General features: G+C 41.7%; 1 protein-coding gene across 2 annotated transcripts; it reads left to right on the forward strand.

Annotated features, from left to right (window-relative positions):
• Positions 1-22,748: 22,748 nt before the first annotated feature.
• Positions 22,749-40,495, forward strand: LOC124711745. 2 transcript variants are annotated; one of them, XR_007005511.1, is made up of 3 exons: positions 22,749-22,788; positions 39,384-40,332; positions 40,364-40,495. XR_007005511.1 is itself a non-coding variant. In XM_047241957.1 (2 exons), the coding sequence occupies exons 1-2, from the start codon at positions 22,780-22,782 to the stop codon at positions 40,221-40,223; spliced, it is 849 nt and encodes a 282-aa protein (XP_047097913.1). In that variant the 5' UTR covers positions 22,749-22,779; the 3' UTR covers positions 40,224-40,495. The 2 variants fall into 2 exon arrangements, 1 of the variants encoding a protein (XP_047097913.1); XM_047241957.1 differs by having other exon boundaries at positions 39,384-40,495.
• The last annotated feature ends 31,594 nt before the right edge of the window (positions 40,496-72,089 follow it).

Here is a 72,089-nt window from a genome sequence, read left to right on the forward strand (position 1 = left end):
CATATGCTGACGGCACCAGCTTCCTAGCGATTCACCATGCCTTCAACTCACCCAGACCTCCCTGCAACGTCACCTGAACTTCCTGGTCGAGTGATGTAATACGTGGAAACTTCAGGTAACTCCATAGAGATGCTAGACAACTATCTTTGGTCTCATCACTTGGTGTTTCCAGATTTCCATTCTCTATCTACAACCAACCCATGCCTCTGTCTAACTGTGTAAAGTATTTAGGACTAATTCTTGCAGAAAACTGACATGGAACGCAGAAACCGCCTCATCTTCTGCACCTGTATCATCTCCCCAACTCGCACCATGTAATACTCATCCACTTCCGACACTTTCCTCTCTTCTTAGAACCCCCTCCTATCTGATGCACTAATCACAAAACCCCCTCAGCACCCAGTTTCTTACACATTAATAACTAATCCAGGTACAATGTAGCGCCATTAAAGCCACGTTCAACATTCCATGCACTTTCATGCCTTATCCGTCCTCTTTTGCCGGAATTTCAGCTAAGCGTCATTCCTCAACCATTAAATACGTACGGAGATCTACTCCCCTTTCCAATGATAATCTCAGCGCTCCCCCTCACCTACGATTTACATTTTCTCTCTCACCTTTATGTTCCTTGCCTATTTTTAGCTCTATTTGCGGGCGTCATAGTCATATTCATCACTGAAACTTCATCATGATAATTAATTTCACGTATCACTACCATCACCATTACATTATGGCGTCACATTCGCAAGTGGTGATATTTTAACTGTAATATAAAATCGAAGTACAAGTCTTAAAAACGGTCACTATTTTCCATATGTGTGTCTTTAAAAAGCGTTTATTGTCAGTTTTATCTAACAATCGTAAATCTCGTCCATAATGTGTTTTTTTCTGCAAAATCATCTGCTATTTTCATCTTTTTATGTATTTTAGCCAACTTCTAAACATATGTAACGTTTGGTTGAAAAACGGGTTTTTATCCGTTGCTAGCCAGCGCCCTTTGTGCGGAACTGAGCTAACAATAAACAAACAAATTTATGTAAAACACTGTCGAACAAAGTAAAGTAGGGATTAAGCAATCTTTTGGCCTCGAAGACAATTTTATTCTAGGCTGTAACTTTTTCTTAAATACTAAATTAAAAGAGCGGCGGGTTTGGCAGATGCAACACCTATCAAATTCACTTCAATCAATCCTCTATACCCCTCAGCCATATTTGTCATGTGCAGTTCTAAACCTAATATTTACAGAATGTTTTAGAACGTTGTTAATTTGAAAATCATATCTTCCCTTAGATTTTCTGGAACATTTCTCTGTTCGCTGAGACGTATGGCCGTGAAATTGTTGTGGAATGGTTTTCATTCTCTTTTCGTTAGCACTGTTACCTGGATGAATGTGTCTTTGCCTACTGTTTGTTTCCTGTTGCTCTAGCCTGTTGTACGGGGCATATCACCGTTTTCTGTATTTCCTTACGATTACCTGGAATTGATGGAGAGACTCAATGACATTACATTGCCTCATAGAACCACATGCACCACCAAACTTACAAGAGTGTACGAACGTGGTGACAGTTTAGAAGGTGTTTAGAGGAATACGTTAAATATCATATGGAGACGGATGTGAGCTTGCTCGCAGACGTTTCTGAGAAACTCTGGAGCTCTAGCTCTTGCTTGATGTTTCCCCTTGTTGTCTGATTTACTTATATAATATTTACTATATGGCAACTAGAGCTGCGACCGCAGTACTGTGCAGCATACCCCTATTTATCTATGACGCTCGCTAATAATACGATAATTCTAATCTTCTAAAGAAGGGCACCACGTCCCTGAAAACGGTCAAGAAACAAAATATCTTCTGTGATTCTTGAGTTTCTCCCGGCGTATTTGATAATCAAAATATCCACGGGTATGCTGCCGGTCTATAGTGTCCAACGGGCACAATATTTCGGCGATCAACCACGTCGCCATCATCAGGTGAACTGACGGACTGAGCTCCTGTGAACGTGCCGGCACGGAGATCCGTACGCTATGGCTGCTCAGAGGGAACTGGGTTCGGTCGCAGCGGCGGCCGATTTAAATACCCTCCGCCCGCGGCGCGCTCCCTCCGCCGTCCGCGCCCAGCGCCACGGTCGCGCGGTGGAACAGATTGCGACGGCGTCTGAGATGACGTCGGTGTGATGGCTCTGTCCGCCGTGGTCGTCACAACTATACGTCTGCTCGATTTACTCTTGATTAACCCGATCGCTGGTTCCCAAGCCTTGCTAAGATTATAGCCACAGTCACGGTTTATGAGGTCGTCATTGGTGCGAATTGCGATGGCCTCTCTAACAACGCTGTCCCAGTATCTCGACGTCTGTACCAGAATCCTCGTGCGGTCATACTCCATGGCGTGATTTTCCGACAAACAATGTTCAGCGACCGCCGACTTGCTCGGATACATCAGTCGAGTGTGCCTCTGGTGTTCACGGCATCGATCCTCGACGGTACGCATCGTCTGACCAATATACGACTTGCCACATTGACACGGAATCTGGTACACGCCGGCCTTCCTCAAACCGAGGTCATCTTTGGCGCTCCCCACCAGTGCACGAGTTTTATTTGGAGGACAAAACACAGTTCCGACCCGGTGTTTCTTCAGAATGCGGGCGATTTTTCCCGAGAGTGCGCCTGTGTATGGAATAAATGCAGTGCCTACCTCCTCCCTCGTGACTTCATCCATCTCAACAGGTTGTGCTGCAGTGGTTGGGCGGAGAGCAGCCATAGCGTACGGATCTCCGTGCCGGCACGTTCACAGGAGCTCAGTCCGTCAGTTCACCTGATGATGGCGACATGGTTGATCGCCGAAATATTGTGCCCGTTGGACACTATAGACCGGCAGCATACCCGTGGATATTTTGATTATAAAATATCTTCTGTGCAACGGATTCCTGATTTTCTTCAACAAATATCCCTACAGCTGCTGAGGATGGATAAAGTACTGAATGTTTTAAGAAATGCTGTTCGTGTGATTACAAGAACCACTGCTACAATAGTTACTTAGCTGCGCAGTGGAATTGTGCACGGAGAGCTTTGGCGCAAATTATTTTAACTACTTCGCCTCTGGCAAATAATGAACAATCCTGTATTGTTAGTTTTGTAGTCATTGCAACTGCATTTATCAAAAGTAGCGTATGTATTTACTTAGAGCTCAGTGCGAGAGGATTCTGTGGTTTCGAAAGTACACTCCTGGAAATGGAAGAAAGAACACATTGACACCGGTGTGTCAGACCCACCATACTTGCTCCGGACACTGCGAGAGGGCTGTACAAGCAATGATCACACGCACGGCACAGCGGACACACCAGGAACCGCGGTGTTGGCCGTCGAATGGCGCTAGCTGCGCAGCATTTGTGCACCGCCGCCGTCAGTGTCAGCCAGTTTGCCGTGGCATACGGAGCTCCATCGCAGTCTTTAACACTGGTAGCATGCCGCGACAGCATGGACGTGAACCGTATGTGCAGTTGACGGACTTTGAGCGAGGGCGTATAGTGGGCATGCGGGAGGCCGGGTGGACGTACCGCCGCATTGCTCAACACGTGGGGCGTGAGGTCTCCACGTACATCGATGTTGTCGCCAGTGGTCGGCGGAAGGTGCACGTGCCCGTCGACCTGGGACCGGACCGCAGCGACGCACGGATGCACGCCAAGACCGTAGGATCCTACGCAGTGCCGTAGGGGACCGCACCGCCACTTCCCAGCAAATTAGGGACACTGTTGCTCCTGGGGAATCGGCGAGGACCATTCGCAACCGTCTTCATGAAGCTGGGCTACGGTCCCACACACCGTTAGGCCGTCTTCCGCTCACGCCCCAACATCGTGCAGCCCGCCTCCAGTGGTGTCGCGACAGGCGTGAATGGAGGGACGAATGGAGACGTGTCGTCTTCAGCGATGAGAGTCGCTTCTGCCTTGGTGCCAATGATGGTCGTATGCGTGTTTGGCGCCGTGCAGGTGAGCGCCACAATCAGGACTGCATACGACCGAGGCACACAGGGCCAACACCCGGCATCATGGTGTGGGGAGCGATCTCCTACACTGGCCGTACACCACTGGTGATCGTCAAGGGGACACTGAATAGTGCACGGTACATCCAAACCGTCATCGAACCCATCGTTCTACCATTCCTAGACCGGCAAGGGACCTTGCTGTTCCAACAGGACAATGCACGTCCGCATGTATCCCGTGCCACCCGACGTGCTCTAGAAGGTGTAAGTCAACTACCCTGGCCAGCAAGATCTCCGGATCTGTCCCCCATTGAGCATGTTTGGGACTGGATGAAGCGTCGTCTCACGCGGTCTGCACGTCCAGCACGAACGCTGGTCCAACTGAGACGCCAGGTGGAAATGGCATGGCAAGCCGTTCCACAGAACTACATCCAGCATCTCTACGATCGTCTCCATGGGAGAATAGCAGCCTGCATTGCTGCGAAAGGTGGATATACACTGTACTAGTGCCGTCATTGTGCATGCTCTGTTGCCTGTGTCTATGTGCCTGTGGTTCTGTCAGTGTGATCATGTGATGTATCTGACCCCAGGAATGTGTCAATAAAGTTTCCCCTTCCTGGGACAATGAATTCACGGTGTTCTTATTTCAATTTCCAGGAGTGTAGATTTATATCCGAATTTCGTTTCAATTTTGTTTCGAAACCGATTGTCTTATTTGCGATCTATAAGGTTTCTGCTCACCCAGTCATTATGATTTAAGCGACACAGCTTCTTACCACTGCGCTGACTAAGTCAGTAGTTATACGCACGAGCGATGGAATTTCAGCCCTCATGTAGCATAACGGAGCCATAAAGTAGAAACAAATTTAAAATATTAGTCTTAATGAGATTCTGTTCTAGTGGTCACTACTGACGTAGTGTCCCAAACACCTTGTAGGCACACATCGTTATTGTAACCAACCTGATAAGTTCAAACGAAAATTCTGTCTCTACGCTCTTTGTGGTGACCACAGTGCCAGAAGGGTGTACCTGAGCGCCCGTGTGCCATTGGGTGACTGTGAGACATATCTGGTGTAGCAACTGTGGTTTAATAGCCAGTTGCACGATACTTATAGTGAAGACTCCGAGATTACCGGTCACAATAGTACTACTACTAACAAATTACTATTCAAACTAATGCAAAAGATGTAACATTTCGTTGAGTATTAAAAATGCAATACCCTGAAGGCGGCATGCAACATACATTAAACAGGCATTCTCTGTTCTACTAGCTTGGATTTGTAAATGATTATTTCAGCGTAAACGCACAACAAGGTTGACGTGACGTCATATACATTCTCTTGTAAGGAAGGATGACTTAGTGGGTTTCAATATCAGAAACCGTATTTGACGATTCTTTGTTTCTCAGAAGATCGCATTTTTCCTCGCGTAACAAGCAGAAACGTTTAGCAGCACGTGCCAGAATTCAACAGCGACTTGAATGTTGCTTAATCTCGATTGCAATTTATCGTTCTGCGATATGGATTCTCACATTAATCAGGAACCACAACTGGTACGCAAATACGGGTTCGATGGCTCGAAGAGGTTCGCACTAAGTGTGTTATAGCAACTTAACGACCCAAACTGCTGTCGCAGAGAGGACGGATACTGTTCACTGGGTAGTATAATCCCCTTATGTAGCTTCAACGAGGATAACGGCCAGTTTGCGGCAAGACAAGTGCCCAAAGGTACAAACCGACGAAGGGTGGAGCACGACGGATTGTTGGCACAGTAATACATTGCTGTACCTTGCCTCAGCAAAGAAGCAGAAAAATGTGGGCCGGCAGTGTGAGTGGTGGCTGAACATTCTGCCTAGCCGCATCTCATACGTTTAAGAACTGGCGGGATGAATTAGCTTGTTCTTACAATTACACTCATCAGCTAGACTTGGAATTTTAACGAGGGAGGTGACAGTGATTGCAGTGGCAGTACTAGCTGTCTATGCTTTTATGTTCTGATTGGATTCCCTGGATCTTGTGCTAATGGTGTATAGACGCCGACAGGAAGCAGTCCTGTGGACCCTAAGTCTACCCTCTTCCCGTATTTGGCCCGCACAATTCGAAACTGAAGTCCTTTTTGCTCTTTCCCGAAACCCTCAAACCCAAGTAAACGCCCAGTTCACTCTAAACATCCCCGGCTTCCTGTATAGTGGAACCCGACCTATTCAGCCCACCCAGTGGCGTAAAACGAGGGATCTGCAACCCAAACGGTCGCCAAACTACGCTACGTGATCAAAAGTATCCGGACACCCCCAAAACCATACCTTTTTTGTATTAGGTGCATTTTGCTGCCACCTACTGCCAGGTACTCCGTGTCAGCGACCTCAGTAGTCATTAGACATCTTGAGAGAGCAGAATGGGGAGCTCTGCAGAACTCACGGCCTTTGAAAGTGGTCAGGTGAGTGGGTGTCACTTGTGTCATACGTCTGTACGCGAGATTTTCACACTCCTATACATCCCTAGGTCCACTGTTTCCGATGTGATAGTGAAGCGCAAACGTGAAGGGACACGTACAGCACAAATCGTGTAGGCCGTATTCGTCTGTTGACTGGCAGAGACCGCCGACAGTTGAAGAGTGTCGTAATGTGTAATAGGCAGACATCTATCCAGACCATCATGCGGGAATTCCAAACTGTATCAGTGTCCACTGCAAGTACCATGACAGTTAGACGGGAGGAGAGGAAACTTGGATTTCATGGCCGAGTGGCTACCCATAAGCTACACATCACGTTGGTAAATGCCAAACGTAGTCCAAGGAGCGTAAACACTGGACGATTGAACAGTGAAAAAACGTTGTGTGGAGTGACGAATCACGGTACACAACGTGGTGGTCCGATGGCAGGGTGTGAGTATGGCGAATCCCCCGTGAACGTCATCTGCCAGCGTGTGTAGTGCCAACAGTAAAATTCAGAGGCGGTGGTGTTTTGGTGTGGTCGTGTTTTTCATGGAGGGGTCTTGCACCACTTGTTATTTTGCGTGGCACTATAATAGCACAGGCCTACATTAATGTTTAAAGCACCTTCTGGCTTCCCACTGTTGAAGAGCAATCCGGGGATGGCGATTGCATCTTTCAACACGATCGAGAACCTTTTCTTGATGCACGGCCTCTGGTGGAGTGGTTACACGACAATAACATCCCTGTAATGGACTGGCCTGCACAGAGTCCTGATCTGAATCCTGTTGGGATGTTTCGGAACGCCGACTAAGTGCCAGGCCTCACCGACCGACATTGATACCTCTCCTCAGTGCAACACTACGTGAGAAATGGGCTGCCATTCCCTAAGAAGCCCTCCAGCACGTGATTGAACGTATGTCTGCGAGAGTGGAAGCTGTCATCAGTGCTAAGGGTGGGCCAACACCATATTGAATTCCAGCATTACCCGTGGAGGGCGCGACGAATTTGCAAGTCATTTTTAGCCGGGTGTCGGGATGCTTTTGATTACATAGTGTATCTGAGCCTCTGATTCAGACTCTCCGCTTGGCTCTATACGAAAAGTCCGCAGTTAATCCTTACATTGATGCTAGAGACGGTGAGCTACGATTTCATCTTGCAAGCAGGACTGGCAGCTCAGGTAGCAACGCAGAACTACAGAAAAACTCTTGTGAACCTAAGGGACACACATCATTAGAAGTGAAGTGTGCCACCATCTGCATCTGGCTACACGATGTTCTCTTCATGGAATGCGGAAGAATCCCTCCAGGATACACGAAGAGCACATACTGGACTTCATCCCCTCCTTGACATGCTGCACTGCATTTTTTTCTTCATGCTGCATTTGAAATACTAGGGTCCGCCATCTAATAAGTTCTGTGTGGGCTGTAGTGCTCCAATAAACCAACGGGACCCACTGTGCAGCTCTCATAAGATAAGGCCGTAGGTTCCGTTTCCAGGTGGATGTAGGTCCTTATGGAGATCTTTTGCCCTCTGTATTTGTCCAAAAGGAAGGTGTATCACACTCACAACACTCTTATACATCACATAGCAAATAGGAAATTAAAAATAAAATATAGCGATTTAAGAAGAGCGGTATAATAGGTTACACTGAATAGTAGAGGTCCCTTCACTTGCACTGCCCATGGAGGAGGTCACGGACTGCACCCACGAGCCTGACACCCCTGTGCAATGCCTCCCAAGATTACTCACTAAGGTATTTTGACGTGCTAGTCTGATTAGTTTCTGGTACATTAACCGCTCGAAATACGTTATACGTTCTACACGTTGTTTGTATACTACGAGGATCGCTCCAAAAGAAATGCACACTATTTTTAGTGTGAATAAATAGAATAAATAGAATAAAGTTTTCATTCTGCATGTGTGAAAGTTTTACAGTGTGTAGATACATCCTTCCCGCTTGTTTTCAACTTAGTTCAACCTGTTCCCGTGAGTGGCACCGTCACAGCATGTCATCAAGATGGCTGCTACACTTGATGTTCGTCAGAAGCAACGTGCTATCATAGAATTCCTGTGCTGTGAAAACGAGACAGTGGGAAACATCCACAAGAGACTGAAAAAGGTGTATGGAGATGCTGCTGTCGATCGCAGTACAGTTAGTCGGTGGGCAAGCAGGTTACGTGATGAAAGCGGGCACGGCAGTGTTGAGGATTGTCCTCGCAGCGGCAGGCCTCGTACTGCACACACTCCAGACAATGTGCAGAGAGTTACGGAATTGGTGACTGCTGACAGACGTCTCACAGTGAACGAATTGTGACGCTACGTTGGGATAGGGGAAGGAAATGATTGCAGAATACTGAAAGTGTTGGCGTTAAAAAAGGTTTGTGCCAGGTGGGTTCCCAGGATGTTGACAGTGGCTCACAAAGAAATAAGAAAAACGGTATGCAGCGAAGTTTTGGAACAGTACGAGAATGGTGGAGACGAATTTCTTGGAAGAATTGGGACAGGTGATGAAACATGGTTCCATCTTATTTCACCAGAGACGAAGAGGCAATCATTGGAGTGGCATCACGCAAATTCACCCAAGAGAAAAAAAAAAAATCAAAACCACACCTTCTGCTGGCTACGGTGTTTTTCGATTCTGAAGGCCTCTTACTTGTGGACATCATGCCAACTGGAACCACCATAAATTCTGATGCATATGTGACGACACTGAAGAAACTTCAAGCTCTACTTAGTCGTGTTCGACCACATCGGTAAAAGCAGGCTGTTTTGCTGTTGCACGACAATGCACGGTCACATGTCAGTCAAAAAACCATGTAAGCGGGCACAAAATTCGTATGGACAACACTGAAACACCCGCCTTACTGTCCTGACCTGGCTCCATGTGACTATCATCTTGTTGGGAAACTGAAAGACTATCTTCGTGGAACAAGGTTTGAAGATGATGACTCCCTTGTGCACGCTGCCAAAGAGAGGCTGCAACAGGTTGATCGAGAATTTTAACGAGCGGGTATACAGCGCTGATTCCATGATGGCGTAAGGCATTTGAGAGGAATGGAAATTATGTCGACAAATGGATATATTGTTCCTAAAGGATGTGTCTACACTCTGTAAAACTTTCAAACATGTAGAATAAAAGATGTATTTAAAAAAAATAGTGTACATTTCTTTTGGAGTGACCCTCGCATGTGATACATGTTGTGTATGCGCGGAATGAGTCTCTTCATATGTTTCATAGTGAATTTGCTCTCATTCTAACTTAAACTATGTGTTCGTGCGGTAGCGTTCTCGCTTCCCTCGCCCGCGTTCCCGGGTTCGATTCCCGGCGGGGTCAGGGATTTTCTCTGCCTCGTGATGACTGGGTGTTGTGTGCTGTCCTTAGGTTAGTTCGGTTTAAGTAGTTCTAAGTTCTAGGGGACTGATGACCACAGATGTTAAGTCCTATAGTGCTCAGAGCCATTTGAACCATTTTTGAAACTATGTGTTAAAAATCCATGTTATTACAGTAGCAGATTTATTGTGGCTCCGACGATTATATGATAACATATGTATCTCTGGTTTGGTCTGTGTAAAATAATCCTTTATTGTGGTGTCTACTTGTTCTTCTTCGTATCTTATGTCTCCTACATCAGTGTTGGAGGAGTCTATAGTACTCGACACCTCATCAGAACTAACGCAGTCTTTTCTCTGACGTCTGCTACGATGCCTGTACAGAATCATTTGTTTGTAGATGGTCTGTTCTGTCTTGGAGATGTGGCTCGTTACTCCTTTTAGTTGTCTACATTTATGTGAGTCCCTGAGGGTGTGGAGTAGTGTTTCTGTAGAGGGATAGAGGTACCCGAAGCTCGCGGAGTCGAGCAAATTTGACAGCCTTATCATAAAGGGGCCTAATTACATGACTAACATTAGAGTTCCCACCCTCTGTAAATGGAAAGATGGCGCAATACGGGACGCGCATTTGGCAGGAAGATGGTTCAAATACGCGTCCAGCCATTCAGGTTGAAGTTTTCCCTGATATCTCTAAATTGCCCCGGGCAAATGACACCATCGTTCCTTTGAAAGGGCACTGCCGATTCCCTTCCCCACCCTGAAACAGTTCGGGCTTCTGCTCTGTCTCTAACTATCTTTTAGACAGGGCGTTAAACATTAATCTCCAGTCTTTGTAAGTAGGCTGTTTAGGTTCTTATATTGGCAACGCCACGCAGCGCTCTGTATGAAAATCACTGGCTGTGCCGTGTGCAGTCTGTGGCTAGTTTGCATTGTTGTCTGCCACTGTAGTGTTGGGCTGTCGGCTGTTAACAGCGCGTAGCGTTGCGCAGTTGAAGGTGAGCCGCCAGCAGTGGTGGATGTGGGGAGAGAAATGGCGGACTTTTGAGATTTGTAAGACTGAATGTCATGAACTGCTATGTATATTGTGATTTTTCAACACTATTAAGGTAAATACATTGTTTGTTCTCTATTAAAATCTTTCATTTGCTAACTATACATATCAGTAGTTAGTGCCTTCCGTAGTTTGAATCTTTTATTTAGCTGGCAGTAGTGGCGCTCGCTGTATTGCAGTAGTTCGAGTAACGAAGATTTTTGTGAGGTAAGTGATTTGTGAAAGGTGTAGGTTAATGTTAGTCAGGGCCATCTTTTGTAGGGATTATTGAAAGTCAGATTGCGTTGCGCTAAAAAATATTGTGAGTCAGTCTAAGCACAGTCTTGTATAATAGTTCAAAGGGGACGTTTCATATGTCGACCCCCTAGCCGAGGATACCTCACTGGAATCTTCTGATTTTTTCTTGTAGTTTGTGTAATTAGTGTAGCTTTTGTTTATTGCTAGCGCGTAATTATAGAGAGAATTTCCTTTGTAGTTGTAGTTTCTCATTGTTGTACAGTAAAATAAATGTGGCCTGCATGTAGATTTGCAGCAAGTATTTCGCAGCTGCGCTTGCAATTAACAAGATATTATTTTCAGAGGTATGTTAATGTGTTCTCTTATTTTTGCTCTTCAAATTGTGTTTTTCTGTGTTATCGTGTGAAATATTGTGACAATAATGGGGTGTGAAAAACGTAATACTAGGCTCCAAAGTAAACTGAGAAATGACAGTGAAGACGAAAGCAATGTGTTAGCGCCACCGAGTAATGAATTAACTAATGTTCAAAGTAGTAATCTGGTAATTGTGCATAGGGAAATGGAGCGGGCTGCACACAATGGTGTGGACAGTGAAACAATTAGTGAACAGGGAAGCATTATCTATCGATCGGTCTGCAACAGCTTGCCTCAGGAATCCGAAATGACAGGACACAATCTTGCAAATACTGTAAATTCAGGCTTTGCGTCCTCACCGTTTTCTCAAATAAGTCAAGACACATTTTCTGCTTTTCAAACTGTGAACATTGCCGGTTCAAATGCATTGCCGAATAGCACTGAGGAACATGTTTCAGACACCTGTGCATTGTTATTACAATTAATGCAACAAATGGGACAAAAGCTTCAAAAGTTAGACATAACGGAACAAAACCTTCAAAAGTTAGACACAATGGAACAAAATCTTCAAAAGTTAGACACAATGGAACAAAATCAGAGACAAACACAGCAAAAGCTTCAAAAGTTAGACCCAATGGAACAACACCAGAGACAAACACAGCAACAGTTAGACACAATGGAACAAAATCAGAGACAAACACAGCAAAAGCTGCATAAGTTAGACACCACACTTGAACAAACACATGAAGATTTAACTACTGAGTTACATAACATTGAATCGAAATGTCAAAAAGTCTGTAATGACGTAAAAACACAGATTTGGGAGCATTTTCAACCTATTTTTTCGCGGCATGAAAATGCATTACAGAATCACGAAGCAGCCATAAAAGAACTGCAAACTATTGTTCATGAAAATCATGAGACCTTGCAAGTTAAAATTGACTCAGTTGCATCTACCGATTCGGTTACTCAACTTGCAAAAACTCAAGAAAACTTAAAGGACACAGTACATACCCTGAAAATTGGTTCAGAAAGACACATGGAGGAAATTAGTTCATTATCAGAGAAAGTAGTTGAACTTTCAGATCAGCTAAATAAATTAACTACGAAGGTAGATGATAATCTGAATGACACAAAACCGGTAGTCTTTAATGACACAGAAGAGTGCGAACAAATTAGGAAATTCAAACAAAATCAGAAACAAATTAATACGCAACACCAAACAGAAATCCGGGAAGTACAAGATCAGCTCACACAGGTAACACAAGAATTACGTATTTCAGAGGACATTCGCTCTCCAATACGGGAAGAGGGACATAGAAATACGGAACAGCCACAAAAAAATAAGACAGGGCACTTCGGAAATTATGAAAGAAATTGGCAAGGTACACCGAATTTTGAGATGGAACCACCGACACGACGTAACAATGACCGGCATGCGACTCGCCGACATGATTATTTTGACTATAAGCTGTTCATTACTACACGTAAATTCAAAACATTTAAGACTTCTGGCAATGACATTCATCCACAAGCGTGGCTTCATCAATTCTCTCATTGTTTTCCTCCCAACTTGTCATTGGAACACAGATTACAATTTATGTGTGGCTACTTAGAGAATGAACCAGCTGTAAGAATGCGACCGATCATTCACGATTGCCACAGTGAAGGAGAGTTTTACCATGCCTTCCTCTCAGCATATTGGTCTCAAGCCACACAAGACCGAGTAAAACATGGCATCATAATGATGAAACATTTCGAACAATCTGAATTTTCCAGTCTTGTGAAATATTTTGAAGACATGTTGCACAAGAATCAGTACCTGTCAAACCCACACAGCCCCTCAGAACTCATCCGCATTTGCTTAATCAAATTACCTAAACATTTACGACATACTATTTTGGCAGGACGTTGCAAAGACGACATTGAAGCTTTTCAGGGACTCTTGCAAGAGTTAGAAATTGACACTGACAATCGCGGAACGCGAAAACAGGAACACAACAATTACATGTCACATCCGTCACAATTCCGCGATCAAAGAAATAATACGCGACAAGGCTATTCTTACAATGTAAATCGTGATCAAAACAGACACCACCCGTATGACAACCGTTGGCAGAGTAAAAATAATTACAGAGAAAGATCGCATTTCCATAGTAATGACTATCACAGAGACAGCCATAGAAATAGACAATATGGGAACCAAAATAATTATTATCAAGGGAGACAGAATAAATTCAGTCGCAACGGTCCAGCGTGCAGTTACAATTCAGGGAGAAATTCTCCATCACGTGACCGACAAGAAAGAAACTATGGAATCTACCGACATGACGAGGACAGACGATATGATCGTAATGACAGAGCTGAATTGCATCAGAACTGGCGAGATTCAAACAGAGCAGGGCACTCTCGACAAGGTGAATTTGTAGAAGTTAGGTCTCCTAATCCCAGAAACGACGCGCGCCAACAAAGAAACAGACAATGACTCGCACCGCAGGCAGCCATGTACGCCCGCTGGCTCAGGAAAGAAATAACATAGACGCTAACCTTGAGAAAAATTTTAGCATTCCTTACCGACGTATACAACATGATAATTTCTCTTAAGTTGAAACTCTGCGCACTAGAGAGTAAAGGTTTACACCACAATTCTCATGTAAAACCGTTTATTGCAAGATAATCTGTTTTTTAACTTAGTCTTTGCCATAAAACTTTTCACTTCACACTACTAGTACAATTTGTCACACTGAGAAACTGTTAACATGCAACAATGTTTTGAAGTTAACTATCCAGCCTAGAACCTAGGGAACATTTTTAAACAGTAATTACGAATGCATTGTTATAGTGAACAGACGACACAGTGTTGTATTTGTACAATCTTGCTTGTTAGTTGCAATATTACGTAACGACTATCAGGCTTACATACTTAGGACATATACTGGTACTGCTAATGAGATTTTAATGCAACATTTTGGTTTACTTGGAGATACATTCTCGATTTAAAGTACTTTCCGTGAGATACCAGATGACACAGTGGTTAGTTTATGTGGCAGCTACACGATTATATCATGACGTTACTAATGAGTGACAATTTACAATGTTGCTTTTGCGGTGTATCTGTTTTATATCTGCACAGTTTTTCTGAATTATTCTGGAAAGTAAAACATGTTTTAATAGTAACTTTGTGGTATAGCTACAAAGAGACAGCCTTTTCCGTAACACAACAATACATTACAGCACAGTACTTTCTTCATCATGGCAATAAGCGTAGTAACTAAAATATCTATACGCAAAGCATTTCACTTTTGTTTATCATGAGGTAAGTGCATTGACTTCTGCAGAACTTAACTTTCGGAGGACGATAACTAAGACACTTCCACAGAGATTATCTTACAACAAGACGCACAGTTTAGAGCTACAGTACACGTATTTGAGTGATTAATTTTGTACTTAAAACATTATTTTTAAAGATATTTGAAGTAAAATGATACAAAGGTTTTCCGTGATACATTTCATTCGATTGCTGTAATCTGTAACACCTGAGGGTATAATTACATTAATCCTCATGGGGGTACACGCTTACTTTGTGTATCATGTGTTTGGCAACCACAAGGAGCCCTAGCTAATAAGGTATTTGCTTACACAACTTTACACATCAGTACCATATTTCTCTAACGCATAATTACACAGCTATCTGATCATTTAACTGAGAGAGACAAATATTTATTATACTACATCAGTGACAGATGTTTATGTAATTACACAGTTGGATAACTTCACACTTACGAAATTGTATTTTGTCTGTACTTTGTGAACTGTTCATATTTTTTCGGAACCACTGTGATACTATGAGAGCTTTGAATGATGTATTTGGTATGGGATCATGATTTTAAAGTACGTTTGAGGTAGATGACACTATTGAAATGAGCAGAGAAATTTTTTTAGGTTTTGAAATAATTGGAGGAAGCTACAACGATTTTGAGAATTGACTGAGATGTTATGATATTATTACGATGATGATATGTATTATGCTGTTGAGGTATGTTTATGATCAATAAGATGATGATACCGTATATGAGGAATTTGATTATGCTGCGTATTTCTTATGATGAAATATTGAAGAAGTGTCGACGAATATGTATATGTATAATAAGGTAAGAAATAATGAGTAGTGGTTAGGGACTCTGATTTGTGGAAAAGGATGTTGGAAACCAAGAATCGTACGTTAGAATTATGAAATGTGTGTACATGTGTGAATGTATCACAATGCCACTGAAAATTTTTTGGACACTTTTATATTTATAGGATTTTATTTTCTACACATTTGTAACACAAATTCTCAACCTGTGAAAATATTTTTATATGGGACTGTCACTGTAGCAGAAACTGCTGTCGTAAATATTTCGGTAAGAAAGTTAAGTGACCACCTTCACATAATGCATCGTGGGCGCCCAGCTGCGCGACAGGCGTCTGGAAAAAAGCCATTAGTGTGTGCCTTTCAGAGGCACAGGTGGAAAAAAAAGAGGCCATTATCCTCGCTATTGACATTCCTTTGTAGAAAGCATCGTAAATACGACACATTCAAACTTGAAAACATGATTACACTATAGAGTTCTAAATTTATGATATTTACTGAAATGAAATAATGAGAAACATTTAATGTCTATTGTCTTGCTAGCTGAAAGATTGTTTACTGCATTATGAAATGCCATATGGCTAGTTAATGACGTTTCATTCCTTGCTTTGCCTATTTTGTTTAATATCTAGTTCCTAGCTGCACAGCAGCATTGGTTAAAATAAAATCTTATAGATGTACTAATATTAATATTTTATGCCTACAGATCCAGTAAAGAATAACTTTATGATGGATGTACTCCAAAAAAATGAGGGAGCACAAAAAGACATTTCCACTTCACAGGAATTGCATACATAATTTTTGTCAGTGACTTGGTAACTTGTCTGCTAGAGCAAGTTACAGTGATGCATCACTCTAGTGTTAAGATGTGATATAGGTATTAAACATGGCCATTTTTACTGTAATATTTTTCTGCTTGAGCTTTCTCATGTTTAGATATAAGTTATTGCATTTGCTGAGGCTGTTTGCCAGGCATAGTGCTACTAAATTTCACTTTGTATTACTCTATTAAGCCAGTTTTACTACGGATTTATTTTTCTTGTTTGCTGCACATTGCCTTATATTAGTTGTAATATTGCAATTGCCTTGCTAATTTATATATACTGCAGCTTGCTTTGCCAATTTGAATTTTTTGTCATTGCTGTTTGTGTTAATTGTTTTGTGATGCTGCATTGCCTCATCCCTTACTTTAGCATCTGATCTCAGTAGATTTAACTTAGCTTAAGAGGGGGTAGACTATATAAGAAACTACGAGTAACTATGATGAATTGGAAGAAATGCATTGAGAAGCTATAACAAAATGGTTTGGCCAAAAAAGTATTTTGAAAGAGGATATGAACAAAAAAGTAGGGTTTAGGGACAACAGGTTTAGGTAGGATTTTCTTGGAAATAAATGATGAGGTAAGATAATGGAAAATAAATAATGAGGTAAGAAATATGTGATCATACAAATACAGAAAGCATGCTTGGATAGGTTTTTTTTTGTGGAAACAAATGTTGAAATAAGACGAAAGATCTATGGAATGAAGTTTTGGGTTGGACTGCAGTACCAAATGTTGCACTGAAAACAAACACTGCGCTTTCCTCCTGTGTTATTCTGGTATGTGTTTGTGTACTCTTGTGTATTTGTGTTTTTCCTGCGTTTATGTGTTTATCTGATAAGAGATATGTTGTAGAACTTTTCTAATACTATGTTATTTACTTTGTAAAGATGTTTAGATATTATTTATTCCGTTTTGTAGCTCATGTGTGAAGTTGATGTTTCAAAAGTTATTCTGATCTTTTATGTGTGTACTTATTTTTGTAACACTGATCTACATGTTTATTTCTATTCTTTTGTAAAGCCCCTATTACTACAAATGTTATGTGTATTATTATGTTTTTAATGATGCATTTTGTACCTTTGTTATTGTATTCTTATGTTATAAAATTGTAACTGATACCAGTTCATCAAATTAAGTAACTTGTAAGTTACATTTCACAGCACACGTTTCTGTTGGTCATAGTATATGGACAATATGTGAGAAGTAGGGACTCGTAGTGTTGGCACATGTGTTAATAATTCAGCAAGGGACTGGATAACAGCATTGCTGGTTCTAAGGACAATTAAAAAAAAAGAATTTTTTGGTGAGTACACGAGCGGTGGTTTATGGACTTGCTATATTGTCCGCAAGACTCTTCGATGGTGATTGTGCACCTGCACAGTCGCAACAGATGGTTGCTGGCTGTCTCTACAAGGACTACAGTGGGTCTGCATCTTTGATGATCCACCAATACCATTATTTCTACAAGGACTGCAGTGGGTCTGCACCTCTGGTAGCCCACCAATAACATAATCTCTACCAGGACTACAGTGGGTCTGCTCTGTGATGACCTACCTACCAATATTCTTCAAAACTTGGAATGACTCTGCTGTGGGTTTGCTCTGTTGTGGCCCATTACCTGTCTGCATGTCGAGAGTCAGCACTGTCTTTCCATTGGAAGGACAACACTACTTCTTCAAGCCTGCATGGAGATCCACTACTTCTGTGTGCATTTTCTTTTACTGCTCAGACTTTGAGAAAAGCACTGCAATTTTACTGTGATGAATATCAGGACTGTCTTTATTGACTGTGAGAAAATTTTAGCTTTTGACCAACATTGTATCAATAAGTGTGTGCATTTGATTTCTTTGTTATTGTAATTATAAATATTATTTTTCAAATCTGTATTGGCCACTGCCCATACCAATTTGTAAAGTTTTTTGTGGGGAGCATGGGGGCTATGTAATTAGGCTGTTTAGGTTCTTATATTGGTAACGCCACGTAGCGCACTGTATGAAAATCACTGGCTGTGCTGTGTGCAGTCTGTGGCTAGTTTGCACTGTTGTCTGCCATTGTAGTGTTGGGCTGTCGGCTGTTAACAGCGCGTAGCGTTGCGCAGTTGGAGGTGAGCCGCCAGCAGTGGTGTATGTGGGGAGAGAAATGGCGGACGTTTGAAATTTGTAAGACTGAATGTCATGAACTGCTATGTATATTATGATTTTTCAACACTATTAAGGTAAATACATTGTTTGTTCTCTATTAAAATCTTTCATTTGCTAGCTATGCGTATCAGTAGTTAGTGCCTTCCGTAGTTTGAATCTTTTATTTAGCTGGCAATAGTGGCGCTCGCTGTATTGCAGTAGTTCTAGTGACGAAGATTTTTGTGAGGTAAGTGATTTGTGAAAGGTATAGGTTAATGTTAGTCAGGGCCACTCTTTTGTAGGGATTATTGAAAATCAGATTGCGTTGCGCTAAGAAAATATTGTGTCAGTCTAAGCACAGTCATGTATAATTGTTCAAAGGGGACGTTTAATCTTTTCTTCCTTACACTCTTCTGTGGATGACCAGGTATTGCAAGCCGAGTAACTTTATCTGAGAAAGTACAAGCGAGTGCATCTAGCTCAACACGTTTATCAAACACAGGCAAAATGGAGAAGCCTTTCGATCTCCCCCCCCCCCCTCCCCCACCCCTCACCCACAAAATCTTTCGTTTCCTGCCACACCTCCAATGACCTCCCACTTGACCACTGGTGAGGAATCAGAGTCGGTGCGTTAGTAACCGAGACAACGACAGTAGTGGACGGATCAGGGGATAAGTGGGATATTCTGGACATCACTTGGAGACTCGAGTCAGGCCCTTCACAGTGATACCCGCTGGAAACCGCCTCAAGCTGCGTGACCAAAGTCACCACCGTCTGGACCCGTGAACGAAAGGTCACGAATTCAGCCTGCATCCGAATGAAGAAATCACAGTCCCTATTCATCTTAGAGAAGGGATGAAGGATACACTCAGAATTATGAAACCGCTTGTTACTGCCTAGTAAGCACACAAAAACGGAAGAATTTTACCAACTAAATTACTTAACACACAGTTAAACGAAAATGATCGGCTCCTCGCTGAAGGACGTACAAATAATTCACAAACGAGCACTGTTCTCTACTACGCTACTGCTGGAGCCCTCTATTGACTCTGGCTGTTCAACCAAACAGACTGAATCGATTTCTTCCAGTCTGTAGTGTCTATCATTAGTACTGGTAACATCAAATTGAGCCCCCTATTTGAAATCCAATCGGCGCTTGTGTGACGACCCATTTGTTGCTGCGAATTCATTTCACTAATGAATCCACTTCTGCTGCAAGTCTTTGAATCGCTGAGAGCTCCGTTGTGGAAACTCATCTCACTGATTTCAGATCGATCGTCTTTGCGCAATAAAATCACAGAAAAACGCCGTAGGAAACAGCAAGAAATTTTTGTATGACAGTATTCCATGCAAAATCAAACTGAAAACCGCCATCCCGCTTGATAGAGGGCACAGATACCGTATTTAGAGATCCGTTGATAACGGAGTTACAGAAGTTTGAAGCCAGCGCCACAATTTCCTTTCGATTGCATTTCCCTGGATGACCAATAGAAACGGTGTTCTGCGATATTTGATTAACTAATTTGGAGGAAGCGAGTATGCCACTTGTGTACCCCAATGCGGTCCTGAACAGGACGTGACTTTTGCCCTTTAACGTATTTGCCGCACTAACACAGTCTCTTATAAACACCTGTCTTGCGCAACGCTGTCTTTGGCCAATCACAGAAGCGGCCAGATTTCTAATTCAGGAGAATGACAACACACAACTCCACAATGTAAGGCGTCAGGAGTCATCGACAGTGGGTACTGTGTATGAGCTGTTTGTATATACCGTATACTGGTCATAGTCGGCATAGTTTCGCATACCTAGATTTGCCTTCCACAGCGCCACTCGTAGCCTTTGCGGCATCATAAGGACTGGCTGCACACCAGTCAAAATGTCGCGGGGGGTCATAGACATCATTCGGCTGTTGTTTGAACACTTCATATGCCAGAAGAAAAATAAGTTCTTCAGTCCATTCTTGTATTTTAGGCTTTCCTCTCGTTATTATAACTATTATAACTGTCTGTAGCAAACTTGGTGAGGCTTCCGTGGCCAATTGTTGAAAAATTGCCTGTTACCTTCTGTCTTGGGTTCTTCGCACCGAAATTTGCTGGATGATTTTTCTGACGTTTCGCCAGTACGAGTGGCTGGATTTGTCAAAGCTTCACCCTCCATTGCCTGTGGCGGCCTTCAGTGGAGGTCGTAGCCGCAGATTTCATGTCCATGGTGTGCCAAAGCTGGAGGCCTTTTCCTTGGTCTTTACCGCTGCGTTCTCCGTTTGCTATCTGCAACGGTCATTCGCTGCAGCACGTAATCCAGGACTCGTTCACCTTGACGATTTCCTCTTTTTTGTAGAAGCTTATGTCAAGTTCGTGGATTTCTATAGCTTCCTGAACAAGCAGATGTTACAGCTCTTCTCCACATCAAGAACTTTCGTGTCGGCGAATTTTATAATGTGGCCTTCTCTGTGATGGCCGATTTCTCCATCTATCCCACCCCACAATAGCGCCTATGTTCGGTGATCTTGGTGTTGATTGATCGTGCAGTCATTCCACCACAGACGTAACCACATGTGTGTGATATGCGGTACATTCCCAACTTTGCAACAGCGTCCTTTTTCTCGACCTGAGACATCCTTTGACTTTCTGTGTGGTTTTATAAAGGGTTTCTACGCGGTGTCTGCGTAATATACAGCGCATTCTTGTCACCATGGGGATGTACAGCAGATAGGCCATGTTAGACGTCTCTTGTTCTTCCGACGTGTTACCTCGCCGAGTGTTTGATTCTATGACTCTTCTTAAGTAACTGATGGAGTACCCGCTGACACTGTGAATCCTTTCCAGTTGTTGTGTCTCATGTCTGAGGTGCTGCGGGTCACATACTCGTCTTGTGCTCGTTAGTAGCGTGTTAATCATCTTCTTTCCTGACACGGGTGAATATTTGACATTTGGTATGTGAGAGTTTTCGATACTCGCTACATTTCTGGTTATCGCCATTACTCGTAACCAGCACAGATAGAAAGGATCACTATTGTTCATTTTCTACCTCATAGTTAATTTTGTGGTGGCACAGAGGCTGTTCCTCAACATGGCTCCATAAAACGAAGGTACTATCGGCGTATCTGCACAACACCTTACGTTTAAAGGAACCAAGTCCAGCGCCTGTGCTTCGAAATGTTCCACGAAGAAGTTGGCCACCACTGCACTAAACGGACAACCCGCACCAACGACTTCCTATTGTTCGTAGAGGTTGCTATTCCACATGAAATAACCCTTAGTGAGATATGCATGATTTATTGCGGGGAAATGGAACTGATATAATCCCGCGAATCATTGAGCGGCACTTTGGTAAGCAACGAAACAACATCAAATCTGACCAGAAAGTCTTTTGGGCAGTCTTCAGGAATCTCACACATAGCAACAGACAGGAAGAGGAAGTATCCATAGTATGATATGGCCATTTATTTTAAAACAACGTCACAAGCTAAATCAGCTACGTTTCAAGTGATCTACAATACAGTGTAATTAAAACAATTTTACAAGTGAAAGAAGAATATGAAGTTGAAATATTACAAAGTAATATCTACCCCTACGGTAACAAGTACAAATGAATCCAGGACTTAGAATTACAAAAGAGGAATACAGTCGGCTGAAACCAGAGTTTTAAGCAAAGTCATTGAAATCAATGGGACAAGAAGTACTTAACAATTTTGACAGAGGAAAATTTCGTGTAAGGCTATAATGTGTGAATGGAAAAGTAGAGTATATATAAGTTGAGCACAACATTACTAGAGAATGCGAGAAGGGAGTATAATTGAAGAAGTAATTCTTTCTAAACTAAAAGGAAAAAGAGATTTAGGATGGCCGAGAAAGACATGGCTTTAGAGGAAATGAAGTACAAACGTACAATTCTTACTGTACACAGATCCTAACTGCGTTACAGATTTAAAATGCATTCTGTAACTGCGCTAATTTTCATTACCATCTGATATCCGCTTTTTGACGTCACTCTTGACCGTCACTTCACACGCAATACTTGTAGCGCTGCGCCAGCTCAACATGTGGCGTTCTTAAGTCATGCTTCTCAGAATTGGGTGCTAGCTACGAGAGCCTTTGTGCGAAAACAACAAAACGAGTTCTGCACCGTAAAACTGGAGGATGGGAGGCAAACCACATCGTGATAGCGACTTGTCGCTCCCACCTTCGTCCTCCGTGATTCTTCGTTTGGGCGACAAAAAAGCACTCCGAGGCCAGCATCAGCAGCCGAATACATATAAAAGAACAGATGCCATGAGAGGAAGACACACACGGCCCTCGCCGTCGTACATCCTCATCCAGCCAACATGAACGCCGTAAGTATGCGACAGATTGCGGATGCTACCGCTCAGCATAGGGAACCACTCTGGTTTTGTCTCGATAGTACCTCATATGGCACATCCTTTTTTTCATGAGAACTTAGAAACGCGTAACTGTTACGTGTACTGTAATGCCAAATTTCAAAAGAGCTATTACCATTTTTTTGTCAAGTGTATCATGTCTTAATACATACCGTATTCGAGTCTGTCCAAATGCTCCCTTTCGTCGTTTAGAAGCCTTTTGACACCTGTACGTACACTGCACTCTAGAAATAATTCCTCGCCTGCATATACCTCATTTCGTCACAAAACATATTGTGAGAATTACACACATTATCACAACATTTCCAAACGGCCTGTTCTACACTCTGATGTAAACTAAACCGACCTTTCAGGATCCTAGCATGACCTCCTAGATAAACGTGAGAGCTCTATTTGTCTAGCCTACAACTGATTATCTGTGTTGGTTTCATATCATATCGGTTCGTCTATATCTACATCATCTACAGCTACATCATACTCCGTATGCCACCTAATGGTGTGTGGCGGAGGGTACTTTCGGTACCACTCCCTGATCCCTCCAACCCTGTTCCATTCGCAAACAGTGAGTGGGAAGAATGATTGTCGGTAAGCCTCAGTATTGTCTCTAATTTATCGAATTTTCTCCTGGTCAATACGAGAGATGTACCGGCTGATCAAAAAGTCAGTATACATTTGAAAACTTAATAAACCACGGAATAATGTAGATAGAGAGGTAAAAATTGACACCCATGCTTGGAATGACATGGGGTTTTATTAGAACAAAAAAAACAAAGTTCACAAAATGTCCGACAGATGGCGCTGGACGGCAAAACTGGTACCGTGACGGGTGAGAGATACGCCGATATGTTACAGAATCAAATCATCCACAGCCTGGCTGACAAATACCTGCTGGAACGTACGATGTTTATGCAGGATGGCGCTCCACCCCATATTGCTAGACGCGTGAAAGATCTCTTGCGCACGTCGTTTCGTGATGATCGTGTGCTCAGGCACCACTTTCGTCATGCTTGGCCTCCCAGGTCTCCAGACCTCAGTCTGTGCAATTATTGGCTTTGGGGTTACCTGAAGTCGCAGGTGTATCGTGATCGACCGACATCTCTAGGGATACTGAAAGACAACATCCGACGCCAATGTCTCACCGTAACTCCGGACATGCTTTATATTGCTTTTCACAACATTATTCCTCGACTATAGCTATTGTTGAGGAATGATGGTGGACATATTGAGTATATCCTATAAAGAACATCTGCTTTGTCTTACTTTGTTATGCTAATTATTGCTATTCTGATCATATGAAGCGCCATCTGTCGGACATTTTTTTAACTTTTGTTTTTTTCGGTTCTAATAAAACCCGTGTCATTCCAAGCATGTGTGTCAATTTGTACTTCTCTATCTACATTATTCCGTGATTTATTCAGTTTTCAAATTTATACTGACTTTCTGATCACCCGGTACATTGGGGGAAGTAATGTGTTGTCTGACTTCTCCTGAAAATGCTGTCCCCTAATTTCAATAGCAAATTTCTCCGTGATACACAACACCTCTCTTGTAACGTCTGCTAGTGGAGTTTGTTTAGCATATCAGTAACGCTCGCTCGCCAGCTAAACGATCCCTTGACGAAATGCGCCGCTCTTCGTTCGATCTTCTCTGTCTCCTCTATCAGTCCTCCCAGATACGGATCCCAGATAGATGAACAATACTCAAGAATGGGACAGACAAGCGCCTTATAAGCCACTCCTTTCGTGGAAGAGTTGCATGTCCTTAAGATTCTTCCGATGCATCTGAGTCTGGTGTCTCTTTTTCCCACTATCTGTTTGATTCCTCTGAAGGTCGCTCTGGATTGTTACGCCTAAATAATTTAGGGCAGGCGCTGTCTCCAGCTGTTTGTCATCAATAGTGTAGCTGAACAGTAGTGGATTTCTTTCCCTATGTGTGCGCAATATGTTATATTTATTTAAGTTCATGGTCAACTGCCAGAGTCTGCACCATTCATCTATTCTCTGCAGGCCGTCCTGAAAATTCTTACTATCTTCTGGCGTTGCTACTTTGGTATGGACTACAGCGTCATCTGCGAATAACCTTAAAGAGCACCCAACACTTTCTACTAGATCATTTGTATATACTGTAAACACAAGAGTCCTATCACACTTCCCTGCGGTACTCCGGATATTACCTTTACATCTGTCGATTTAGTTCCGTTAAGAGCGATGTGTTGAGGGCTATCTGCAAGAAAGTCTTGAATCCAATCGCAGGTCTGCTCCGGTACTCCGTAAGCTCCAATTTTTTTCATTAAACGGCAGTGCGGGACGGTGTCAAATGCTTTAGAGAACACAGCATCAACCTGAGCGGCATTTTCCACTGCGGTGTGGATCGCATGAAGGAAAAGAGCGAGCTGACTTTCGTAGGATATCTGTTTGCGGAATGTATGTTGATTTTTATAGAGGTTATGCTCATTTTCCAAAGAGTCATAGTTGTTGAGCATAAAACTTGTCCCATAATTCTACAACAGACTGACGTCAACGATATATTGTTTGGACTTGCCTTACGGCCTTTCTCAAAAACGGGAATGGCCTGCGCTGTTTTTCCAGTTGTGAGGTACTTTTCGTTGCTCAAGGGATCTACGATAAATTACCGCTTGGTGGGGAGCAAGTTCTTTCGCATAATCCTTATAGACCTCATGGGTATGCCATTGGTCATGACTCCTTTCCACTACTAAGCGATTGGAGCTGGTTTTCAGTTCCGCCATCGGTTATCTCAATATCTGCCGTTTCGACGTTCTACGACAATTGAAAGAAGGGACAGTGCTACGATTTTCCGCGGTGAAACAACTTCGGAAGACCAAATTCAGTATATCGGCCTTTCTTCCGTATCGATACCGGTGTGGCCGCAGAGAGAATGAATAGATACTTTTGACCCATTTACTGATTTTACATACAATCAAATCTCTTAGGGTTTTTACTCAGGTCGGTTGACAACGTCTCATTTTCAATATCCTTGAACGCTTCTCTTATTGCTTTCCTTACGCTCATTTTCGCTTCGTTCAGCTTTGGTTTGTCAGTTAGATTTTTACTTCTCTTTAGTGTGTGATGAAGTGCTCTTTGTGTACATAGCGCTTTTCTAACACGGCTATTAAACTATGGTGGATCTCTCCCATCCCTTAAAACCTTATTCGGAACATACTCGTCTAGGGCATACTGAACGACGCCTTTGAATTTTTTCCATTTGTGTTCCACATCTTCGTCCTCATCACTGAATATTTGGCGCTGACTGCTGAAATATTCTGAAATTTGTATCCTGTCACCATTGTTGAGCAAATATATCTTTCTACCTTTCTTAACAATCTTTGTAGGACCCGTCGTCATAGATGCTGTGACAGCCTTATCATCACTGATACCTTCCTCTACGTTAACCGATTCGATAAGTTCAGGTCTGTTCGTTGCCAGGAGGTCCAAGACGTCACGCTCACGAGTTGGTTCTCTAACTGTCTGCTCAAGGTAATTTTCGGACAAGACATCCAGAGCAACGCCACACCATTTCCTGTCTCTGGCACCAGTTTTAATGGCGCTACACTCCCAATGTATACCTGCCAAGTTGAAGTCACGATGATCAGGAAAATTCCTAATGATATTCTGCAAGTTTTGTCGGAAGCGCTCTACAACTACAGGTCCTGACCCATGTGGTCTATAAAAGCATCCGTTCACCATTTTTGAGAGTTCTTTGACACTCAGTTTCAAGCAGATTAATTCTCATTCTGAAACCATGCTAACCTCAGTAGATTTTATTGAATTTTTACTGCTATAAAGACGCCGCTAACATTGTCAACTAACCTATCCTTGCGATAAACATTCGAGTCTGAATTTTGGATTTCCTTGTCATTGACGTCTGGCTTCAACCAAGTTTGTGTTTCCAGCACTATCTGTCCATTATTCCTTCAGTCAGCGACTCTAATTCTGGGACCTTCCCTTGGATGCTTCTGCAATTTACTAAATTCATATTAATCTTTCCTATCTCTGATATGTGAGGAACAAGATTCTCTGAGGTCGCAGTGGGTGACGTAACAGGAAAATTGTCTTTGCTCCCAAGGGAGGGGTCCTCTAACCTAAAAAAGCCCCATGTGCACACCACACATACTTCGTTGCCCTAGTACCCGCTTCCTGCGTGTAGTGCTCGCCTGACCTGTTAAGGGGAACCCTACAATTCTACACCCGATAGTGGAAGTCATGAAATTCGCATCAGATACGGTCGCAGAGGCGTCTGATGCTCTGGTTTGGATCTTCCGCTCTTCTCCAAACCAGACGACAGTTATCAACGCTGGGTACGATGCTACAAATAGACAGCTTAGCCTGTACCCTGCGTGCGTTCCTCGTTGACTTCACCAAAGGAGCCGAGGATGGCGTGAGAACTCAAGCGGCAGGCGTCATTCGTGACGACATGTGCCACTACATGCAACCAGTTGCGTCCAGTGCCCTCGATAGCCGCTGGCAATGCCTCCTCTATATCACGAACGAGACCTTCCAGCAAACATACAGAATGCACACTGTAATTCTTTCCCGCCTTGCCTGCTAGCTCCCCGAGGGGCTCCATCACCCGCCTTGGAGCTCCCAATAACTAGCATTCCCAGCTTCTGTACTTGTCCCGACTGGGCAGGAAAATCGACCGCTGGCCCAACAGGAGAGTCATCCCGTGCTGTCTCACAGTTATCATCAACACTGAGAAGCACCTCGTATCTGTTATTAAGACGTAGGGAGCTAGCCGCATGGCCTGCTCCCTCTTCCGCCTTTCGCCCAGTGACACGCGAACTCACCACTGTTTTCCACCCACTCTGGAGTGAGGACGGACCTTTGAGATGTTGCGTATCGACGCCCGGGTCACCAGGGGACTCCAGTGGTATCGAAACAGCGACGTCCGGATCACCAGGGAATTCCAGTGGCACCAAAGGTGTCGTAAACCTCGTCACTGGTGCCCTGACGTCACCGCAACTTCGAGCATTAGCTGTTTACCTGTTTACGCACAGCAGCCCACTCTCCTTGTGTCCGCTCACAACAAGCACAGTCCCTAGCCATATCGAACTGTGTATAAAACGGACATATGGTCTCAAATGGCGCTATTGAGTTAGAAAATATACCAGAGGAGAATAAAGTAAAACTAAAAGTTGGTGTGCAGATTTTTCACTGTACTCTGAGACTGAAATAAACCGAAATAAGTTTCTCTACACGGAAAATTTAAACTAGGAAGCCGCCCTACACAAGGATATTCACAAGACTTATGCTGAAAAAGAAGTACGATTAATTTTACAGTTGATCACAGAAGTGCTACTGCTGGCCTGCTGCGCGTGCTCTCAGCTCGGCGGCTGCCGCTCCACTACATGGTGTTTCCCACATCCCAAGTGTTATGAAAGGCTCCATTCCTTACCACTGAGATTGTAATCAAATACTAACAGTTTCTTTCGATTTGCTTTCAGCCTTATTTATTTCTCTACTTTTAAAGTGAGTTTTCGTTCACACATGAAGTGGTAATCTTGTCCTATTAGTTTTGCATTTATCATGAATCATCCAAAGGCGTTGTTTTTCTTCGACTGTATCATGGAAAGAGGAAAATCTGACGGTAGTGCTGACCTATATGACGATTCGTTCACGGATAATGAAAACGGTTGTGGCTTCATTGCGCATGATGCTATTTTTGCTTATGTTGTGCATTCGCTTTATATTTCAACGATCTTATTTTACCATTGAAATATTCCCTAGCAAACCACGTACCGGTAAACAATAGCACTGTCTGTCGGCGACAGAGTTGTCTGTCGCAAATCCACCTACCATCTAACCAATATAGTGCGTGACAGTGTGAGCTGCAGTTCAGCTGAGTCGCTTTTGTTGAATATGCGACGAATCGCTGAAGAGCTCCTTGCTTCCAGGAACGTCAAAACATTCATACATAAGATTTAGTCTAGAGTACACCAACACATTGATGTTAGGAACACTGGATTGCAATTCTGAACAGCCGTTTTTATATCCTCCCAGGGCAAAAATAATTGTTAATATTCGTTTATACCTTAGATCCATTTTATTTCTCATAGCAACTACCCCATAGAGGCTTGCCACCTCCTGTTCTATTCAGTAATTTTTCACGTCACTTTTCACACGTTCGGTTAATCTTTAATATACGTCTACAACAACAAATTTGCAGCGAAACTAATGTACTTGTGGGCAGTTACATTTTACTAATCATGCATCTCCAAACGAAAGAAAAAAAAGACCGTACGTAAGGCTGAATATCATAGCAATGTAGCACAGTATTCCATATCTTCGTAGCTTCCTAAAAATTGGGCCTTTTTCCACTTTAGCAGTTAGGAGTTCGTGGCCAGAGGTAACAGAAGTGATCAGTAGGAGACAAGACCGCATATTGGATTGAGACTTGAACCTCGTACCACTGAGAGACAATTAGTACAAACATCTCATTTACGAGCAGCAGCACAAATGTTGTAATACATGGTGCCTCTAGTCGTATCATCGTCGGAGAAAAAGACAGAAATTTCGGTCTACAGACCAAAGAGCTATTGTCATCTAGCCCATGTAAGCCATAGCAGAAAAGCTATTAAGCATCACACCGCTCTTATAGTGTGTGAGGTTCATTTTTTCATTACATACCGTACTTGATCCATATCTGAAGAGACGTCAGTCTTTATGCTCATGTTTCATCAACGAGTGTACAATATTGGGCCAGTTTACATGTAGACTTCTTTGGGTTCTGAACAATTCTTCTGCGAATGTCTGGAATAACTTCTTGTCTGCAAACTGAAGGAATTCTTTGGCGTTTCCATTTTGAGCAGATCCGTTGGTGCAGCCAGTTCTTATGTGGACTCTATAGTGCTCTCTTTGTTGGTAGTTAACTATCCGAATACCTGGCCCCGAAAATTTTGCAAGTTACCTTAATCGAACCTGTTTTCACACATATTTCAACTATTTCATTTCTTTCTTCTATCGAGAAAGTCAGTTTGCAGACCGCAAAGAAAAGCTCTTAACTTCGTTCATGAAATAAACTGAAATGCTGACAGAAGGATGGTAACAATCGATTATTGCAGAAAACTGTCCATTGTTGTAGCTGTTTACTCAATTTCAGAATCGAAATGTTGCATTCATATTCGAATGGGAGGTGGACTACTTTAATTGCATGTATCCTGTACTTAAGACCTGTAGGTGAAACTGTTAACGGAAATCAGCCGTGGACTTATCTAATAAACTGTTCAAGATTGATCTGGGTAAAGCTTCCATACCTCACGGCGGGATGAGATAACGGATGTTGAACACTGCGCCTCCAGAATGCGAGTACAGTTCTTTTACCATACGCCACGTCATTCTCTATTTCATGATACGTGTTGAGCTAGCATCGGTTTAATGCTTCCCTTTCACTACGAAGTTCTCGGGGTCGCTATTATTCTGGCACAGCGTTCATTGTCACGTCTTGTTACGCGTGTGCGTTGGAATATTTTGGACATGTTGATGAAAACCTGAAGAATGACTTCCCTTCCATTAAGAGTCTACTCCGCCACACTCGCCTTACGCAGCCAAGTAAGTCAGTCTTAACCTAAGTCAGTATCTTCACAGGACAGTCCAAGGATTACTCTGCCAAGGATGTGTTGACCTCGACTAGATCCTCTACAGATTCATTTATTAAGTAATAGGAGGAAATTCGTCTAGCTCAAGAACTTACTAATAACCGCTTTCAATTAGATAAAGCGTGGGGGGATTCGGTGATACCTTTAATTTCTTCAGAAAGAAATCATTTTATGTCCAGTGACGTATCCAGTGACCTTTAATATTTACCCATTTTGAGTCCTGAATTTTAACCCCGTGATTTCACATTCCGACTGAGAGCGCAAATGTAGTATCTCATTACACATGCGTCTGGGTGCCGTAGATGGAGAGGTAGTCGAAGAGAGCGAGTAAATCGACAGAGGTTGCTCATTTAGCGGCTGCCTTTGAGCATGCGTGTTTGCGTAAATTTTTTGTATAAAGCTAGCGATGTGAACCAGGAATCTTCAGTGCAAAACACTCACCTGAAGATGACTGAATGGTTGTCAGCCGAAACATCGTGGCAAGAAGTCGACGTTATCCGGCTGCAGTCCCGAAATTTCTTGAAATACTGTTCACACCGCGAAAGTTCCAAGAATGACATTGTTTATTTGTGTTTCAATTCCTTCGGAACATCTTATCTGTGTTATCTAAATAGTTATTTATTGTTTAGAATGTATTGGTTAACAGGTACTTTTTAAATGTTTCTAAATAACCATGTTTCATCAATATCTTCAATTTCGTTTGGCAATTTACTAAACAGTTTTATTCCTTCACATAAAATGCCGTTTTGAGATTTATGTTTATTCCTTTTTGGTAAATGTAAGCTCAGAGTATATCCTGTTCCATGGTCTCGGACAGAGCTGTTTGTGCAATAACTGTTGACGTTATTTTTATTGTACATCTGATTGATAAATATACTCACACGGTTCGTTTAAAATACCCAATGTTTCGAACACGCTTTTTAGTGAGATCGATTGCTACTTTTGGTTACAATTCATACGGCACTTTTCCGTGGCTCAAATTTTGTTTTTAAACATAGTGCATTTTCTGCCCAAACATGAATGCCACACATCAGAATTACACACTGATGACAGTAGTTTAAGGGCATAACATACTGATTACGTTCTGTTTGCAAATATCTTTGTGTATTCGCACCACTTTAGTCGAGAATCAGTATTCATCCCAAGGAATTTTGCGTTTGTTATACAGCCTGTAGAGATGCCATCGGCGTTTAGTTGAATGACGTCTCTTGAAGAACAAGTAATTGACCAACTGTAAACCTCTTTGACTGTTTACTTAGTATCCTCTGCAGGCAGTTCTCTTGGTTTCCTGGTGACTATGATTTGCTGAGATCAAGAAAGTGATTTTTTTTCTCATGACTAACAATAGTGAGAAAGTCATTCATGTACATGACGAACTGTACTAATCCCAATATGCTACCATAAAGAGTTTTTATTTTAACGTCTTTTGCTTCTGATAAATTTTTACTAAAGGTTGAAAGTTATCTTAGGTATGTGTCATATCTGCTCTTTGTACGCTATGAAATACCTCATGTTAATTTTTCCACTGGTTTCTCTTTCTTTGTAGTACACTACTGGCCATTAAAATTGCTACATCACGAAGATGACGTGCTACAGACGCGAAATTTAACCGACAGGAAGAAGACGCTGTGATGTGCAAGTGATTAGCTTTCAAGAGCATTCACACAAGGCTGGCGCCGGTGGCGACACATACAACGTGCTGACATGAGGAAAGTTTCCAACCGATTCATCATACACAAACAGCAGTTGACCGGCGTTGCCTGGTGAAACGTCGTTGTGATGCCTCGTGTAAGGAGGAGGAATGCGTACCATCACGTTTCCGATTTTGATAAAGGTCTGATTGTAGCCTATCGCGATTGCGGTTCATCGTATCGCGACATTGCTGCTCGCGTTGATCGAGATCCAATGACTGTTAGCACAATATGGAATCGGTGGGTTCAGGGCGGTAATACGGAACGCCGTGCTGGATCCCAACTGCCTCGTATCACTAGTAGTCGAGATGACAGGCATTTTATCCGCATGGCTGTAACGGATCGTGCAGCCACGTCCCGATCCCTGAGTCAACAGATGTGGACGTTTGCAAGACAAAAACCATCTGCACGAACAGTTCGACGATGTTTGCAGCAACATGGACTATCAACTCGGAGACCATGGCTGCGGTTACCCTTGACGCTGCTTCACAGACAGGAGCTCCTGCGATAGTGTACTCAACGACGAACCGGGGTGCACGAATGGCAAAACGTCATTTTTTCGGATGAATCCAGGTTCTCTTTACAGCTTCATGATGGTCACATCCGAATTTGTTGGCATCGCGGTGAACGCACATTGGAAGCGTGTATTCGTCATCGCCATACTGGCGTATCACCCGGCGTGATGGTATGGGGTGCCATTGGTTACACGTCTCGGTCACCTCTTGTTCGCATTGACGGCACTTTGAACAGTGGACGTTACATTTCAGATGTTTTACGACCCGTGGCTCCACCCTTCATTCGATCCCTGCAAAATCCGACATTTCAGCAGGATAATGCACGACCGCATGTTGCAGGTCCTGTACGTGCCTTTCTGAATACAGAAAATGTTCGACTGCTGCCCTGGCCAACACATTCTCCAGATCTCTCACCAATTGAAAACGTCTGGTCAATGGTGGCCGAGCAACTGGCTCGTCACAATACGCCAGTCACTACTCTTGATGAACTGTGGTATCGTATTGAAACTGCATGGGCTGTTGTACCTGTACACGCCATCCAAGCTCTGTTTGACTCGATGCCCAGGCGTATCAAGGCCGTTATTACGCCCAGAGGTGGTTGTTCTAGATACTGATTTCTCAGGACATATGCACCCAAATTGCGTGAAAATGTAATCACATGTCAGTTCTAGTATAATATACTTGCGCAATGCATAGCCGTTTATCATCTGCATTTCTTCTTAGTGTAGCAATTTTACTTGCCAGTAGTGCAAGTTTGTCATTTGGTGCATTACAGTCAGTCTTGCGAGTGACTGATTCACATTTTCTTTAAATAGCAGGAGATTCTCTTTAGGCGCTGGAAACTATTTTCAGGATTTATCCTAAAACGATCTACTTCTCCCACGAGATCCTTCACTCATCAGTGCGGTCCAGAATAACATCAGTTCGCCACTGACGGTACGTGTCTTCCGGTTGTGACGAGAACAATGTCACGGTGGAGCACAAGTGGCTGGCATTGAGTGTTCGACCCGTGGCGAAGCATGACCCGATCCCAAGAACCTCTGCTACAACGAAAACATGGCAGTATGTGGTCAACCTGTGACAGAACGTGATCCAATCCCACGACACTCCGCTGCAACGAACACCTTGTGAAGACTGGTCGACCTGTGGCGGAGCAGTGTCGGAACCCACGACCCACCACTACAAGCAGGAGATAGCAGTCCACGTGGTGAGCTACCTGATTCCACAAGGCGTGCACAGCTGATTTGCCGGTGTCTGTTGTGTCCTACTTAGGCAGTTTCAATGAACAGCAGTAATTCATGTGCCGAACTTCCGCCAGCCACGTAGAAACGATAACTGTTTATTCCTTGCAGTCACGCCTGGCAGTGCACATGACACATTGAAAGCACTGGACGTTGCCAGCATTGGGCAACAGCGCTGTTCAGCTTGCCCTTGCGCCATAATAAAATATAGCACATTCCGTGTATATATATCGTTCTGCACGTTCTTTAGTAGTAATTACAGGCAGAAAGTTTACAGTTAGGAACTTAGTGCCGTACAGAGTGGTCACGTCAATAGTGCAGGTAAGACGGCAGGCTTTGAACTTAACGGTAAACTTCATACCAAACTGATTTATTGGAAAGAAGGGGTTCAGAGGTGCTACACAGGGGGAGGTACTGCGGTAAATTTAAATCTCTCCAAAGCGATGCGACAAATGCCAAGGCCAGTAGCCAAGAGAGCGAGCTGCCTTCCAGGTGCGCTATACTTAAAACTCTACCTGATTGGAAAAAGTTCATTGCTCGTTTGGGAAGTACAGCACCATAAGTTCTGACATGGTAGCGTCTGAACCGATGGTACCTTACATGAGACCTAGCCTCCCCGTTCCAGCCTCAGAATAAGGTTCGAAAATACCAAGCTTACTGCAATACTTAATAATAATTATACATTGTGCAAGAACACAAATTCTATCAATAAAAAGCAAATAGGAAAGCTAAGCACTTCCTTGTGCGACAAGAAGAAAAACAAGATCAAGTACACAAAACTAAATAAATTTAACACTATTTAATATTAGGTACGTACGTTTGGTAGACTAAATATACCTCTCTATCTCGCTCGGCAGTCATCTTTGATCTAAGTTCAGCACTAAACGAAATGCATTAATTTTTACGATCCACAGCAATTGTATAATTTTAACCAGTCACTTCGAGTGTTTATAGTCACAAAAATATATTTTCGCAATAATGTTAATGGATGTAATATTTTAATGTAATATGTGCGTCAGAGACTGAAATTTCTACGTATCCCTGAAGGGGACACTTTCACTGTGAATTCCACATTACTCGAAGTATTCAAAGTATGATTAAATATAAAGGCTGAGATAGCTGTTGACGCAAATTCATAGTCTGTGCAATCAATTTTGAGGTGTTCCATGTCATTTTCAAAGTAACTGAGATGATTAGGGCCTAACGCCAAGTCTATGACCAGGTCATTGCCGGCAGTACGTAAGCTCTCATTGGGGAAGGGCAGCGAAGGAATTCTAAAGTGTTAACTTCAAAAGACGCATCCCGACGAATGCCCTAAGTGATTTTATGAAACGTATTGAAAAGATGAATCTGGATATCAGGACGCTAGTTTGAAATGCGATGCAAGGATCTCACCCACAGCGCCACCTCTTGGGCCAGGCATTCGAAAATTGTGAACGGTGTAAGATGGTGTTTTAATGTGGTTACTATAAGCGCTATTCCTATGATTGTTGCAAACAGATTACAAAAGGCCGTACTTGGAGCAGGTATGTAGCACAGATTGTTATCAATGCCCCAAAAGTGAATGACAATGTTTTACCATAAACAGTAAATCTTGTCTGACAGTCCACTATGTTTTAAATGATAGAAAAATGGTTCAAATGGCTCTGAGCACTATAGGACTCAACATCTGAGGTCATCAGCCCCGTAGAACCCAGAACTACTTAAACCTAACTAACCTAAGGACATCACACTCATCCATGCCCGAGGCAGGATTCGAACCTGCGACCGTAGCGGTCACGCGTTTCCAGACTGTAGCGCCTAGAACCGCTCAGCCAACCGGGCCGGCTTTAAATGATTAATTCAGACCAAAATTTTGATACTCCTTTAACTTTGCAATTGATTTGAAAACTATTAAAATGCGTGACTGTGAGGTAATTATTTACACCTAGGCAGTACTGCGTCTAAGTCTTTGATGGCTCACCTGGCGATGACTATCAGATGTTATATAGAAATATCGTCTATCGTATGAACGACGACCAGCTGCAAGGATGAAATTTCTTCGAGCACACACGCTAAGCTGTAAGTAATGCGAATGACAGGCTTAAGTTCATCTGTAGGAGAGACAATATCAGAGATCGTGTAGCATTTTATCTGACAGATAGTCGATCAAAGAGGTTGTACAGTTCACAGGGACCTACTTCGAGTATTTTGTGTTACATTTTACAGGCGGATACTAAAATACACAAGGTTTAAATGGAGTTTCTATCATCTGCTAGAGCATCCTCCAGGGGCCTGTTTCGGCAACTATGGATATCAAGGTAGTAATTCCTTAATGAATTTGCTCATTAACAATTTACTTCTTATTCAAACAAACATATCAGAATACAGAACTCCATACTACAAATAAGAATAAACTTCACAAAGTTATAATGTCATTTTCTTTTGTAGAGAAGAGTGTCCATTAGTCAGGAACACACATATTCAATAACTCCCTAGGGAACATAAGACGTTTAACGACCAATGAGGTTCAGTTTTAGAGGAGAGTAGAGAATTTATTGCTGCCCACATCCTTTCAGTCCGCTGTTGAATTTCTAAGTAGACCTAACGGATGTGTATACATACGAATAATATTGTGTGCTTGAGTAAAAGCACAGTCTGACTCCTGTACAAATTTTTCACAATAATGTTATAATTTATAACAAGCACTGTGTATCAAAAATGTTAGTGACAAGCTTATAGCTCAGAGTATCAATTTAATTTCTGTCATAATCGCCTATAAGAACTTTGATATTCGTTTCTTAAGAGAAAAAAGAAAACTGGAATTCAGACCTTCTGCTTCCTAGATTGTCACTGCATGAAGATTGTAGCAGTCTTTTACAATAAATTCTTTGGAAAATAGTAATATTTTTAAGTCAAGTACGACTTAATTTTTGTATCTGAGTGTATTATCCTATCATTTGTAGACAATTAAGCTTTGTACACTACAGATATTTCATCATTTGTAAGTCAAACCATTGCATATGTTTTAACGAAGTCTGAATACATTATTATTATTATTATTATTATTATTATTATTACTATTATTATCATTATTATCATTCAAACTATTTCTTTTCATTGATAATCATCAACAGCATTGTCTTGTATCAGCGTGTTTGCTGCATATCAATTATGACATACGGGCCAGTAGCTGAGCTCGCGTTACATAAAGAAAGAATTATTTCATGTCATAAGAGGAGCGTAAGGTTCAATGCCGTCTATCTAATTTTTGTAAAGATGTATTTCTTCTTCTGCTTTCAGAGTGATGTGTTTTCTTTCTCCTGCATTTAACCTTCTTATTTAAATTTAAAGTCACACAAACCAAGACTGTAGGTAGAAAGAACATTTAGATGTTTTGTGACAACTTATTTGATATATTAAAATCAAAATTTGGTTTAAATTTTGGTGAACTATTTTACATCCACTTGGATTCTGTGGAAGACAGATCAGCATATTTATTTTACTTGGTATTTGAGCAGTCTTGTTTTTTCTGACCTGTTTGACATCGCAGAGGATCTACTCAGTTTATATATATTGGAAAGATCAACATATTTAGTCTAATGTACATATTTAAATAATTTATTTGACAGATAAGTACTTATTTACATTATAAGGGGGAATATTAAAAGTATTATGTAGTTGTATGAAGGATTCGATACATAAAATGAAAAACAGAGAAAAACCAATACTTAGAAGCAAGCTGAAATATTATCCCTAGGAAAATTTTTTTACTAAACAGGCCATGCTCGGTGTAGGTCACGGAGCAGCAAAGAGTTATAGTCTCTAGAAAGCTTAAGAAGTATATATTTACTCATATCAGTAATATCGGAACATCCCTAATGTATCTCCTAGAGGTAGTGTAGATAAAATTTGGTGTGTAATACATCACACAGAAGCGGACAGACAGCAATAACTATCACATTCTACCTTCGAATAGAAATGGAAGATACTAATTACATAGTACATAAAATAATATCCTCTGCCACACATTTCGTTATGATTTTTTGGTATAGATATAGAAGTAGGATTCTAATGAAACATCACATCAACAAAGGTCTCTGATCTTGTACAGAGAAACATTTTTGTGTGGACACTATGCATAGAGCAATTGTCATTTGGGCTGCACACTGCGGCCAGAAGAGATGGGACGATACAATGGTATCACATAACGACTAAAAGCCTTAGTAATGTGTGGTTCTTCACAGACAATGAAGTTCAGTCAAACAAACTTTTCAAGTCTTGGATTAACCCCACTTCAAATCAATTGTAAAGTTGTTTGACGTCCAGTACATAATTTGTTTCAGTTTGAACACCTCTCATAAATACATGCACAGAAATGGTGCAACATTTTTTAACTTTTTGCTTGATTTACTCACCTAAGGACCATTTCATTGTAATATAGGAAATATCATGGTAAGAAAACTAAAAAGAAGGTCTCAAAACGTATACAAATATGCTGTAAGAGAGTAGGACTAGTGGTTAGACGACGGTCAGTTGTGGATGATGGAGGAACTAACTGGCAATTTGTCTAGAATGACTTAAGGGAACCAAAGAAAACCTAAGTCAGGATGGCCAGACATAGGAAATTCACCCGACCTAATACATGGTAACTTAGCAGCTGTATCACATCATTTTGTTACACCCTACTGTATACTTTTCTTTGTTTTACACACAATTTGCTTCACATAATATGCAATGTAAAACACTGTTATGCTCTTCATTGCTACTCTTGCGCCTTATTCGACTTTTTTATTAGTTGTTTGATCTCGTAACGCGATGGAAACGATCCATTATGGGAATAGAGCATGCATCCACATGAGAATCCAGATATCTGAAAGTGAAATTTGATGTCAGTTTTACAACACATGCACGGAGAAAAATTCTCCACGGTATGTAATAGCCAAATAAATGACTATATATAACTGTATATAATAATAACATAAATAACCTGAAGGAATTTTCATGAAGTAATCTTTTTCAACAGTGGAAAAGTCAGCCCTCTTGCAGGAGAAAACTACATTTATTTTAGACGTGATTTGGTACTTATAAAGAAATAACGCAGTGAATAAGATAGGCAGGATCACTAACTTTTCTATAAGCATTATTTAATGTTTTGTATATGTATTTTTGCTTACAATTGATGTATTAAAATATTTGGACAGAACCTTTCATGTTTCTGTACTAAGAAATCTTTATCAGGTGCATCTGTCATAAAGCTTACCTTTGCCGTCTCTTCACTTTGTAACTGATAATTCCTTAATTCTGGTATTGTATATGACCTTTTTGAATCTTGGATAGTATCCCACACCTCCCTTTGATCCCTCTGTATTGGAGTTGAGCGAAGTGACTTTCAGTTTATATTCCATCTAGTGTGAACAAATCGCCATTTGATGGTGATTTCACTTGTCATTCCATTGAGTTCCATCAGTGTCTAGTGTGAGTAGTTTTTAAGACTGTTGTTGGCCTGCAGGTGTTCACCGTGGTGATCCTGACCTTGATGGCCGCCGTCAGTGCCGCTACAGCGCCCACCACAGCCAACCCCTGCCACTTGAAGCAGAATGAACAGCTTAATGCCGTAGGCAACATCGGAGTGTATGGCGTGAATTTTGACACCAGGAGTGTCAGCCCCAGAGCCATCCCCTCTCAGCCACAGAAGAAAGGAAAGCCTGTGGCCATTGGCAACATCGGAGTGAATGGTGTGAATTTCGGCGCCAATAGCTTCAGGCCCATTGTGAATGTAAACAACACCAGCTACCCTCTGCGTGGCACCTACCATTCTGGATATGTCAGCCCCAGAACCATCCCCTCTCAGCCACAGAAGAAAGGAAAGCCTGTGGTCATTGGCAACATCGGAGTGTATGGTGTGAATTTCGGCGCCAATAGCTTCAGGCCCATTGTGAATGTAAACAACACCAGCTACCCTCTGCGTGGCACCTACCATTCTGGATATGTCAGCCCCAGAACCATCCCCTCTCAGCCACAGAAGAAAGGAAAGCCTGTGGCCATTGGCAACATCGGAGTGTATGGTGTGAACTTCGGCGCCAATAGCTTCAGGCCCATTGTGAATGTAAACAACACCAGCTACCCTCTGCGTGGCACCTACCATTCTGGATATGTCAGTCCCAGAACCATTCCCTCTCAGCCACAGAAGAAAGGAAAGCCTGTGGCCATAGGCAACATCGGAGTGTATGGTGTGAATTTCGGCGCCAATAGCTTCAGGCCCAATGTGAATGTAAACAACACCAGCTACCCTCTGCGTGTCACCTACCATTCTGGATATGTACCCAGTGCTGGATCTCCTTCTTTCTAGAAACCGATCTTCACATAATCCCCTGCAGGCAACTCCAACATCTTCATGGGGGCTGTCGACTCTCTGCAGGTGATGTCTTCAATATCTGTACTACTGAGCTCCCAGATGATCCACCAGATGAACAGTTTTGTAATGTCTTCTTCAGTTATCTGTCTTAAGGGATGCCCAGTCTGTGTTAATAAATTCGGATCAGTGGCATCATTATCAAAAGTTTTTCATTCAGTCTGTGTCTCACTCCCAATAAAGATCAGTTTAGCCGACATTTTCCTGAATCACATACTCCAATTTTAAAACAACTGAAAATCTTTGTCCTGAACAACACTTACATGAAGAGCAATTATCGATTTTGTTTTGACAGGAAAAAGTGTCATGTACGCTATGTGCACAGCTGTGTATGTATATCTGCTCACAGTCACAAATACATGAAGAAACAAACAGAGAGGGACAGAGAAATATGGGTGGGGAGGGGAAGGAATCAGAGACAGAGGAATAGAGAGAAAGAAAAGAAAGTAGGAGAGGGAGAGGGAATAAGCTGAAGATAGGGCATGTCTGAAAAAAAAAAGGAAAAGAAAAAAGAAATGAGAAATGGGTTGACAGAGATACGGAGGGTCATAAAACAAAGAAAGAGAAACATGGGGATAAATAAAAGAATGGTGAGTGGGTGAGAGAAATGGAGGGGACGGAGTGCACAAGAAAGGGTAAGAAGAGGGAAGAGAATAAGTGAGCTAAGTGCAGAGAGAAAATGAAGTAGCATGTCTTCCTGCATGGAAATTATGAGAGATTGATCTGCACTGAGCAGCAGATTCAGTAACAGGAAAGGTGATTCTGGACGCAAAGTTCATAGTAATTACCGAATTATAAGGGCGTTATCGTTTACTTGAAGTCCTCAGGACTGGAGTTCCTTCCACTATAACGAATGTTCAAGGAACTATAGAAATATTTTAGAAAGCGGTACTATGAATCATTTTTCATGGGCTCTCACCGTTGCTGTTCAGTTGTGCACTTGAGAAAGTAGTCAGAGAATGGAACACAAATGTTAAGAGTGGTATAAGCCTGGGTTCCAAAAAGAACAACCTTAAAGTAAATTGCATTGCTTTTGCAGATGATATGGTCCTATTTGCTGAAACAATGCAAGAAGCATGGGAGCAAATCCTTGAACTAAAGAAGTAAGCAGCTAAAATAGGTCTTCACATCTCCTTTGAAGAAACTAAGATATTTAAAACATCAAGCACTCATGTAAATGACTCAAAGTTCAAGAACAAAAGATTGAAATAGTAAAATAATTCAAATATCTCTTATAAGGGATTAGTTGGAATGCTGGGGAAAGCAAAGCAATGGAATCCAGAAAAAATAAACTTCAATTGGCCTTCCAAATAACAAAAAATACATACAACAAAAAATCCCTTTCATGGGCATCCAAAATTACACATTACAAGACAGTGATTAAGCCAGAAACACTGTATGCAGCAGAAACACTAAACATGAATGTCAAAGGCCAAATGGAGAAACTTGATTTAAAAGAGAAAAAAATTTTAAGAAAAATCATAGGACCAAAATTTGAAAACATTAAAATTATATACATTAAAAATGAAACACTCTACAAGAAAACTGAAAAGCTTTCAGATACAAGAAGGAAAATTTTTGTGGTCATCTTCTCAGAATGAATTCCAGCAGAGTAACCAAACAAGTCTTAGACTTTTTCCGTAACCAGAAAATGAAACCCTATTGGTTTAAAAAAACTGAGAAAGACCTAGTAGAATTAAAGATTTTAGAAAATTCACTTATTGATCGAACAGCTTAATTAATTACTAAAGATGAAAACATAAGGTTCCTAGACAATCTACACAAAAGTCCTAATCCTTCACCTTGGAACAGGGGAGGAAAAGAAGAACAAAAAGAATGAAGAAATACTGGGCCCTAAGAAAAGAACAACGCACAAAGAAATGATTGATCCAGCGCACCGCAAAGAGGGTGAAACGAAAGAAGAAGAAGAAGAATCATTTTTAGTTTAAAATGTGAATAAAAACAATTAATTAGGTTTTGGTGCGTTAAATTATATCTTAATCGAATACCAGCCTGGTTTTACGTTTTCCTGCTGTGGTATTATATTTAAATGAGTATCTCTACTTTCTCTACTTCATTTACAATGACTATGTCGCTAGCTCTTCGTTCATAGACTTAGTAGTGGAAACGTACTTGCTAAATGTGTGTGTGTAGCAAGGTTCGTCACCTGCTGTATTCCAGAAGAATAACTCAGATGATTGTTACATTTCTCAAAACACCATATTTACATAGAAATGAAATTTTAAATATGTAGATTACGCAAAAACTATTCTGCAGTCAGTGGAAGTATTCTTACAGATACACGATGAATTACACCGTCTTCTTTTCTTTTTTTTTTAAACTTATCTAACTGTTAGCCAGTTACGTTGTAGTTTTACTAACACAACCACTTTCAGCTCAATTTTGAATCATTCATTAATTGCAATTGTGAATATAAATACATGTTCCAGTCACTAATGTTCTAGTCACTAACAGTTTAAGAACATTACGACATTGTAGCAAAATATATTATGATAAAAGCCTAGAAATATATGGTGTACTCTAATACAGCACTGCAGAACAAGAGATCCAGCGAAGAGTGAAACCTTATTACATCAGAATATATGCACTGCAGTGAAACTGTGTCATGGTCAGGGAAAACATTGTGAAAATGTTATCAGATATAGTGAACAACACGAATATATACATCAACTGATGGTATTAAGAATTTCATAAGTTGGCGTGAATAAGTTGACAATCGATCTACCCATAAGCTTCTCTCAAACTACTCTCTACTAGTAACTAAACTATGAAAGCTATTGAACATGTGAGTATTTGACTAATAAAATCTCTTTCATCAAGATCATTTCTGGTACAGATTCTGTGATCCGAGTTTCTGTTCAAAGAGTGATAAAATACAGGGTTATTACAAATCGTTGAAGCGATTTGACAGCTCTACAATAACTTTATTATTTGAGATAATTTCACAATGCATTGCACACACCTACAAAAACTCAAAACGTTTCTTTAGGCATTCACAAATGTTCGATATGTGCCCCTTTAGTGATTCGGCAGACATCAAGCCGATAACCAAGTTCCTCCCACACTCGGCGCAGCATGTCCACATCAATGAGTTCGAAAGCATCGTTAATGCGAGCTCGCAGTTCTGGCACGTTTCTTGGTAGAGGAGGTTTAAACACTGAATCTTTCACATTACCCCACAGAAAGAAATCGCATGGGGTTAAGTCGGGATAGCGTGGAGGCCATGACATGAATTGCTGATCATGATCTCCACCACGACCGATCCATCGATTTTCCAATCTCCTGTTTAAGAAATGCCGAACATCATGATGGAAGTGCGGTGGAGCACCATCCTGTTGAAAGATGAAGTCGGCGCTGTGGGTCTCCAGTTGTGGCATGAGCCAATTTTCCAGCATGTCCATATACACGTGTCCTGTAACGTTTTTTTCGCGGAAGAAAAAGGGGCCGTAAACTTTAAACCGTGAGATTGCACAAAACACGTTAACTTTTGGTAAATTGCGAATTTGCTGCACGAATGCGCGAGGATTCTTTACCGCCCAGATTCGCACATTGTGTCTGTTCACTTCACCATTAAGAAAAAATGTTGCTTCATCACTGAAAACAAGTTTCGCACTGAACGCATCCTCTTCCATGAGCTGTTGCAACCGCGCCGAAAATTCAAAGCGTTTGACTTTGTCATCGGGTGTCAGGGATTGTAGCAAAAGTAAACGGTAAGGCTTCTGCTTTAGCCTTTTCCGTAAGATTTTCCAAACCGTCGGCTGTGGTACGTTTAGCTCCCTGCTTGCTTTATTCGTCGACTTCCGCGGGCTACGCGAGAAACTTGCCCGCACGCGTTCAACCGTTTCTTCGCTCACTGCAGGCCGACCCGTTGATTTCCCCTTACAGAGGCATCCAGAAGCTTTAAACTGCGCATACCATCGCCGAATGGAGTTAGCAGCTGGTGGATCTTTGTTGAACTCCTTCCTGAAGTGTCGCTGCACTGTTATGACTGACTGATGTGAGTGCATTTCAAGCACGACATACGCTTTCTCGGCTCCTGTCACCATTTTGTCTCACTGCGCTCTCGAGCGCTGTGGCGGCAGAAGCCTGAAGTGCGGCTTCAGCCGAACAAAACTTTATGAGTTTTTCTACGTATCTGTAGTGTGTCGTGACCATATGTCAATGAATGGAGCTACAGTGAATTTATGAAATCGCTTCAATCATTTGTAATAGCCCTGTACATATGACACATTTTGTTGAAGAGTAGACATACTAAGAAACAATATGCCAAGAAATTGTTGTTTGTAAGTACTTCTGCAGAACTCAGTTCACAAGGAACTAAGATTAGTAGCAGATGTGGCTGTTTAGAGAACAGTGACAGTTACATCCATTGTGCCCACCCGGTTAGCCGTGCAGTCTAACGCACGGCTTTCCTTGCAAGAAGGCGCGCCTGGTCTCCAGCACGAATCTGTCCGGCGGACTTGCGTCGGGGTCCGGTGAGCCAGTCAGTCTGTTGATGGTTTTTTAGGCGGTTTTCCACCTGCATCGGTGAATGCGGACTGGTTCCGCTTATGCAGCCTCAGCTACACCATGTCGGCGATTGCTACGCAAACAAGTTCTCCACGTACGCCTACACCGTCACTACTCTTCCACGCAAACATAAGGGGTTACACTCGTCTGATGTTAAGACGTTTACTGGGTGGGGGTAGGGGGGGGGGGGGGGACCACCGGGGGCCGAACCGCACAATGACCCTGACAGAGTGGTTCGGTGTGGGGCGGCGGAGGCTGAAGTAGACTGCGATAGTCGTCGTGTAGTTGTGGGTCACGGTAGCTGCGGCGGGGACAGAGCCTCTCTTTCGTTTCTAGCCCCCAGTTAACATACAATACAATACAATACAATACATCGATTGCTAAGTATTAGATGTTATTTAGTGCAATATGAAATTAATAGCATTATTACAAATATAATAAAAGAATTTGACAACTACTAGAATCGCCAAGCTAAAGGTATTCAAATTGAGGCATAGGCGCATCATATACAGTATGTGTTCAAAACTATCCGGATACCGCTAAAAATATACGTATTCGTATTAGGTGCATTGTGCTGCCACCTACTTCCAGATACTCCGTATCAGCTACCTCTGTTGTCATTAGACATCGTCAGAGAGCATAATGGAACTCAAGGACTTCGAACATGCTCAGGTGACTGGGTGTCACTTGTGTCATGATCTGTACGAGAGATTTCCTCACACCCCAACACCCCTAGGTCCACTGTTTCCGATGTGATACAGAAGTGGAAACATGAAGGCGCACGTACAGAAAAGTGTACAGGTCGACCTCGTCTGTTGATCGACAGAGACCGCCGACAATTGAAAAGGATCGTAGTGTGTGGTAGGCAAACATCTATCCAGGGCATTACACAACAATTCCAAACTGCTTCAGGATCCACTACAATTACTGTAACAGATAGGCGGGAGGTGAGATGATTTGGATTTCATGGTCGAGCGGCTGTTCATAAGACACAAATCACACCGGTAAAAGCCAAACGACACCTTGATTGGAATAAGGAGAGTAAACATTGGACGATTGAGCACTGGAGAAACGTTGTGTGGAGTGACGAATCACGGTGCATAATGTGGCGATCCTATGGCAGGGTGTGGGTATGGCGAATGCCCGGTGAACGTCACCTACCAGCGTGTGTAGTGGCAACAGTAAAATTCCGAGGAGGTGGTGTTATGATGGAGGGGACTTGTACACCTTGTTCTTATGCGTGGCGCTATCACAGCACAGGCCTACACTGATGTTTTAAGCACCTTCTTGCTTCCCACTGCTGAAGAGCAATTCGGGGACGGCGATTGCATCTTTCAACACGATCGAGCATCTGTTCATAATGCACGGACTGTGGCGGAGTGGTTACAGGACAATAACATCCCTGTAATGTACTGGCGTGCCACAGAGACGTGACCTGAATCCTATACAACAGTTTTGGGAAGTTTTGGAACGCCGACTTCGTGCCAGGCCTCACCGGCAGACCTTATACCTTTCCATGGTAGCGCACTCCGTGAAAAATGGGCTGCCATTCCCCAAGAAACCTTCCAGCACCTGACTGAACGTATGCCTGCGAGAGCGGAAGATGTCATCAAGGCTAAGGGTGGGCCAACACCACATTGAATTCCAGCATTACCGATTGAGTGCCCCACGAACTTGTAAGTCATACTTTTTATGACAAGGTGTGTGAATATAATAGAGTCGGTTACTATGAAGTTAAAACGGGAACGTATACAAGAGAGTATATCTTTTGACTATGTCGAGCACAGCTCGATCACATACCAAAATGTATGAATTAGGGAAACACGTCTCATTGCCAGCGGCAGTATTTAGTTCCGGTGGCACTGTAGTTCCAGCAGGATGTACACTCCTGGAAATTGAAATAAGAACACCGTGAATTCATTGTCCCAGTAAGGGGAAACTTTATTGACACATTCCTGGGGTCAGATACATCACATGATCACACTGACAGAACCACAGGCACATAGACACAGGCAACAGAGCATGCACAATGTCGGCACTAGTACAGTGTATATCCACCTTTCGCAGCAATGCAGGCTGCTATTCTCCCATGGAGACAATCGTAGGAGATGCTGGATGTAGTCCTGTGGAACGGCTTGCCATGCCATTTCCACCTGGCGCCTCAGTTGGACCAGCGTTCGTGCTGGACGTGCAGACCGCGTGAGACGACGCTTCATCCAGTCCCAAACATGCTCAATGGGGGACAGATCCGGAGATCTTGCTGGCCAGGGTAGTTGACTTACACCTTCTAGAGCACGTTGGGTGGCACAGGATACATGCGGACGTGCATTGTCCTGTTGGAACAGCAAGTTCCCTTGCCGGTCTAGGAATGGTAGAACGATGGGTTCGATGACGGTTTGGATGTACCATGCGCTATTCAGTGTCCCTTCGACGATCACCAGTGGTGTACGGCCAGTGTAGGAGATCGCTCCCCACACCATGATGCCGGGTGTTGGCCCTGTGTGCCTCGGTTGTATGCAGTCCTGATTGTGGCGCTCACCTGCACGGCGCCAAACACGCATACGACCATCATTGGCACCAAGGCAGAAGCGACTCTCATCGCTGAAGACGACACGTCTCCATTCGTCCCTCCATTCACACCTGTCGCGACACCACTGGAGGCGGGCTGCACGATGTTGGGGCGTGAGCGGAAGACGGCCTAACGGTGTGCGGGACCGTATCCCAGCTTCATGGAGACGGTTGCGAATGGTCCTCGCCGATACCCCAGGAGCAACAGTGTCCCTAATTTGCTGGGAAGTGGCGGTGCGGTCCCCTACGACACTGCATAGGATCCTACGGTCTTGGCGTGCATCCGTGCGTCGCTGCGGTCCGGTCCCAGGTCGACGGGCACGTGCACCTTCCGCCGACCACTGGCGACAACATCGATGTACTGTGGAGACCTCACGCCCCACGTGTTGAGCAATTCGGCGGTACGTCCACCCGGCCTCCCGCATGCCCACTATATGCCCTCGCTCAAAGTCCGTCAACTGCACATACGGTTCACGTCCACGCTGTCGCGGCATGCTACCAGTGTTAAAGACTGCGATGGAGCTCCGTATGCCACGGCAAACTGGCTGACACTGACGGCGGCGGTGCACAAATGCTGCGCAGCTAGCGCCATTCGACGGCCAACACCGCGGTTCCTGGTGTGTCCGCTGTGCCGTGCGTGTGATCATTGCTTGTACAGCCCTCTCGCAGTGTCCGGAGCAAGTATGGTGGGTCTGACACACCGGTGTCAATGTGTTCTTTTTTCCATTTCCAGGAGAGTATATTGTGAAATATGAGGGGAATAAAAGTGAAGCAAAGGGGGACCAGATTCTCCACACACGTGAGTAGAGCGATCGTTACGTAAACATCAACGAGTGCTGCATCGCTCCAGTAGTGACCAAGACAATTAGAATGTTACTGTTAATTCTTGAGACAGGCGGGATGGACAAAGGGGATCTGAAAGCTTTACGTAAAGTCAAAGTCTCATTAAAGGAAATAATTCGATAATCAAGATAACAGGTAAATAACGTACAGTGATGATAATTTTCAGCTGACTATTTGGCCACCGTATGATCTGGAGTAATAACAGAAAATTCTACTCGTACTGTGGACGATTACCTGGGGGATTACATAAACCATAATTGTTTAAGCAAAAGGTCAATTACATTCCAGTTATAATACCATGGAGGGCTGTGGAAACATCGTGAGAAATGCATGCTTGAACGTAAATCGAGTTGCTACCTAATCTCGCAAATTTCTCTGTTGCGAGTGAGCATGAACGCCACCTATGTAATGTCCTCAACATGTTGTAAGTGCCAGTCGACGTAAGAAAAGTGATCCATGTAATTGTGAGTGCATTATATGAAGCTCAACTGAATTCAGAAGTGAAAACATTGTTGCTGCTCGTATTGTAGATTCTCCCATAGCCAAGTCCTCCGAAATGTTTAGCGTTTCAAGAGACTCAGTATCAAAGATTTATAGCACATAATGAAACAAAACATCATCCGCTAAGTCACAACCCATACGAAACTCTGTTTTGAGTGATCGTGACGTTGTTGAAGAGGCATGTGCTGATAAATAATACGATGGCAGCAGCAAAGGTCTTTGCGGAACTGAATGTCGCTCTCGCGAACCCTGTCAACACCAAATAACAAGAACGGAGCTGCAGACGCAGGGAAATGCAGGGCGATCGGCAATTGCCAAAACACTCATTAGTGATGCAACTGTCTGTAATAGAAACATGTGTCAGCAAAGGCATGAAACTTGGACTATGGAGTAATGGAAGTCTGGCTTTACACTGTTTCCAACTTCTGGTTGACTTCATACCCCAAGAGTTAGACATGAAGGGATTTGGTGATGAACTGGGCAGTCGTATCTTGGTAATCCGTGGGCCCTATTCTTACTCTGACAGGTCACATAAGTGCCAAGAATTATTGGGTCATTTTGACTGATTAGGTCCACTCAATGCTGCAGTGGGTGTTCGCAGATGATGGTCCAGTGTTCCAAGACGACAGAGCCCCTGTTCACTCATATCACGTCGGCCCAAACTGGTGTTCTGAGCACGAAAGTAGGCCGTCGCGTCCCCCATGGCCACCGCGGTCATCTCATTACTGTTGAGCTTCTGTGCCTTATTTTGGAGATAACCGTGCGTGGTTGCTATCCATCTCCATCATTGTTACCTGAACTGGCCACTATTTGGCAAGGGGTAGTTGCTGTTGTGGTCTCCAGTCCAGAGACTGGTTGGATGCAGCTCTCCATGTTACTCTATCCTGAGCAAACCTCTTCATTTCCGAATAACTACTGCAGCTTACATCCTTCTGAACCAGCTTAAGCCGGCCGGCGTTGCCGAGCGGTTTAGGCGCTTCAGTCTGGAACCGCGCCACCACTACGGTCTCAGGTTCGAATCCTACCTCGGGCATGGATGTGTGTGATGTCCTTAGTTTAGTTAGGTTTAAGTTGTTCTAAGTTCTAGGGGACTGATGACCTCAAATGTGAAGTATATATGTACTAAGATGCTATCTGTTCTTTCGGACATGTCCGAAAGAACAGATACCGTCTTAGTGTATATATAGTTAAGGGTCACCGGCCACTTGACCATCTTTTTCTTCTGTGCGAATGCACAAACAGTGCCCGAACTCTTACGGGAATCGGCAACGGGCCGCGAGTAATGAGTATAATTGGCGGGGGCACTACGAATGTAGTGCGGGACAAAACGTTGAGAATGTGGGTTTCGCGGAACGCGTGCCAGAGATAAATCCCTACAGCCGCGCTATCCTCTGTGTACTCGGCGGCTCAAATGGATTTAGCCGGCACGGTAGCTCAGCGTGTTCGGTCAGGGGGTTAGCTGCCCTCTGTAATAAAAAAACTGAGTCAATCGACCAACAGCGAACATAAAAGGATGTCTTACGACGTCCGCCCCGAGCAGATGCAACGAACAGAAGCGAAAAAATGAGACTAAAAAAAAAAAAATATGGATAGAGCGTCTGCCATGTAAACGGGAGATCCCGGGTTCGAATCCCGGTCCGGGCACATATTTTCATCTGTCCCCGTTGACGTATGTCAACTCCTGTAAGCAGCTAAGGGTGTTCATTTCATTGTAATTACAAATGTGAAGTCCCATAGTGCTCAGAACCATCTGAATCTGCTTAGTTTATTCATCTCTTGCTCTCTCTCCACGATTTTTACACTCCACACTTCCCTCGAATCCTAAATTGGTGATCCCTTGATGCATCAGAACGTGTCCTACCAACCGATACCTTCTTGTAGTCAAGTTGTGCTACAAATTCTTCTTCTCCCCATTTCTATTCAGAACCTCCTCACTATTTACGTGATCTACCCATATAAACTTCAGCATTCTTCTCTAACACCACATTTCGAAAGCTTCTATTCTCTTCTTGTCTAACCCGTACATCGTCCATGTTTCACATCCATACATTGCTACAGTCCATACAAACACTTTCAGAAAAGGCTTCGTGACAAATGTATACTCGATTTTAACAAATTTCTCTCCTTCAGAAACGCTTTCCTCTTCATAGCAAACCTACATTTTATAACCTCTCAACGTCAACCATCATCAGTTATTTTGCTCCTTAAATAGCAAAACTCATTTACTACCTTAAGTGTCTCGTTTCCTAATGTAATTCCCTCAGCATCACCCGAGTTAATTCGACTACATTTCATTATCTTCCTTTTGCTTTTTGTTGATGTTCATCTTATATCCTCCTGTATAATCCATTCAGCTGCTCTTCCACGTCCTTCGCTGCCTCTGACAGAATTACAATGTCGTAGGAAAACCACAGAGTTTTATTTCTTCTCCATGGGTTTTAATTCCCACTCCCAATTTTTCTTTTGTTTCCGCTATTGGTTGCTCAATATACAGATTGAATAACACCGGGGATAGGCTACAGCCCTCTCTCACTTCATTCTCAACCGGTGCTTCCCTTTCATGCCCCTCGACTGTTATAACTGCCCTCTGGTTTCTGTTGAAATTGTAAATAGCTTTTTGCTGTAACGCTACTAAGACTTGAACCTGGTGACCTTTGCGATAGCTCCCACATAAGACAATGTGAATTATTAAACAAAAGTTGCACAACGCTAATAACATGAGACTTTTGGAGTTAAACAAAGGTGCGCCATCCCTCACAAAGATATAAGCAGAGGGTTCTGTCAAGCAAAGGGAATAAGCAAGCAGTCACTATCCAAGGACTTCGCCTTTAAACAATAAATGGGTAAAGCAAGTAACTACTAACGTTTATGACTTGAGAAACGAATTATACTGACGTTCATAATAACACCTAGCTGAAGGTGGATAAACATGGAATGGAGGTGAGGATAAGGAAGGAAATTAACTTTGTCTACATAAATCATACGTGATTGCAGAGTTAGCTATAGCAGTGAAGAATCAGGACCAGAAAACAACATACATACATCAGTTGCCATGACTAAGCACAAGTTTTTGTTTACGAATTGACTGCAGAAGCTGAGTGGTAGAAAGAAAATTGTTGCCACTCCTTGTCCCTTCTTGTGTCACTGCCAAACAAACATTGTGCGTATGAGTCTCATTCTCAAACTGCAATCTTATTATGATGAACCCATTGAGTCTGCTCTTACAAAATTTTAGGCATTACTTTTGAGCCAGGAGACATCTTGACTCAGAAAGTGAACTCCTCACACTGCAAGGTGACACCTCATCCCTTAGCAGATCTTATCCTTGGAAAGCGACCGTATGACAGCTTTTCTGAATCCAGTTTCACAGTCCACAGAGACCAGCCCCTGGCCTTCCACAATGCAGATTACCAGCCGGAAACAGCGCGCCAGTCCAGAGCATTACTGCCACTGACCCAGGCTTTCAGTTCTTACACTTCTATGATGCACTTGCCATTCTACCCACAGGGCCTCTTTTTTCCTACAGTCACTCAAAATTACACATTTCTCCTCCAGAAATAAATGAAATATGAAGGACTAGTTATTTTTGCAACAGCTGGTATTTACTCTAATAATCTGCATACTACCATGAATTTCTTAGTATTAGCTTGTTACTGAATTAACTGAGGCATTAATTAGGATACAATTTAGTTTTTGGAAAGCTGCTCCATAGCAAGTATGTGTCTTTTTTGATTACTATGTAACTGACCTAATGATAATACTATTAAGTATTTTGTAATCCCATCTGGTTACTATCCTTCAGTGCACTTTCAAAAATCATTTCTGATCTAAATATGGTTGTACAATCAGCTGATACTAGTCATCAATTAGATTTACTTACAAGTTATCTTGTCCACAAAACGTTTTTGTTAAAAATGTTTGAGCAATATGTAACCAGCAATTGCCTTCCAATGAAGAGCTGTACGCTGTCGTGAAGACACATCACCTCTTCGTAAATGTGTGGAGCATTGTAACTAGTTGTTACCTTAGAAAGCTGTGTTACCTAATCCTCTTAGAGTGTATTTACATTACCATATACTATACATATAGTGCCGTTTCTATGGAACACTCGTCCCCCATATACAGCGCGTTGTGCTCCATCAGTCAAAAATGAATCGAGCCAGTACCATACTTGCGAAAAAATTGTATACGATCATATCTTGGTTAGCAGTCGATGATATGGCACAACTCTTTGAAATGCAGTAAAATGAAACACACCTCTTCATCAGAATCCGCTATTTGCAATGCATCGCGTGTGAATATAGCGAGTTGTGGTTCCTGAACACGTGGCGAATGTTTGAGCCGAAAGTCTTTTCCTCCAACAATGTGATAATGGATGATATAATACAGGAGAGTAATTACTTAATAAAAAATGCATGTACGTCAAGTTAAAACAATTGCTGTTGGAATAATTAGTTACGCAGTGGAATTGTACATAGCGGACTTTCGATCGAAATGTTTTGTGATAGTTATTTCGTTCTCTTTTAATTTGGTAAACGTAAACACTCAGCAGTCCTACAGGCTTCTATTGATTGGCACTACGTGTATTAAAACTGCCACGCCTTTTTTAATGTAGAGCTCAGTGCGAGGGGAGTCAGTAGGCTTCAGAAGTAGCTGTACATTCTCACATCTCTTTCCGACAGTGCTTCTAAATCGATCGTTTACGATCACCCTGTCATTTTGATTTAAACGTCTTTGGTGTAGGGGCATCGTACAGCGTCTTATCATTGGGCAATCTCACTCGGTTGTTGTCAGTATGAGCTTCAGACCACTAACTTTCATGCGATTCTGTCTGTTTTAATTATTCGGGAGTTGACCGTCTGGTTTGAAACTTTCGTTGGTTTTTGCATTTAATTTGACTGGGAAACCGTTGAGATTGAGCTTAACATATACATGGATGGACTGAGACATGAAAGGTTGCAATAAATTTTTCATTTGTGATTATTACTTTACGTATGAAATATTCTGTTGCAGATTAATAAAAATGAATGTCTTTGAATATTCCAAAATAATTATTCAAGTTTTACTTTCATTCAAATACTAAAGCTGTTTGTGCAAGAATGAAAACATTATTGTCCATCGAATTTAGCGAACATTTTCACCTTGCAGTGGATTTTTGTTTAACTGGACATACCCCGACTAGCTTTGAAGCATAAGACTATCTTTACCATATGAAAATGTTTTCTTGTTTTATATTGCTAAGCTCTCATGAAAATTATCCACTTTTAAATATACTTTATGATATGTTTCAGAATTTATCACTATTTTGAATGAAAACTTACAAAAGCTGCACAAAATTTACTATCTCTTTTTATTCTGCATCTGGAATGCTGTGAAAAGAAACACTTTATTATTTTAGTTCACCTCGATCTGTACCCTTTTTAGATTGTGGTCGTTATTACGATAGTATTATTTAAATCTGCCGCTGCTGCAGACTGCTTGCTCGCGGTGCAGTTCCGTTCCGCCAGCGATATCCAATACAATGCTGAAATTTCTTAAATAAAATGGGTAACGTCCGGTGCGAACTTTGCAGTAATTGTGACAAACAGATTTTACTATATAAATATATTTTAACAGAAACAATTAAAATCTTTACACACCTTTTACAATCCCAGCGACTAATGACAAATGAAGACTACTTAAAAGCGTAATGCAACGTCACGAGTTCCTCTCCCATTCAGTCCGTGCAGAAGACAAGCGATTCTATTACAATATATTGCCTATTTATATCTTAACTAATTCTTGTACAGTCTTTGTCATTTTGATTCCATATCGTTTCTTCTGTGGCGGTTTTCACATCCTCCGCCATGTTAGTATTTCACACTCTCTGAACTATGATTTATAGTAGGAAGATTCATAATTATCTTTTTTCTCACAAACATAAGTGTCCTTTTGATATTCAATTAACAGAAATACATATAAATTATGTGTTACAGTGAGTATTATACATCGAAATATTCTTTTAACTTCCACTTTGGATGCGTGCTGCCAAAGAACGTTACATAACAGTAAGAAACCTGATCCGTTTTCTCTGACAAGAATGCTGGAATAATCCCAAAAAAATGAGATGAACTTCAAACAAGGGCTGGCGTTATGGCGCCTGCACCCCTCATGAGCTCTGACGGACATATGATGAGCCACAGCCCATATGCCACGTAGATGCTCCGGATTCTAAGAAAAGAAATAATCGAATGTACCTTGCGAGAGAGGATTGTATCAACAAAATATTTAGAAGTAGCAATGTTTCTTGTGTTGGACGTTCACCAACTATTTCAGCATGGAACATTCGACGTGAAGGAGTTTCTGTACTTAGATCAGAACGTACCAGCGCAAACCAGTGGCCGCAGAAGCTGGAGCACTCCAGCCTAGGGACAGGCGTGGCACAGGAGTGACTGGAGTGAGTGGGGTGAATTCTGGCGACAGCAGTTTCAACACCAGTGTGAACAACAGATATAACTATCGTGTGCCCTGTAGCAAGCAGGGATGACGCCACTGCCAATAAACCCAGCTACTGCTAATCCCTTGAACTCCAGTCTGGCATTACTTGGATGCTGTCGTCCAATCTTCAGGTGTTATGTACCTGCAGATGATTCAACAACATTCTCTGCTGTTATTATCTGCAAGGATGTATCTAGTTTGCGTGAATGAAATTGTGTCTGTGGCACCATAGTCAAAAGTTTTTTATTCAATTCATGTTTCATTTTTACAAAGCATTCACCTTCTTTTTATCGACTTATTGCCGAATTACATTCTATGATATTAAAATAAGTGTAAATCTCAATGACACAAATAACACTTGTACAAAGAATTTGGCTTCACACAGTTCAGAAAAAGTGGTATGCAGATTGTGTGTACATCACTACATGTATATGTGCTCACACCAGCAAATATATACAGAAACAGACAGAGAGGCACACAGAGAGAGAGAGGTGAGAGATGGATGAAAACGTTAGAGGCAGAGAAAAAAAAACAATGAGCGATAGAAAGAAAAACAGAGGAAGAGTGAGAGAGAGAGAGAGAGAGACAGACAGAGAGAGAAAGAGACATGAAGCAGAGACAGAGGGAGAGCGAGTGAGAGAGAGAGAGAGAGAGAGAGAGAGAGAGAGATAAGAAGCACAGACAGAGATGGAATGGTAGAATTGATACTACGACAAGTTAGGGAAAGTGAATAAGCATTCTGAGTGGAATAAAGAGGGCCAGGGAGATAGCGAAATTCGAAAATGGATAGAAGGAATAGGATTGATGGTAGGTGGTAGAGAGAGGATTCACAGGGAGAGGGAGACAGGAATGAGTAAGGTGGAGGGGGATGGACGACAAAAAGGGAACAAAATGCTGGGAGAATTTAAAGTAACACGTCTTTCTATCGCATCTTTACTGATCGTGAGATGAGACACGGCGCAGTAAGCAGTAGACTTAACGGGAAACCTGTTTCCTCTCCCGAAGTTCATTATTGTAGCGAATTATGATGGCGCCACATGATGCTGTATATGTTGAGTATGTGGTGTGCGCATGGTACACATTTGAGTAGACCACAATTATGCCTCAATTACGCCAAATACATAACATTTATACATCCTACACGTACCATACCTAAGCCATTCATACATCATACGTACGTCATAAATACTTCATGGTAAGATACTTCGACACTGTGAAATAATGGCGTCGTAGCATAGCCAGTAAAAATGTTAGCTGAGTCGCACCAAATGTGGAACCTGGCCTTAAAATTGCCAATTTGGTTGGACGTCAAGTCGCAAATTGGTAGAATTGCTATGAGAAACAAAAATTCAGATGAACCAGCCGAAACAGAAGTAACAGATCTGTAAAAACATTCATTCTTGCAGATGACTATTTGCATTAAAAAAATACTTGAGTGCTTTGCATTACTGACTGCTGAACCATTGCAATCCATATTTGCTGTAGCGGGAAACAGAGTTAAATAATGCCAAAGTGAGATACTTTGACATGCAGTGTGTGTGACAACATAGCAAATTCCGCAAAAGTTGTGGTAAATGTTAAAATACTTTGACATTACGCTAAGTGTGAATTTTACAAATAAAGAGAAGTTATGTCCTCTGTCCAGCTGTGTGTGACTGAATCTAAAAAACTGGTCGTCAACATTAGCACAATCAATGACCTTTGCGTCAACCAAAAGCGTATTCTACATTTTCTGTGAGCACTCAACAAATATCTATAGCGTGTAATGCATTTATTTTAAATATGTGGGTGCTGTGATCATGCATTAGCGATTTTCTATGTTAGACTATTGGTCTCTTCACAATGTTTCTGTCAGGCAGCTTACATTTTTGCTGTCCCTACTCACATGCATACCTACCAAATTGATGACTACTACAATTGCTGACGAAGTACTGCCACAGTACTGTCCTGGAATGGTATTTCGTAGCTCTTCAGAAAGAAAACAACACTATATCGAATGCAAAGTATTGTCTAACAGTCTACAATCATTCGCTGTTGCTCTAGACCAAGATCTGCTGGGCTCCATTGCTGTTAGGCAATTTGCTCACCGTTCTAAGTTTGAGCTCTGTAGTGATAGGATTAGGGTGCGGGTATTTGTTATAAGAAATTAATATTTTATTATTATTATTCCAGTTACATGAATTCGCCTTTCGCTGTAGTGAGAAGGTCATTAGTTAAATAATGGCGAGGTGAGGTACTGTGACACTACTATATGTGGGACATCATATCATATTCTGCAAAATCGTGATGAATTTTAACGTGAGGTACTTTGACATAACAGTGTGTGGCGTCATGGTCAATTCTGAAAAAAAAATAAAAAAACACTAGGCTAACTGTGTGCCACAAAGTGCTATCCTACCATAGGTTACTGTAGCCAGTTTTACCATAAATAACGATCATTTTCAACCTTCAAATTTTAATGACGGCAGTCAGCAACAGAGTACTGGCTATTTTCTGTAATCTGCTATAATTTCAACTCATTTTTTACACACGTATCCATTCTAAGTACCACATCAAACCACTGCTACGAGGATACACGTCTTCCAATACATTTTGTGTGCATCTTCATTAAACATACGACTGATCTCGTATTTCTGCAAGTCTCAGCCAGTTCGTATAAGCATTCATTTATATCGAGACGGTGACTGGTAAAAGTATTGACTAAGTGCTTTTGCAGATCCCAGCTTTCAGGACATTCCATCTACTGATCCAGTTGCATTGTATCTTAATAAAAAGAAGCAGTGTTTCAAATACAAAGTATAGTTATAATTGTTTCACGAGGATATCGAGACAGTTTCGTATTACTACCTGTAACATATGGCTCATCTACGAGGGCAGTTCAATAAGTAATGCAACACACTATTATTCTCGACCAATTTTGGTTGAAAAAACCGGAAATTTCTTGTGGAATATTTTCAAACATTCCCGCTTCGTCTCGTATAGTTTCATTGACTTCCGACAGGTGGCAGCGCTGTACGGAGCTGTTAAAATGGCGTCTGTAACGGATGTGCGTTGCAAACAATGGGCAGTGATCGAGTTTCTTTTGGCGGAAAACCAGGGCATCTCAGATATTCATAGGCGCTTGCAGAATGTCTGCGGTGATCTGACAGTGGACAAAAGCACGGTGAGTCGTTGGGCAAAGCGTGTGTCATCATCGCCGCAAGGTCAAGCAAGACTGTCTGATCTCCCGTGTGCGGGCCGGCCGTGCATAGCTGTGACTCCTGCAATGGCGGAGCGTGCGAACACACTCGTTCGAGATGATCGACGGATCACCATCAAACAACTCAGTGCTCAACTTGACATCTCTGTTGGTAGTGCTGTCACAATTGTTCACCAGTTGGGATATTCAAAGGTTTGTTCCCGCTGGGTCCCTCGTTGTCTAACCGAACACCATAAAGAGCAAAGGAGAACCATCTGTGCGGAATTGCTTGCTCGTCATGTGGCTGAGGGTGACAATTTCTTGTCAAAGATTGTTACAGGCGATGAAACATGGGTTCATCACTTCGAACCTGAAACAAAACGGCAATCAATGGAGTGGCGCCACACCCACTCCCCTACCAAGAAAAAGTTTAAAGCCATACCCTCAGCCCGTAAAGTCATGGTTACAGTCTTCTGGGACGCTGAAGGGGTTATTCTGTTCGATGTCCTTCCCCACGGTCAAACGATCAACTCTGAAGTGTATTGTGCTACTCTTCAGAAATTGATGAAACGACTTCAGCGTGTTCGTAGGCACAAAAATCTGAACGAACTTCTCCTTCTTCATGACAACGCAAGACCTCACACAAGTCTTCGCACCCGAGAGGAGCTCACAAAACTTCAGTGGACTGTTCTTCCTCATGCACCCTACAGCCCCGATCTCGCACCGTCGGATTTCCATATGTTTGGCCCAATGAAGGACGCAATCCGTGGGAGGCACTACGCGGATGATGAAGAAGTTATTGATGCAGTACGACGTTGGCTCCGACATCGACCAGTGGAATGGTACCGTGCAGGCATACAGGCCCTCATTTCAAGGTGGCGTAAGGCCGTAGCATTGAATGGAGATTACGTTGAAAAATAGTGTTGTGTAGCTAAAAGATTGGGGAATAACCTGGTGTATTTCAATGCTGAATAAAACAACCCCTGTTTCAGGAAAAAAATGCCCTCGTATTATATGTGTTAGGGTTTCGACTTATAACTACATCATTTACCTACACATGCAAGGAAGAAAGTATTGTATGACTGGGCTGAGGTGCATGAATAGGAAATGACTTCATAAACTCCACATGTCACCCTAGTCAAGTGTAACCAGACGTAAAATTTTGTGAACAGATCGAAAATTCAATTTTAAACAAATTCGTAATCTTCGTGTCTGATGTTAGGATGAAACATCTCCTTTCGAGTAACTCAGTGGCTGATTTCAATAGGTTTAGGGGCAATGACATCACTATAAAAAAAGACAAATATATACTACTTAACTGAGAGTCAATGCGTTGTCTATAGGCACTACAAAATATGACCACTGTCCGTCTTTTACAATCTCATGCAGTAAACCGATACCTACAGCAAAAATCGTCCGTCTATCTACAATGTTATTCGCACTGTCATGTGGCACCCAGACAACATGCATAGGACACACGTTGTCGACATCATGGTCACCCTGTCCGTCATAAACGGCCTGCAAGCTACCCACTGTATGCTGTCTTTCAGGCGGGACGTGATTTTATACTCACATCTGGTCAGCACTACTGAGCACATTTGGCGGCGCAAATAGACCCCCTCCTTGTCTCAGCTCGCCGGTCACACAAAATTGCGCTGCCTGATGCATGGGAACCGCGGATGCAGACCGTAGTCGATTTTTCAAATTGATTAGCCATTAAATGCCACGCCACTGAGCATCTAGATACTGCCAGCACAGACATGTCCACACTGCCAAGTACGGAGCTACATTGACAAACGTATTTCTATTCGCTGCATTTGCGACTGGAGCAGGAAAATGAATTACTATAAAATTAAGGCTTCATGATATTTTTCTGGAAGTACACACACGGGCTGCCCATTGCCACACACGTGAAACAAGTAATCTATACGTAAATGTATATTCTCTTATTGTAGATGTGGGTGATATTTCCACTATCCAGCCGGAGTATCAGTAAAGTCTACTTCTTCCAAATGTTAACCCAACACAACTCCAACCTCGTTTGCCAACTCTTACGTGCGTTGAGAAAGAGCATACATGGACTGCTGTGTGTACGCATATCTTACATACAGCTATAAGTCTACTGATTATTACAAAAAGTCAGTCGATAACGAAATAACAACATGTGTCTTGATGGACTAAATGCACTGCTAAAAATACTGCTGTGTTCTCATTAATGTTTACGATATTGACAGGTGGTGCTTACACCACTTCTCCATTGGATGTATTTTTTGAGAGTTATGTTTCTTTCGGAGGGCATGCTTCGAATATTACAAGCAGTGATTTATTTCTTAGCATCCGCACCTACATCGACATAGTGTTTACAGTTATTTGATATATATCATAAAACTTAGGTTACAGACAGATGACCAAAGCTATATCTCTGTTTACCAGTCGCGAGCATCCTACAATTGCCAAAATAACGATAGAATAATGCCTGTTCCCTTCATCTCACTATAGTGGGAGACAAGTTGTTAGGACGTACGTGTGTGCAAGGAATGAATTCCTCTGTCAATGCAATAAAATGACACGCTAATTGTCACGTATTTTGGTAATTGCAAGCCCACTCATCGAAATATATGGTGTACTTCTAGTTGACTTACAGTCCTGAAATTTGGCAAGGAGCAAAGTTTCTCAAAACAAATAAGACCACAAATCATACACTTTTTAATTTTTAGTTATATCTCACGAAAAAAGTATTCTTTTTTTTTCATTTCAAACAATGAAAAATTGAAAAATCCAGGAGGGAATGTAAAGATACTATGAAAAGGATAGTTGCTATTCCCCATATAGCGTAGACGCTTAGCCGCAGATGTTGTTGTTGTGGTCTTTAGTCCAGAGACTGGTCTGATGCAGCTCTCCATGCTACTCTATCCTGTGCAAGCTTCTTCATCTCCCAGCACCTACTGCAACTTACATCCTTGTGAATCTGCTTAGTGTATTCATCTCTTGGTCTCCCTCTACGATTTTATCCTCCACGCTTCCCTTCAGTACTAAATTGTTGATCCCTTGATGCCTCAGAACGTGTCCTACCAACCGATCCCTTCTACTAATCAAGTTGTGCCACAGATTCCTCTTATCCCCAATTCTATTCAGTACCTCCTCATTAGTTACGTGATCTATCCATTTCATTTTCAGTATTCTTCTGTATTACATTTCGAAAGCTTCTATTCTCTTCTTGTCTAAAATATTTATCTTACATTTTTCACTTCCATACATGGCTACACTCCATACAAATACTTTCAGAAAGGACATCCTGACACTTAAATCTACACTCTATATTAAAAAATTTCTCTCCTTCAGAAATTCTTTCCTTGCCATTGCCAGTGTACATTTTAAATCCTCTGTACTTCGACCATTATCAATTATTTTGTTCCCCAAATAGCAAAAATCATTTACTACATGAAATGGCTCTTTTTCTAACCTAATTTCCTCAGCATTACTAATTTAACTCGACTACATTCCGCTATCCTCGTTTTGTTTTTGTTGATGTTCATCTTATATCCTCCTTTCAAGACACTGTCCATTCCGATCAACTGCTGTTCCAGGTCCTTTGCTGTCTCTGACAGAATTACGATGTCGTCGGCAAACTTCAAAGATTTTATTTCTTCTCCATGGATTTTCATTCCCACTCCCAATTTTTCTTTTCTTTCCTTTACGGCATGCTTAGTATACAGATTTAACAACATTAGGAAAAGACTACAACCTTCTTTCACTCCCTTCTCAACCGCTGCTTCCCTTTCATGACCCTCAACTTTTATAACTGGCATCTGGTTTCTGTACAGATTCTAAATAGCCTTTCGCTCTCTGTATTTTACACCTGCCACCTTCAGAATTTGGAAGAGGGTATTCCAGTCAACACCGCCAAAAGCATTTTCTAAGTCTACAAGTGCTAGAAACGTAGATTTTCCTTTCCTTAATATGTCTTCTAAGATAAGTCATAGGGTCATTGTTGCCTCGCGAGTTCCAACATTTGTATGGAATCCAAACTGATCTTCTCTGAGGGCGGCTTCTACCAGTTTTTCTATTCGTTGGCAAAGAATTCGTGTTAGTATTTTCCAACCATGACTTATTAAAGTGATAGCTCGGTAATATTCTCACCTGCCAAGACCTGCTTTCTTTGGGATTCGAATTATTATATTCTTGTTGAAGTCTTCGGAGAGTGTAGCTTCGACTTCTTGTTCTATGCGTTTTAGGATAATTGAGGTTAATATTTTAGAGGCGTGAGTAACTAGTCTGAGTGTCCTATAATTTTCACATCTTGTAGCATTTGCCTTCTTTGGAATGGGGACCATAATGTTTTTCTCAAAGTCTGTAGGAATTTTACCCTGCTCGTACATGTTGAAAACAAGATTATACAACTCCTGATTCAGTTCTGGAAAGAGCAGGTGAGAAGAGAAGCTTCTGGAGTTTCATTGTTAAAAGAAGAGTGCAATTTAAAGGCCATCTATTAAGACATAAAGGACTCCTGAACACAATCATAGAGGGATATGTCGAGGGAAAAAGACCGAGAGGAAGATCACGACTGAGGTACATGGATCAAATCGTGAAAGATGTGGGATGTAACACCTATAAAGAAATGAAGAGAAAAGCTGAAAGACGCACAGAATGGAGACAAGCTGCCATTGTAGCTGTTGCAAACCAATAATTGGATTGACCACTACAAAAGAAGAAGAAGTTGAAGTCTGAGATCACTTCGCCTATCTCACAAATCTTGGTCACCAGATGGAAGAGTTTTGTCATGGCTGGCTCCCCCAAGGCTATCAGTAGTTCTGATGGAACTTAGGTCTTTCAGTGCTCTGCCAAATTCTTCTCGCAGTATCATAACTCGTATTTCATCATCTACACACTCTTCCATTTCCATAATGTAGGCAAAATACACACACACACATACACACTCACATTCACACATACACACTCACATTCACACACACACACACACACCACACACACACACACACACACACACACACACACACACACACTAACGCAGACAACTCACGTACAGAGATGTAGGATCCCTTTGCAGTGTTAAAAATTAAGTTCTGAAATCAGTGCCACCAGAGGATACGGCCGTTTATGTCACATATTTTGATACTCAGGAACTCACCACCAAAATCTATAGGGTACTTCCCGTTGTCCCAGAATAATATAACCTGGCAGGAAGCAAGATTTCACAGTAAAAGTAAGGGAAAAACTCCGAAAAATGTTAATCAATAATTGTATCACACCAAAAAAATATATTTTTTTCAAAATTGTTAACCGACTGTTACTGTGTCCGTCTGTTAAGCCCACATTTTCTCAGGAATTACAATAGCAAATGCGAAATTATACAAAAAGTTTATACCTAAAATGTAAATGTCTGGGATGTCTTGGAATTCCCAGACTGTTGTCATGTCGGTATCGATATCGATACTAGGAAAAAATCATACATATTCTAAATTCCTGGAATAAATGAAGTTTCTATGTGCATTGTTAAGTTTGCATAGAATCCTCGGAGAGCTAGTCCTATTCACACTTCACCAATCTGTATTATTAACTCTCACTGCAAATCGTTCTTATTTAAAATTTCCACATTTAAAATTTCCTTCACTATTTCACCATAGAATCACAAACTATAGGTTTTCTTTCAGCTGTATTAGGTAATGTGCATCAAAACAGACGTGTACTACTCGAACCTATGACAACATCGAATCACAGTTTCAGATAGAGCCATACATCGACTGACCATGTCTATTGCTGAATATCATCTCAGTGAGTTATTTTCTAAGAAGCTATGTCCAGCAAGTCGGAAATGAGGTTTTGTGGTCCCTTTTGCATTCGCAAGGGATATTTAATTTCCATTGCAGCAATTTTTAGCGATCCAGGCGTTTGAAGCTTAGTAAGCAGTTCTTAATGGCTGCCCCGAGTTTGATATTTTGCGTTAGTTGCCTACGTAAGATTGTGTAGCAGAGGTTAGACATGGGAAAAGTAGGTGTGAAGTGGAAGTGAAAGAATGAAGAAACCTACAACGCAAAGGTTTGCTGAGTACGAGACTTCGGCAGCCAGCAGCAGAGACACAGAAGGCGACGCAGGCTTCGCCAGCGACTGCAGAATCGGAGCTAAGCAATGACTCCGAGAACTTCATCGTCGGCAACGGCTTCAGCGTGGCTAGGCGACTTCACCTTCAGCGGCAACAGGAGAGCAGAGATACACAACATGACTACAATGATAAGTGTTGCCTTCGAAAATATGTAGGGTATGTACGTGAATTCGTAGGTTTACCGTCAGGGATGGAGGTTTGTGTGACGAAGTTTATGTGTGTTGGAGAATGTTAGTGCACCAGACAGTCCGTAAGCAGAGAGGTCAATTAATTTTACAAAATGTTGATGCTATTATTCAGGTAAGCTTTCACAAACTTCAGCACTAAGATTTCGAGTGTGAAATCTGAATTGCATTCTAAGTAAGGAAAAATCAATTCGAAATTTAATTCTAAGACAGAACAAGGAACTTCTGTATCAAATGCAAATGTTCATAACGTAAAATCAGAGGTTGCGAAAAATAAAGTTGAGACCGAGAGTATGATTGAAGAGAAACAGAGGGAAATAAATATACAAATGGCAAAATTTCAGATGATGTTGACGTTGTTAACGGTAGAGTCGATTCAGATAAGAAACCATTGCAGACAAAGTAGGAAAGATGCAGAACAAGTTGAGTGGCGATGTGGAAAGCTGTTTGCAGAGACAAAATACACTTCAGGAAGGGACCGGTAAAGCATACAATAATTTATCTGAAATAATTGTAGAGTGTCAGGAAAAGATTGTACTTAATACACTGTGCTTCAAAGCAAGATTTCGGACTATGCAACACAGCGCAAGCATTAAATTAATAACGTGCGTGAAGTGTTAAATTCCATATCAAGGTGTCCGGTCGCTACAATAATGAAAGTAGCGTGAGGTGGATCAAGAAGTTCACAGCTTATTGCAAATGATGGAAAACATCATACAGTAAATTTTTTCGACGTTGGTAGAGACGATTCGGTGCAGGGAATTGAGGACTAAGCGAAAAGGCAATTGGGAGATGGTGCTGAATTCTGAGATAATTTAATGAGTAATTCGTTCATCAGTTACGATTTGTTCGAGAAATATTTTTAAAGAAATTTTAGAGTGATGTGAAGCAAACAACTTCAGAATGAGTTCTTACATGGACAGAATTACAGGAGCGTCAATGTTTCAATGTGGGATTACTGCGTGACTATCCTGAAAAAAATTAGTCCACATAAAACATTATTCCGGCTTATTAGTGAAAATTATGATGCTCAAAAGACGGTTGCTGGTTTCTCTACAGTCCACGAATTCTTATGTTTCACTGAGAAGCTCGAACAGAAACTAAAATTGCAGCCACAGAATCTTAATAACCGGCAGCGAAATCGGAACTAGTACGTAAATGACAATAATTATCATGTATGTAATCGGAATAGTAAAATTCACAGAAATAATAATAACAATAACAATTATCAGCAGAATGATAATTATAATGAAAATTTGCTAAATCGCAACAGTGACGGAAGGTTTGAGGGAGTGATGAGCCAAGGACCACGAAACATAGACACGAGGCCGTAAAGCTAGGACAAGCCACCTCTGAGTTCTGGGGATGGCTAAATAAATATGCAGCTGAAACGACGTAATATGTAAAAAAAATACGAGAGTATTCGAGAACTCTGCAAGCAGGGCTCAAATATTGGAAATAGAGAGAATTAAAACTGCGGGTAAGGTTTGGAGCTGTGTGAAGTAGTACAACAGAAAAGAGAGAGCACTGAAATGTAATTATGTATTAGATGACAATGCTGTGGGATTGGACAGTTTATTTTATTCGGAGGAATAAGATGACAGAATGGCAGAATTTGGGCGGGGGAATTAGAATCCGAATCAGAAGCAAAGGTAAATCCGAACTTGGCGGAAATCGAATGTAACGTGATTTCAGTTGAGGTGTGATATAGTAAGAGGCAATTGTGATATGTGCGGTAGTTCAATTGTAGAAATTTATGATGTTGTACAAGATGTTTGCGGTCACTTTAATTGCCTATCGACGGATGTGGGAGAGGTCTGTGGAGAAGCTGATAGTGTATCGGCTGAAGAATTGTTAAGGGAAAGTAATGTTTTGGGAGGTAAAGTTAGGTGTCAGAATACTGCGCCTGCTGAAAACTATACTTCTGAATAAAAACCAGTGCCTTCATTTCCATACAGGGAGGAGCGCTACTGGTTGTCATGAAGGTGAAAATCAAAGAATATGTTAGAGAAAGGTCAGGGGAATATATTGTACAAATTGGCTATGGAGAATCTTCAGATTTAGGAGCTGATATTGATGCTGAATAGTATGTCAAGCAGGAAAATTATTATTCTATTAAGGACAGGAGATCATAGGAAAAATATTGAAGACATTAGTATGACATTTATGGGTACGAGAAAACCTTAAAGTAGCAGGGGGCTTAAGCAGATGGGAAACGAAACAGGTGCAAAGTCCGAGTGTGGTGACTAGTTTGATGGAAATGCCCATCTTAAGGAATTTTCTATCATTGAGATGTCTACCATAAATGTGGAGGGACAAAAGCAATCTGTAGAGATATTTCTGACCGAAAATCTTGTTTTCATAAAGGAGGCAGAAGGGCGTAATAACGAAGTGGAGACTAAGTGTACTGAGAATTTCCGTGGAATATTATGCTGTAGCAAGTATTTTAATTATTTGGGGGAAGACGAGTTACGGAAATATGTCTGTGCAGGTTTCGTAACAGTAGTCTCTAAGGTGGAGATAAAATCTGTTTTTCGTCGGCGATAGCAGATCAAGTGCTGTTAGGTAGAGATGAAGATTAATATTTAAATGATGTTGTGTTTGGGGAAGTTGAAGCTACTGAGACAGATTTGTTAAATGAAGGAAGCTGAGCTTTTATTTCTGTTCAGTATGTGAGCTGATGGCTCTCAACGAATACTTAAGCTCCAGATGTCAAAAGATCTAGACGATCGTACTACACAGGAAAAGGCTCAGTAGCCTGTATGGACGTATGAAACATGTGACGTGGTTAGGAAGCTTGAGAAGAGTAGGAATGAATCAGGGGCTGGAGGGTTCAGCAAACTATTTGAAACAGATGCTGACATTTAAGTTTGGCCAGTAGCACGGTGGAAGTAGAAGAGAGATGAAGAGATATCGAGAATGATTCGTTAACGGAGAAGTGTTTGGGAAGTGATGAAATTAATAATGCTCGCCCTGCTTGTATAAGCATGGATGGTTGCGAAGGAAGAAAGTGTGCGTTTGTCGATTCTAAACGCATTATTCCAGCAACAGTAAAAATTTTTGCTCATAAAAGTAGGAGACCATTGGTGGGAAAGCAAAGAAACTTGGAAATCGAATGATAGAATGGAGAGAAAAATTTTATGAAATGCTATGGTGGCGCAATTGCTTTTTTCCTGTTTACGTGTGATGTGTGAGGTGTTACAGCAAGTAAAATTATAAATGTACTTTATGCATAGTGAATAAATTTTCGTAGGATAATTTTATGTTTTGTAACATTGTACAAACTGATAACACTATGAAGTAGGAACAGAATAAGGATGGGCGCTGAACTTGTGTGTGGAAGCAGAAAAAGAAAAAGATATTTTTAATAATGTGAACATGGATCCGGCAAGTTGCCTATACTTTGAAATGAAGAAGGAGAAGTACGTAGTAGAAGAAAAAGGACAATTTCATAATTTCAGAAACTCGGTTTAAATTTCATGAAAGAAGCTTGTATACTTGGAACCAATGTAGAGACATCTCAAGGTATGATGTACGTTAAGACAAATATTTTGAAAGACGATTTTAAAATGCAAAATATCCTCAGTAATAGAAAAGAATTCTACCCAAAACTTATTGGTAATTAATAACAGATTAGTATTGAAAGAACCACAGAAATTTAGGAAATGATACTGTAATCAGATACATTGAAATAATCAGAGAGTGTTCGTGGTTTCAAAGAGACCATAATTTATCCACTGACTGAGATGGGCGATAAAATCTAATAGCAGACCAACAGAGACCTACGTAAGATGAAGTAGGTACGACAGTAGAGGATCAAGAAAGAATAATCACTATGTAGTATGGGTAAACCTGAATAACCTAAGAGATTTCAAATTATAGATGGCAGAAGAATATATAATGCAGCAAATGAACCACGAAAAGTGAATACATATGTCTTAGGAATGTCAGACTGATAAACAATATCTTATCGGTTTCCTACCTTTGTCATTTTGAATAAAGTTCTCGATCTGTCGTCAGCTGTCTTCGTCATTGCCATCAGGAGGAATAAAAAACATCCTCCACGCCAACCTGCACTAATTCCGAAATATCGGTCATGCGAAACCTAACATTCAAATTTCTCACATTCCATTCTAAAAGTCATAGATCATGGAGATTAGGAGGATGAAAAAATTTCTTTCTCCGAAAAGTAAAAATTTCTGAACAAAAATCCAATCCGATGTTAATAAGATTCGAAAACGTTACGTAGACTGCGCACTTGATACCAAAGTGTGGAAATGAGTACTTCAAAAATCGCAGCTATTTGGTACGCCGTGACTATAAGATCAATAAGTCACAAAGGGAATTATTCAAGTTAAGCAAATACTTGGTTGTAAGAATTTGAGGAATGTTCAGGCAGATTGACTCGTAACTGAATCAAGTGGAAGACCTCGGTCCATTGGAAGGAGACTGCAACAATGCAGGCAGTCTACAAACGAGACTCCTTACTAAACACTTATGTATCTCACATTATAACACAGGCACATCCCGAGTACGCAGGATTAACACAATACAGGACTTGCAAGAGATACTGAACACATGCAAAGAAGTGCCGCACCAATAGTGACAGGCTTCTTTGAACTGTGCAAGAGCGTCACTTGTAGAAGCAAATCATCTCGCAGAACACTACTCATTAAGTTTAAAAAACCAGTTTTAAGAGAAGAATCATACAGTACACCTCAGCCCTTATACTTCCTCCCATAAGAACTGCGTAGAAAGGTTAGCATAGTTAGAGGGCGAATACATCATTTATGCAGGCATTCATGTCACGAACCATACGCAAATTGAGCGACAAGAAACCCTAAAACGTATTACAATGTGAAATAGTCTTTCCGATGTACTTTACAATGGTTTTCAGAGTATGTACGTAGGTCTCGATCATGTAACAAAGGAATGTGAGAATCTGGCTTGTAGCTCATCCCCATGTTATGTAATCTGTAAAGAGAGAACGGAAAATTAGGAAGAGGTATTATCATTTTGAGAATAAATATAAAAAGTTACAAGGTTTGCCGATGACACTGTAAATCTGTCAGAGGAGAAAGGATCTTGGAAGAATGGATGAAAGATTTGGACATTCTTTCAAAAAGAGGTTATAGGAGGAACATTAACACGAGTAAAGCTGTTACAACTGAGTGTAGTCGAGTTAAGTCGTTTGATGTTGATTGAATTAGGTAAGGAAATGATACATTAAATGTGTTCAGTTTTGCTAGTTGGAAGCAGAATAACTGAAGCTGGTAGCGTTAGAGAAAATATGAAATACAGATTGAAAACAGCAAGGACATTTTTCCAGACAAAGAAAAAATGTTAATAAGTAATGGAAGTACTTATCTGGAGGGGTTTTACCTTATGGAAGCGAAACGGCGATGTAAAATATCGGACGTAAATAAAAGGTTTTTAATTGTTGTGTTATATAGGACTGCTGAAGATTAGATGGGCCGATCGGATCACTAAAGAAGATTAACTGAACTGAATCGGAGAGAAAATAGATTTATGACACAGTTTGACATAGAGAAGGGGTAAATAAACAGAACACATTCTGAGGTACCAAGTAGTAATTAATTTGGTAATGCATGGAGTGTAGGAATGTGACATTTACGGAGCGTGCCCAAAGTTTGGTCACACTAAGCATGTTGAACTGGGGGTAGGTTGTAATAATAACGCGCAGATGAAGAGACTTTGCGCACGACAAACTATAGTGGAGACAACAGTAACACCAACAAAGCTACTTTACTGTTTGATTTAAAATTCCATGACTTTTAATGGTTATATGCGGATACATTATTCCTTATCAGAGCAAAGAGGGTGATCAAATGCTATGATCTACTGTGAGGATCTGCTGCTTGATTTAAAATTACATGATTTGTAAATGGTTATAAGCGAATACATTATTCTTCACCAGAGAAAAGAGGGTGATCAAATGCTATCATCTACTGTAAGGATTTTTGTACAATTTCTCTGTAACCTTACACTGTTAGAACGTAAATAAAATGAATTTAGACTTTTTATCAATTTCGACAGTTATAGAATTCGGTTTGAAATTAAAGAAGAATTTTTCGTCAGGAGGTTCTATAGCTGTGAATGGTGACTTCATACTAACATATTCTTCCGTTTTGAGCATTCATAAACAGAATAACTTCCACTGACTTCTAAATCCACATCTACATCTACGTGAGTACTCTACAGTTCAACTGAAGCACCTGGCACGGGGTTCTCTACCGTTCCACTCCCCAACAGAGCGTGCGAGAAACAGACAAAACAAACACTTGAGTTATATTCTAATTTTATTTTATTTTATTTTATTTTATTATGATGATCATTTATCCCTGTGTAGGTTGCCTACAATCGAACTTTTCACATTCAGAGCAGAATGTTGGTGATTGAAATTTCGTGTAAAGATCTTTCCGCAACGAAGAACGTCTTTGCTTAAATGATTGCCATCCCAACTCGTTTATCATATCGATGGCACTCTCTCCCATATTTCTCGATCACTCGAAAAGGGGGTACCCTTCTTCGGACTTTTTGGATGTCTTCCCTCTTCCCTATCTGGATCCCATACAGTACACCAGTACTCTAGCATAGGACGAACAAGGGTAGGGGCATGCAGTCTCTTTAGTACCCCTGTTGCATCTTGTAAGAGTTCTGCCAGTAAAACGTAGTCTTTCGTTTGCCTTCAACACAACGCTATTTATGAAATTGCTGTAATTTTACCTGTTCGTAACCGTAACTCCTAGGTATGTAGTCGAACATACAGCCTTTAAATTTGCGTGATTTATCGTGTAACAAACTCAACTGATTTCGTGTTGTACTCGTGAGGATGACCGCACGCGTTTCTTTATTGGGAGATAATTGCCATTTTTCGCACCATACAGATATCCAGTGTTAGTCATTTTGCAGTCGTTTTTCATTTTCTGATGACATTGCTAGCCGGTAGCTGGCTGCTAATTATCTTGTATACAATAAGCACAAAAATAAAACACTGACTGCTTGCAGAACAGAAAAATGCTCTATGTTTTGCAGGTATTTATTACTGAGTTGCATGACCTGCAATCTGATATTTTACCACTCGCTACCAGCTGTTGACCTAATTTGGAGTTATACTACCGCATAAAGTTTCCATTTGTCGCCTACAGTCAATTCTGCAAATACTTCTGACGTAACCCCGACAGTCAAGAAATGGGAAAAGTCAAATCCGGGAATCGCAACGTCCAGGTGTCTGCGCCACCTCGGCCCGTCTCCCCTCCCTCGCTTGTTCAAAATGGTTCAAATGGCTCTGAGCGCTATGCGACTTAACTTCTGAGGTCATCAGTCGCCTAGAACTTAGAACTAATTAAACCTAACTAACCTAAGGACATCACAAACAT

This window comes from Schistocerca piceifrons, chromosome 8 (assembly GCF_021461385.2).
Source record: "Schistocerca piceifrons isolate TAMUIC-IGC-003096 chromosome 8, iqSchPice1.1, whole genome shotgun sequence".
Lineage (NCBI taxonomy): Eukaryota > Metazoa > Arthropoda > Insecta > Orthoptera > Acrididae > Schistocerca > Schistocerca piceifrons.